Raw genomic sequence first — 72089 nt, forward strand, 5'->3', positions numbered from 1 at the left:
ATATGCATTCAATTTCTCCCTTGATATTTGAAAACTCAACAATTTGGGTTTCATTTTTACACATAGTAATTAATTAATTTTAGTTTAAGTGTGTGTGTGTGTGTGTGTGTGTGTGTGTGTGTTGGGGTGTGTGCACATGTGTGTGTGCCCACTGCGATCTGCACAGGGTAACTGGTTCACCAGGGCTAACGTTACAGGTGGTTGTAAGCTGCTGAAATGGATGCTGAACACCAAGCTCAGGTTCGCTGCAGAAGCAGGAAGTGCTCTTAACTACTGAATCATGTCTCCAAACTTAATTTTTGCTTTTTAAATTCAGTTTTATATCATTGATTCAAAGTTATTTTTTTTTTAGTGAATGTTTTATTTTTCTCTGCTGCTTGGGATACACTAAGTAAAATTTTCTGTACTTTTTTTTTCATTTCCATAAGAATATTTTTAATATCTATGTGTGATATTAGGACATTTTGATATGTTTAACATCCAAATATTGGCTGATCATCCTAAATATTTTCATATTTTTTTATTTTATATTTGAACTGCATTGTAACTCAGGAACGCAGTCTATGCTTTTCTCTGATAAATTTTTGGAGCATTTCATAGTTCATAATGTGGCATATACTTTCCAATGCTCTGTGAACACTTGAATGTAATGCATATTTTTCTGTTGCAAAGTGAAATGTTCTATAAACACCAGTTACATAAAAATCAATTGATATCTTATTCAGGATTTCTATACCGTTGCTCAGTTTCTACTAGTTAATCAGCTACTGAAAGGAAAAGGTTGTGGTCTTCAGATACCATGCTAAATTTCTTTATTTCTCTTTTCAATTCATTAGATTTTTCATCAACTCTCTTCTGGGTTACAAACACACATACCTGATCATATATACATATATATACATATATGTGTGTATGTATATATATATGCATATATATGTATATGTATACATATATATGGACTCACTTTAATCAATGATAAATGAAGCACTTATTTTACATATATAAATAATAAAAATATTTTAAATTTTTAATATATTTTTATATAAACATAACTGAAAAAGTATTACTTTGCTATCTATATGAACTAGAACTTATGTTTTATATTGCTTAAAATTTTATGAAAACGTTCTAACTGGCAACCAATTTGTCATCACTAGTGCTTCGAATTTTATATTCTTAAAATTATTTTTGTTTTTATCTGTGGGAGTGTTTTGCCTGATTTTATGTATGTCCACCATGTGATTGTCTGGTGCCTGTGAGGGCCTGGAGAATGTGTCAGATGCCCTGGAACTACTGTTACAGGTGTTCGGGAGCCACCTGCGGATGCTTGGGGTCAAATCCAGTTCCGTTGACAGAGCGACCAGTACTCTTAACTTCTGAGCCATCTCTCTAGAACTCCTTTGAATTTTCTTAATATTTGAATTTTATGTGTTTTTTTTTGTAATAAAAATCTTTATTCCTCTTTGATCATTTGGAATGTGCCATTTTTAAAAATTGTTTAATTATAACCATAAAAACTTTTTTTTAAATTTTTTTTAGTCAGGGTCATACTATACAGCTCAGGCTGGCCTCATCCTGGTGGTACCTTCCTAAATATTAGGACTGCAGGTTACAGGTGTACCAAAATTCCTGGCTTGGTAATTTTTATTTGATTAGTGTTTGCATATTATGGGGTCTATTTTTTGCATTTTCTGATATTTTATGAAAATATGCATAGTGATACGTTTGATCAAAAGAAATATTACAAAGATCATGCAATATTTTACCCAGTTCCTTATGATGTCAGTTTTTTAAAATTCTAGTACAAAAATTGCACTATATGTTAACAGTGTCATATTAAGTATTAATTCTACAGTGTGTGTGTGTGTGTGTGTGTGTGTGTGTGTGTGTGTGTGAGAGAGAGAGAGAGAGAGAGAGAGAGAGAGAGAGAGAGAGAGAGAGAAAGAGATACATTTCACTGTGTCTATTCAGTTGTGGGTTTTTATACTCATATAGATATTTTTTCAAGCACAGTCTTCCTTACTACAGGACCTCTTCACATACCATCTGTAACTATACACTTCCTACCTCTCTGTACTTGTCCTTTATAGTAAGCGTTGCTCAAACTATTTTAAATTTCTAAATGTTTATCATATAAAGTATAGTTAATGATCCCAAGGATATGTATACTTAGAGATTACTAGTTCTTCCTGCTGTAATACACTGTGAATGGAGCTTCTATAGGAATTTGGGAACAGGCTATTTTGTATATCTGATTTTCATCTCTCTGGAATAAACGACAAGAATCCAACTGGCTTTTCAGATGTGTGTTTGATTTTAAAAGAAGTGGCTTGCTAATTGAATTAGTTCTATTATTTTATGTCTTCATCTATAGTGTACACATGGCAAAGATTTTCTAAATCCTTAGCAATGATTATGCATTTTTCAGCATTTTGTTAATTTGCCATGTGATATGCACATAACGATATTTCACTGTGATTTTAATTTACATTTCTCTTCTGAATAGCTTCCTTCTCATGTGATATCACAGCTTTATTTTGTGTTTACATTTAGAAATATAACTTGACTCAGCTTATTAACTTTTATGTATGTGGGTGGCCATGTGTGTGTACAGGTGTATGTGCACATCTGTGCAGGTACATGTGGAAGCCAGTGGGTGATGATTGATAACATCTTCAGAAATATTATCTCTTTTGAGACAAGGCCTCTCATTTGTTTGCAGCTCATCAATAAGGCTACAATAATATAAAGGTGCCCAGAGAGCTTATCAGGGAATATAATAGTGCCCAGATTTTCCTGGCCTTTTTCATGTTCTAGAGGTCAAATTCAGACCTTCATGCTTAAGAGACCAACACTTTATTGATGTGCTGTTTCCTCAGCCCCACAATTTACTCATTCCAATAAAGATTTAGCTACTTACTTTTCCCCTGTGTCTTCATAATTTCAACTTCTACAAAATATGCTAGGATTTTGATTGGAATTTCAACAATTTTATATTGCATATAGGTTTAGAAAATCAGTATTGACACAATATTTGATCTTCAAACCCCCAAATTTTGTATTCCATTTATTTAAGATATCTCTACATTTAAAAATCTATTTTTGCATTAATTTAGTTCTTTGGCAACTTTATGCATGTATATGATGCTTTCTAATGACTCTCCCTCTGTATCTCTCCTCCCTTCCATTCCTGACACATGTATAGATTAATGAATTTTTGGTTGTGTTTCACGTTTCATAAAGTGTAACTGGAGGCATATGTGTGAGCGTGGAATGGAAGCTATATACAGAAGCCTGCTGAAGTAACCAATATATACCCAACTGAAGACATTGACTCCATCTCCTGAATCATCAGTAAGAAACAGTTCAATCCCTTCTTCTTTTATGCTTAACTCTTGACAGGCCGTGTTTTTTGAGCAGACCCACTGTTTACACCCTGAGCTTCTCTGAGTTCTTGATGACAATGACTGTGACTTGCACAGAAAGTAAGTAGTATTTCACAGAACTCAGCATCTTCCAGATTTTACATTCTTTTGTCTCTTTGCTACAATATTTTTTGAGTTGTAGTGCAGATAGAATTCATGTCTGTTTATGGATAAGCACTGATCTGCCACTTATTCTCAGCAACTTGCATAGCTGTGAGTCTCTGTTCTGAAAAGGAAAGATTCTTTGATTAAGGATGAGAATAGCATTGGTTTTGGGTGCAAACATAAATATTTAGATGGTGGCTGGATGATCTGTCAGTTTATCTGAATAACAGTTTTCATTTCTCTCCAGGGCCTATGCCTACTCCTTTATGGATTATTGACCAAGCATTTCCAGAAGCAGACATGAATTGACTTCTGTGGAGTAGGCTTTATAATCAGAGACTGGTTGGCTACCCCATAAAAGGTACATTACTATTGCAACAATGGATAGGTCTTATCTGGCATATGGCATTCTTGTTCAAATCGTTTACAACTATATATATTTTTTATCACCTAAGAGTCTGCACAGCACCTTACCGAATTATGAAAACTAGCCAACAGGAAGAAAACTTCCATCTCTCAGTTCCAGCTTGATTTCTCTAGGTCAGTCAACCAAAGTGCCTGGTGCCTTTAACAGTAGGATCTTATCATCGGTTTCTGGTGGGAAACCAAAAGGAATGGCAAGATCCTGTATTATTTGGATCGGAGGTCTCTGATGTCTCCTTTTCCAATAACTCATAAGGATGTTTCCTATTCTGGTGATGTTTTTGTTCTTTTTAACTTTTAATAACTCACACCTGTTAAGAGCAGCTTTTTCCAGGCAGGCAGGGTATATCACTTCAAACTTCTGTTTTGTTTCTAATGAATTTTGTTACAATACAGTAAGTTTGCATACAGCTCCTTCGTATATCCTTTGTTTTGTTAAACCCCCTCTCCTGCCCCACCTCCTGTATCCACTGCTCCTTCCCTGCTTGAGCCTTTCCATATCGAGTATTCCACATCCTAGCTACTTGAATATTAAAACTTAAAAAATTATATTTATGAGCCAATTATTTTAGTATATATCTGTAATATAAGCCCTGGGGAGCCAGAGGCAAGAGGATCCCAATACTGAGGTCAACCATGTTTCCATAATAAGATTCTGTGTTGTATAAGGCCCAGAGTGTAAAGAAAACAAAAACTTCATCTAATTTAGAACATAAATTCTCTGCCTATTTTGTTAAAATAATGTCATTCTTTGAAGTGACTGTAAATTCTGTTGGTGACTTTTTAAGTGATAACATAAGTCATTAAATCTACATATGCAATCCAGTATTTTTATTATTTTAATATGATTAGGTTATTCAAGCACCACATGAGTTCTGGTGTGAACATTCTTTTACCCCCAAACAAATTCCATTATTAGAAACCAATTGCTGTTTTGTCTCACCTAATAATTTGGTATATTATACATTACTTTTTGTAACTTTAAATACTGCATAAAATGAGACACATATGGCGTCCCTTATATTTCTGACATATGTAACTCAGTACAATGCTTTTGAAGTTTATCACATATATAAGATATAATAGTACCTCAAATGTTTTGTGGCTGAATAAATTATACTGCATGCATATATCACAATTTGTTTATCTATTTTCAAGTTTACATTTAAATCATTCCTAATTTCAGACTTCTATGAATAGTGCTGACATTTATACCCAACTTTTACATTGAAATACATTTCAATTCCACAAAAAGAATAAAATCAATAATTAGGGATGACTCTGCTTAATCATCGAGGAACTCAAAGACTGTCTTTCAAAGAGACTGCACTGTTTTACATGCCTCCTAACAATGTCTGAGGGTTGCCATTAGTACCAACCTTGTTTACACTTCTCTGACTTTTGAATTCTCAACATCCCAGAAAGTACAAAATAAAATCATATTGTGGTTTCAGTTTTCATCTCTAATTCGAATAATGTTGAGAATCCTTTCCAGTTCTAATAGAATATTGATACATACTCTTAGAAGAACAACTATTTAACTTATTTTTCATTATATAATTGAGTATTTTACTCATTTTTTATATATGAGTTTCTTTCATGCATTTTAGATGAACATTCTTTAAAAACGAACCATTTTTGAATACATTCTCTAATTCTTTGGAAGTCTTCTTCATGTTGGTAGTTTTACAAATTTAGCTCTTGTATTTAGGTTTTAATACATTTTGCACTCAAGTTTGTTTAAAAAGGTATTCAAATTCTTTTTATAGTTACCCAACCCCCTTTGTTAAAAAGATCACTTCCCCCTCTGATTTGATACATTATCAAAATAAGCTCAATGTAAAAGATTATTTATTTACAATCAATTCCATTTTATTAATTCACATGTAAATTCTCATGCAATGTTGTACTCATTACCATAAGTTCATACCGTATTACTGGTTTTTACTGTATGGTTAAGTTTTTATTATACTGTAGGTTTGTACTATACTATGGGTCTGTATTGCAGGTTTGTACTGTTCTGTAGGTTTTTACTATCCTACAGGTTTGTACCATATTTTAGGTTTGTTCTATAGGTTTGTACTCTACTATAGGATTTTAGTGTAGGATTGTACTGTAGATTTGGACTACAGATCTGTAATAAATTCTGCCTCAAGGAATGTGAGTGGTTGAAACTTATTTAATTCCCATTGGGGTTTTAAGATGAACATTTCATTTCCATAAAAACTAAGTTGAGATTTTGAGAGTAAAAATGTGGGTAACATTCCATCTAAAAAACCTTTGAATGATCTAATTTAGAGACAGAGATGGGCTCCATAGATATACATCTATAATTTCTCTCAGATGGTGCTCATACTTTTGCTAAATAAGTTACGTATTTCATTGTGTTCCTCTGAGGACATTATGCTTGTGATTGTTGATTGTTTCCCCTTTATGGTTTTGAATTTAATTGTCATTTGTATTTTGATCATATATCTTAAATATCTTCATTAGCTTTTATGTTGCCCAGTAGAGCCCTTTGGATTTTCTGTATTTCTGACAGTTTCACTTATAAAGTACATACTTATTGAACTGGCATTATGTTTATACTTTTAAAATACTCAAATACATACAAAATTAAGTCAAAAACAAAAATGTACAATGAACAGGAAAAAATAAATTAAAGAAGGCATTTCTTTGTTCAAGAAAAGCTTAATGGTTTCTGCCCTCTGTTGTGCACACAGTTCCTAGTTTTATTTTGCAGGAATGAGACATCCTGCTTGTCTGTTACTATGTCAGTTCTAAATGGGACATGATAACATTATTATAGTGTAGTAGTGAAGGTTCCCTAGAGGGACAATGTTAATAAAATGAATGTATATTAAAAGGAGACTTATTAGATTGTCTTACAATATATGGTCTTGTTATTCCAACACAGGCTGTATTATTACTAGAGGGGCTCAGAACCTGGTTAATGCTTACCACACTGTGCTGGGTACATCAGCAGTCTCAACCTGCCAACTAAGGCCTTGACAATTCTGGGAGAAACACTAGTTCTCAGTCCACATTCAAAGAACAAAGAGGACGCATTCTTATATCAGCAACGAAAGGACGCCACAGCAGCAGAATTGAGCTTGATAGTGAGATGTGATGGCCAAGTGAGACAAAGAGCAAAGCTTTTCTGCTCAGATTTCTCTTGATCCAGGTGACCCCTAGAAGATGCCACCATTTAGGGTGGATCATTCCATTCAAATAATCTAATCAAGAAATTATCTCACAGATGTATCCTGGGGCTATTTCTTAGTTGATTCAATATCATGTAAATTGACAACCAAGATTAACTAACACATATTGGTAACTCCTTCTATTTTGTAAGTGTAAGTCAGAAAATAAGGTAAATGTGGCAAATAGATGTTATATACATGTTCAAGTATTTTGCTCAATAGTAACTTTGTATAAGGACAAGTAATATTAATACTCTAATAAAAAAGCAAATTAGGGTGAATCACAGTATTCCAATTGCAAGTTAATTTCCATAAACTTTTGCTGCACTTACCTGACACTCTCTTTTTCTGGAAGATAATGATTAAGAAACCCTCTAGATATTTGTCTTTACAGATAGTCCAGCAGATGAACAATGAAAGCTTTGGTGAAAATTCACCTTAACCTAGTCACTGTTGTTTCTTATCTTTTCAGTTATAGAAACAGAGTCTTACAGCTGCTGCTTTTGCAGTTACATAAATTGTCCAGAAAAATGCCTGGCCATTCTTAAAGTGGTAATTACCTACACATCAAATCCTACACTGTCTGAATTAGCCTTGCATGACATGTAATACAGGTGCAGAAAGCAAGTATCAACTTCAGGCAATTTTCCAAATCAGTCTTAGGGATATTCAAATTTTGTAGATGACACAGTGTTCATTAAGGAATGAGAAATACAAATGTTTGTTTTCCAATTAATAACTGGATATGGCTTTGTTGCCTTTCCTTTGATTTTCTTCAATATGAATTTGGACAAGATGAGCTGATTAAGATCTAAATTATGATTTAAAAACATTGAATTTTCTTATATTTACTATTTGGGTGAATTTTTGATAGGTCAGAAAATATGCACATCACCACATGACCTCCATAATTTGAAATAGCAAAGAACATGTATGCATATGTTGAAGCCTTATCTTAGTCCTTGAACTTGCAGGTACCACTTATCTTGTTCATCTATTCTATATATCTCCCTTTTAATTGCTAAGAGTCAAATTTGTTGATGTCACAAGTAGATTGACCCCTAAGTGTTCCAAATATTGAATATCAAAGGCTTTCATGAGCATTTAAAAACATCTTTTTTAATCCTTCAAGAGTTTCATATATCATATTGTGAACATTTTCATACCCTTCCCCCAATCTCCTCCCAGGTCCTATCCCCATTCTATAGACACCTAATATGTTGTCTGCTGCAGGTCGCAGGAATATATCATAAGAACTCAGCTGGTTATGGCAAAGTCACTACCTAGAGGAATCAGGGAATTCCTCCAGAGGAAGCCAAATCCCAAGGAGTTTTTGGTGTTACTTGGCTTGTTATATATCAGCTGTATTCTGTTATTAAAGTCATGTGTGCCTTCATAGTTTTCCCAATTGACTTTCCCCTAAGAAGGACTAACAGTATGGACTGATCACTCTCTGGACATACACATTCCAGGTATTTGGAGAACAGCCTCAGGAAAGGCTTTCTCTGGAATCATATATCTCCCTTGGCCACTTTCAAGGACTAGCAGTAATAACAGTCCACATGCAAGTCTCCTGATTTAAGACAAATTCCACAAGGGGACACAGCCTAGGTCAGGTAGACATTAAGTAATAGCTTTACACAATTTAGCTCAGACCCTCCTTTCTTACAGCCTAACTAACTTTATAGACCTCTAACTCCTTATCTAACCACTTCTAGGAATATTTGGATAACCTTCTGCGCTGACAGCTATGCTCAGCCAGAACCCCAGTTCAAGACTCCCTGTAATTATCATCATTAGCAGCATTCGGCCAGGTCCATCCCCAGATGGAGGAAAGTACTTTATCAGAGATACCTCTGTATTCTCTAAAAACAGACTTAACCATCCAGGCTACCTGTTTGAGAAGGCCTGGCGGATGTGCCAATTAAGCTCTACTTCCTCCTTTCCCAAACCTTACCTCCAGTTCCAGATCTCCCTTTAACTATCACCAGAGGCATCTAGCTGTACACAGGTTGCCTAGCAACTGAGCACACTTTCCCCCACCCTGCAGAAAAACGGCAGATAGCTTGGACAGATAGGAGCCACAGGAAAAAAGAAGACAGTTTTATTTTCTCCCATTGACCTAGCAACTTATAGATTCTTAATGTTTTCTACCAATCACGTTTAAGATTGAGCACATAAGTTGAGCACATAAGAGCCCTCTTCTTAGATATTACCTGAATTCAGCCTTTAGTTAATTCATTTCCCCATTGGTCACTTCTCTTTGGGGTTGCAAATGATAATTAGCGGTTATTGCCTCTCAATGTGATTCTTATCACCCCTCCATTGGACCCTGGAAGCCTGGCTTTATATACCAGGACTTCCAGGGCACGGAGAGATGAAGAAGAGAAAAAAGAATGGAAGAACTAGACGGGTAAGAACTTGAGAGGAACAAACTGAGATGGGGAAGAACAAGTTGAGGAAGAACGAGATGAGGAGAGAGAAGGAGATGGGAGAAAAGATGATATGGGAAGGAACAAGATGGATGAGAACCTAGAAGGGGCAAAACTAGATGAAGGAATTAAGACAGAACCTAGAGGGGACCGCAGACATGTGTAGAGAGAAATCAGGTTAAAAATGAGCTAAATATGAGAGCAGAATATAAGCTTGTACCTGACACAGAATAATAAAGTATATGGACTAAGGAGTTTTGTGTACATAGATTCATTTCTTCTCATCAAAGATTAATTTTCAGCTGGTTGTAGATTCTTCCTGGACCCTGGGAGGGGACTATCGAGGGGCTGGACCCCCATAGTCCCCGATAGTTGTCCCCACTTTTTTTTTTGTTTTGTCTTTAAAGATAGAGTTTCTATGTGTAGCTTTGCGCCTTTCCTGGAACTTGCTTGGTAGCCCAGGCTGGCCTCGAACTCACAGAGATCCGCCTGCCTCTGCCTCCGAGTGCTGGGATTAAAGGTGTGTGCCACCACCGCCCGACTTTTTTTTGTTTTGTTTTGTTTTGTTTTTTGTTTTTGTCCCCACTTTTTAAAAAAAGAGTTGAGTCGCATTAGTATTGACTATGCATTCTTTTTTTTTAAACCTCATTTTTTTTAAGAAAAATTTTTTATTCATTTTACATGCCAATCAACCTCCTCCTGCTCCTCCAACCTCCCCCTCCCAACTCATCCCCATCCTTTCCTACAAGAAGGTAAGGCCTGACATGGGGAAGTACATTTAGTAAAGGCAAGTCCAAGCCCCTCCCCCTGCCTCAAGGCTGTGTGAGGTGTCCCATCATAGGTAGTGGGCTCCAAAAAGGCTGCTCATGCACCAGGAATGGATCCTGATTCCATTGCCAGGGAGCCGCTTAAGCAGATCAAGTTATACAACTGTCTCACTATGCAGAGGGCTTAGCCCAGTCCCATGCAGGCTCCACAGCTGTGGATCCAAATTATCTAACAGAGGGCTGATCTCCAAAATATATAAAAAACTCAAGAAACTAGACATCAAAATAATGAATAATTCAATTTAAAAATGGGTTATAGAGCTAAACAGAGAATTCTTAACAGAAGAATCTCAAATGGCCAAAAGACACTTAAGGAATTGCTCAACATCCTTAGTCATCAGGGAAATGCAAATCAAAACGACTCTGAGATATCATCTTACTCTTGTCAGACTGGCTAAGATCAAAAACACTGAAGACAGCTTATGTTAAAGAGGATGTGGAGCAAGGGGAACACTCCTCCACTGTTGGTGGGAGTGCAAACTTAACTTATACAGCCACTTTTGAATTCAGTATGCAGTTTCTCAGAAAACTGGGAATCAATCTTCCTCAATACCCAGCTATACTACTCTTGGGTATATACTCAAGGAATGCTCAATCATACCACAAGGACACATACTCAACTATGTTCATAGCAGCATTATTCATAATTGCCAGAACCTGGAAACAGCCTAGATGCCCTTCAACTGAAGAATGGATTAAGAAAATGTGGTACATATACACAATGGAGTACTACTCAGCAGAGAAAAACAATGACATCATGAAATTTGAAGGCAAATGAGTCATCCTGAGTGAGGTAACTCAGAATCATAAGGAAAAACATGGTATATACTCACTCATAAGTAAATACTAGATGTAAAGCAAAAGATAACCAGAGTACAACTCATATCTCCAGAGAAGCTAACTAACAAGGAAGACCCAAAGAGGGACATATAGATTGCCCTGGGAAGGGGAAATAGGGGAGATCTCCATGAGTAAACTGGGAGTGAAGCAGGGCAATAGAGTATAGGGAATGGAGGATGAGAACATAAGGGAACAGAACATTTCTTATACATGTGCCCAAATGTTTTAAGTAATATTCTGTCTCTTGTGAATGGACTAATTTGTTAACTAAATAAATACTTAAATCTTACAAAATAACCAGAGGAGAAACCTTAACTTACAGCTCCACTGGTGGATCACAGCTAAAGGCTATTTTGTGCAAGTTATTACTGTTGCATTAACATATTTCTTTTCTGATATGAAGAAAATTCCTCTCAGCATGGCACTATCACTCCCTCCCAGCTATTTTAGTGATGTTCTGTTTTGATATATAAAAATCAGTCATGTATCTGATATTAAAATAGAATATTCTAAAGACAGATTCATGTACTCTTTCCTGTAATCCTAACTCAATAAGATGTAATGTTGTGATTTCCCATCAATTTATAAACATCTAAAGCATGACACTTCAAAGAGTAAAAGAAACCACATCCATGGTGATTTCTGTACAAACAGAAACACATTAATACTGCAAGAAAGCAGGGTATGAGCTGGTGTGTTGCACAGAAGACACCATTTTCCTCCAAACAAATGGTCTGTTTACTTCAGCTGCCATTGCACTGATATACGATCAAGGAGAGCAGCCGGGAAGTCACCTTAGCTAGATGATGATTGAAAGGAAATTCGCTGTAATTCCATCAGGGAATGCAGGCTTTACAATTTCTGTCTTCCTAAACAAAACAACAGCTCAAACAGGAATAGTACATTAATGTCTTTGTTGGTAATTATTTTAAAAGGAATAAAATAAAAATTTCAGCTTTATAAAAAAATCTGTCTTAGAAAATGAAAGTCAAACATTTGCACTTTTATTAGCTGGTCACATCACTGAGAACTAGCTAAAAGTTTTTTTCTTTTCCAGTTCTGTCCTGTTTTGTTCTGGTTTTTTTTTTCTATTTTTTTGTTCAATTGTTTACTTTGTTATGAGAAATGGAAAATTTTAGGTAAGATAATGAATGTCCAAAAATGTGCCATAGCTGAGAAAAATATAATAGAAAAGTATATCTCCTGGAGTTTTGTTTTAAATATTGTATTCAAAGTTAAAAGGCTACCAGGCTTAGATCTGAGCTTTCCTTCTTGATTGAGCAAAATGATTTTCAAGTTTCGATTTCAAAGGAGGATATATCTAATTTGTTTCAGAGTGTCTGTCTCCCTTTTTGTTGAATTGTTTCAAAATGTTTCTCTTGGAGTTTCTGATGAGACATTTATATAGTCATGATTATGGCAATGTATATGTGACTAAGTATACGGTTAAGAGAGCAAGGAAGTCTGTGACTCAGCCTTCTGGTTGAGCTCTGGTTAAGAGTCTAGCAAAGACATATATTATGCAATATAAACAAACTTCATAGTCACTGAAAATATATGAAGTCAATCTTAATATGAGTCAAGTGGAGTTTTGCCTTCAACTGCATGTATATTACATATTTATATGTGTATGCTCGTCAGTATGCCTGCTGTATTTGAGTGCACATGTGTATGTAGTTGGCCATGTACTATTAACTGTAGTTAACCAGAATCTCTCTAAGATTTTTATAGATCATTTGTAACAAATTAATTATCTAAAAATGCCAATCTCAAATTCAATTTTGTTAAATATGTGAAACAATACCTTAAAATAACATTTTTATTGATTCTTTGAAAATTTCATACATTTAATCAATGTACTTTGGTCTTATTCATTCCCTCTTGTTCCCCACCAGAACCTACTGACCCAGCTCACTCCTGACTTCATATGTCCTTATGTATTATTGTTATTAATACTAGCCCCTTGAGTCAAAATAGTGCTGACTAAGTAAGTGTGAATAGGTGAGGGACTGCCCACTAGGGTATGAGCTACCCACTGGCATCTATATCCCCAAAGAAAATTGTCATGTTCCCTGTACAGACATCAACCGCCAATAGCCCCTCAAGTAGGGGTTGGGTCTTTGGAGCTCCTACCCTCTTCATGCTGGAATTTTTGGATGTCTTGATCTTGTACAGGTGATGTGCAGCAACCTCAACTGCTATGAACTGATGGGTATGCATCAGCAATGCCATGTCCAGAAAACAGCATTCCACCCGTCTTCTCCCTATCTACTCATGCTTACATTCTTTCTAAACACTTTTTTCTTTCCATAGTAGTCTCTAAGTTTTGTACAGGTAAAGTTGATAAACATGTTCTTTCTGTAGCTGAGTACTCTCACGTGTGTGGGACAATATTTTTGAAAACAATTTTTTCATGCAATATATTTTGATCATGTGTTTACCTTCCCAAACCCATCCCAGATCCTACTCTTTAAAAAGATTTCCATGAGAACCAATTTCATACTGTTTTGATTAAAGAAGTGCCTTCTTTGGCAATACCAATGTAGAAGTTACTGTCGGATATTCCCCTTCCTATTTCCTGTTTTTCTTACCTATTTCATCATCCAGGAGGAAGCTTTTAAAGTAGAGGACACACAGATGATTTGTTTCAGATTGAATCAGTAAGCTGCAGATGTTCTGGAATGAGCAGTAAGGATCAAGGGCTTAACAAAGCTGTTCGGAATCCGTGAGAGGAGTGGAACTTACTGGTGAAATATATGTCAAGCCTTTGGATTGGTGAAGTAGTTCTATCCTTTTATGGGGTAGTTAGTTTTTTCAGAACCTATGATCTGAAGGTATTGAATACATCGTCACACAACCCAACCGAACAATGAACACTGAAATGATTCATCATGGTTCTCACCAAGTCTATAGCTGCTCAAAATGTTAAGAATTTTCATTCTTTTTATCAGTTAAGAAAAGATGCACCTATGCACAGAACATCACTATTTTTCACTTGCCTTAGGAATGTAGATGAACTGTGTTGTTTTCTTTATTTTGCTCTTATCTGTCAGAACATTAAGTACATTAACTTGAGAGTTGTTATGGAGTACATTGATTTCATCTTACTTAGTCACAAGGTTTATGTTTTTTGTTCCCCGAGGGAATGTGAGCTATGCACATATATTTTAAAAATTGCATCAAATATAAATTTGAACATATATAACATCTGGTATTTAGGTATAAACAGATGGCTCTACTGTAGATGTTTTCAGATACCTGGCTACTGATCCATTATAGATCATAAATCATGACTGCATCCAGAAGGGCCTGATGTTTAAAATTAAAGAAAAATAAAGTAAATTTTTCTTAGCAGTTATAGAAATACCATAATGGTTTTACACAAATACACACATACAGACATGCATCTATATTTAAAGAATAACTAATCTACATTTAACTAGCCACTTTTCATATACCATTTATATTTTACTCGAAGAATAAAAACAAAAATGGACAAGTCAAAATTATGAAGGAAGATGTCACGCATACACAAAGGTAACCAGTGTTAATTCAGAACTTTGTATGTGATGATCCTTTAAACCATTTATGAGATAGGTTCTTTTTTCCCAATTTTCCATCATGTGTATGGGTTTTATGTGCATCTATATCTGTGCACCAGGTACAATATCTATGTAGTGTAGCTGGAGTTTTTCTCTCCAGCTCTTGCCAAGCCCCCTGCAGTCCCACAGCCTACTTATAAAATAATCACTCAGACGTTTATATTACTTATAAACTGTATGGCCGTGGCGGGCTTCTTGTTATCTATTTCTTCTATATTAAATTAACCCATTTTTATTAATGTATACTTTGTCACATGGCTTGGGGTGGAAACTCGAGCCGTTGGGCACCATTTGTAGCTGGAGTTTTTCTAGTCCTGTCTGGCTCACAGTCAGGACAAATTTCTCTCACCCGCCAGTCCCACAGCCGCTCAGACCCAACCAAGTAAATACGCAGAAACTTATATTGCTTACAAACTGTGTGGCCGTGGCAGACTTCTTGTTATCTACTTCTTCTATCTTAAATTAACCCATTTCTATTAATCTATACCTTGTCACATGGCTTGTGGCTTACCGGTATCTTTACGTGTTGTTTGTCATGGCGGTGGCTGGCAGCATCTCTCTGCCTCAGCCTTCCACTTCCCAGAATTCTCCTCTCTGCTTGTCCTGCCTATACTTCTTACCTGGCTACTGGCCAATCAGTGTTTTATTTATTAACCAATCAGAGCAACACATTTAACATACAGAACATCCCACAGCAATGTAAGCTGGAAGAGAACATTGCATTCCCCAGGACTGCAGTTACAGATGGCTGTGAACTGCAAGAGTTCTGGGAATCAAACCCACATCATCTGAAAGAGCAGTCAGTGCCCCATTTATCCAGACTGAAACCACCTGTTAAAAATATGTATAAATATTTATATATAATTCTAGATCTCAATATGCTATATGACAAATGAAATAGTCTCTGCACAAAGCCTATGCGATTCCATATTGTGTATATTTTATTACAAGATTACATTATTATGGTAACTATAAGAAGACATGATGAGTTTTAGACACAGGAAAGAGGAATTCTTAAAGTTCAAATATAACATGTAAATTTACAAACGGTATTTATTGAAGTTTGAAAGTTACCCTTATCAACTTTTATGTAGATCTACATCTCAAATATCAAGCAATTATAACCTCAGTTATCTTGACATAGAGGGCCTACTCTTATTAGATCTTTGACGAAGATGCTTCCAAAACTTTTATAAACATAAAGACAAAGTGAGCACTCTAGACATCTTGTGCAAATATACTTGATAGTAGAATTGCCATAACATCTTTCTCTTGTTTTTGTTTTCCTCATGGGCATTTTACTGCCCACATTGGAAAACTTGATGAAGATGTTACCAATGCATCTGAAATTTTGCATGAGAGCCCTCTATCTTACTACAACATACACTGTTGTAGTAAATTCTCACAATTTTTTTGCCACATAGAGTGAATTTCACTGATGTTCAGAAGTGTGCCATTGATGAAAGCATAAATTTAAGGGGACAGAGGTACAAAACTTCAAACAGTGAGGTAAATAGGAAACCCTAGGAAAAAGCAAGATCAGAGTTATGTATTCTTTGGATTTTATAATGCATTAAAATGGTGATTTGGAAAGTTTTAATAAAATTTGTGGTTTGTGGTTGCTTATAATAAATCAAGACCCACAGATGTGTAGGCATGTTCTCCATGTTGAAGATTACTAATATTTGTTTTCTTCTAGGAAGCCATTCATTATCCTGTCTCTCATTCACCCCTGTGAAATACTTTCACAAAAACTGCAGTTCACTCTTTGACTGAGTAGCTTGTATGTTTAGTCCCTTACAGAGATGTTAACTAAGCATGTCTGCAATATTGCACTGGACTGAATTTCAGTCATAGACCTGTGTTCCGAGTGCTGCCAATATGGTGACATTTTCATTTTAGTGTTATGTTCGTTCATTTTTTTATTTGTTTTCTCATATTACATCACTGCTATTGGTAACCTTACTAGAGCCTGCATACTCTTCAAACGTTCAAGTCAAAGTATAGTGACAGAGTCATACAAAGCCTTTATGTATTATAATTTATCTTATTGCTTCTATTTATTTATTTCTTGGCAATTTCATGCATGTATATGATGTATTTTGATCATACATATCCTCATTATCCCTACTTATCTCTTCACTCTCACTGAAATTTTTCTTCTTGCTCCAAGGGCCCCTCCTACTTTCCTGTCTTGTTTTGTAATCCACTGAATTTAACAAGGGTAGGATGTTCATGTCAATTAAAAAGTCCATTGAACAGGAACTGATGAAATATAAATTATTTTCCTAATGGATAATTTGTATATTATCTTGATTTAGTTAATAGAATTTTTTTGTGATTTCATGAGCAAAAAAGAATCTCAACAAGGTTATATGATTTTAGATATATTGATTTAGATTTAGAATATTTAAATGTAGAAATAGACAAATGGCATCCAAATTAGCAGACTGCTTTCAGAGTTAAGTATATCATTCTGTGTAATGTGACATCACTTTTCTCTAATTTTATTTTCTTCAAGGACTTCATACATGACAACTATATCTACATCACACCCTACCCCAGATCTTTCATGCCCTACCCTTCCAAATTGATGGTCTCTTCTTTGACATTTTGTTTCTTGATAACCTGTCTCTGTTGTGGAATAATCTTTTTTTTTACACTATGAAGATGTGTCTTTGCCAAGGTGCCTTCTGATTGATTTAATAAAAAGCTGAACAGCAGTAGCTAGGCAGGAGAGGATAGGAGGGATTTCCGGGGAGAGAGAGAAAGAGCAGATAAATCTAAGTGCATGGAGACACCAGTGAGACACAAACCAAGGTGGACATACTGAATGGTAGATAGGTAAAAAAAAGCCACGTGGCAGAATATAGATTAATAAATAAAAGCAGATTAACTAAGTAATAAGAGATTGTTTGGGACAAGCTGATGGTAAAAGCCAAGCTTTCATAGTTAATAGTAAGTCTCCATGACATTATTTAGGGGTTGGCAACCCCCCAAGGGAAAGCGTGGCTCTAAGTCTCTTCTTTGGCAAGATGTAGATTTGTTGATTTTTCAGCACAATAGAAGAAATTCCATTATAATAATTTGCCTCATAAAGTGAAAGTAAATGTCATGTGAACCCCAACTATCTACTGGTGCCCCAAGCTTTCATGGAGATGGAAAATCATGGGCTTTGCTTGTCTTTTGTAAATCACATCAGAACACCTTCAGCTCTTAGTGTTTCAGCCATACACTCTTCTTTGTGCTGCAGATACTGAAAGATACCTTGTGAGAAACAAAACACAAAACAAACAAACAAACAAAAATGTAGCATTTATATAACAAACAGGGAATTTTTAAATCTAACTGGTAAATACCAATCTTATAGTTAAAACTTTCTACTTCTGCATTAGAATATTCACATTATCTTCACCAATAAATGCCCACAAGCAGTTACCTTGAGTTACTTGGAGCAAATTTTTATATTATTTTATCAATAAGATACAGATAATTCTCAGGTAAAAAAACTGCAGGACAAAGTAAATTCTGATAATTTCATACTAAAGTATTATGTAGATAGTAGTGCTAGGCAGATAAAGATAAGCTGCTAAACAATTACTTTTAAGAAGTCATTATCTATCACCTACTATCATTTATCTGTCTATCCATCTAATCATTGAATTATCATCTATTTTGCTTTGTATAAATTTATATATCATCTACCTATCATCTATTTATCTATCATCTATTTATCTGTTGGTTGATATTTACAGGATTCATGGAGTTGGCCTGGTCTAGCTGCCTTAAGAGGCGGTGGTGGCGCACACCTTTAATCCCAGCACTCGGGAGGCAGAGGCAGGCGGATCTCTGTGAGTTGGAGGACAGCCTGGTCTACAGAGTGAGTTCCAGGAAAGGCGCAAAACTACACAGAGAAACCCCATCTCAAAAAACCAAAAAAAAAAAAAAAAGAAAAAGAAAAAAGAAAAAAGAGGCATGAGTCATAGGTTTTTATTTATGCAGCCCAATAAAGCTTATCTGGGGATCAGAGAAAAAGCCAATCATTATATTAAACACAGAGGTCAGGCAGTGACATGCCTTTAAACCTAGTATTCAGGAGGCAGAGATTCATCTGGATTTCTTTGAGTTCAAGGCTACACTGGGAACAGAGCCAGGCATGGTGGCACATGCCTTTAACCTCAGGGCTAGTTAACCATAGAGGTCTGGAGGTCTGTGCAGACAGACAGGAAGCGATAAAGCTAGGCAGAAAGAGGAAGTGATGCAGCTGGGTGGAGAGAGGATGTAAGACAGCAGGGCACAGAAAGGTATATAGGCATGAGTATACAGGAAGTAGCTCTCTCTTTGGCTGAGAGTTTCTTAGCAGTAAGAACGTGGCTGGCTTCTTCCTGCTTCTCTGATCTCTCAGTTTTCACCCCAATATCTGGCTCTGTTTTTTTTTTTTTTCTTAATTAATAAGACCGTTTAGCAATTCATCTTACCCCTGTGTTTCTTTGCAGTCCCCAGAAATCAGCTAAGCATACAGAAATTTGACAGGACAATAAGTCTTAGACATTAATTTTGTGTACCCTGTATACCTTGCAAATATCACTACGTATTGGCAACTATAATTGTTTTGATCCTGGCAACTATCATTGTATTCTATTTCTAGTAAGGGTATGAAAAGTCTGATTGCTTGCAATAAACTTTTCTCAGCCTTAGTCTTGCTCAAATCCCTCCTGACTAACCTGGTTTTCATTCCCACCAACTATGATGGGGTAAGCCTGGATTGGTAAGTAAGTGCTGGCTCTTATAGGTATTTCTTTTTTTTTTTTTGTTTTGTTTTGGTTTTTTTTGTTTTTTTGTTTTTTCAAGACAGGGTTTCTCTGTGTAGCTTTGCGCCTTTCCTAGAACTCACTTGGTAGCCCAGGCTGGCCTCGAACTCACAGAGATCCGCCTGGCTCTGCCTCCCAAGTGCTGGGATTAAAGGCGTGCGCCACCACCGCCCGGCGCTTCTTATAGGTATTTCTATCATCTATCAGCAAGCTAACTCTTCTATTGTGGTGAGCCACAGGAATATGAACTAGAAGTCCAGCTGTATATTATAAGCTATACCTTGATGAGGCCAAGGGTCAGTCGAGTGGGAAAGCCAATCAGCAAGTTCTATTGGTGTTATGCGACTTAATACTGTTATGTCTTGCTATGAATTCCTTGTGCTCATAATTCTCCTAAAGTTTGTATGTGTGTGTGAGTCTTCCTTTCAAAGCACCTGGATAGTCACATATTCAGAACCATCTGCCTCTGAGCTCCAGACCCCCTCTTTAGCATTTGTTTTGGGTATCTGCCCTTTGCAAATACCCTCCTTGAGCTACTTCCTAAGATAGAGTCAACCCCAAACAAAGCCTTAAAAGACAAGCACGGAACAGACACCTACCAGGCCATCTGTTAGATGCCTGAAAACCCACCAAATTAGATAAAATGTCCTTTCTGAGACTACATGTCTCATAGGTCAAATGCCTACCAACTAGGTGAACGAGCTTTGTTTCTTGTGAAAATCAATGCCTCCTCTCTCTTTCTCTCCCTCTCTCACTGTCCCAGAGAACCTCTCAGATCAAAGGGAGTTTCCCTTCAGCAAGTGTTTCAAGCTGTGATGCAGATTGACTAGCTATCAGTACTCTTCCCCCACCCTGTCAGGAAACTGGCGGCAGAGGAAAAAAGTGACAATTTTAACTTTTAGTGACCTACAGACTTTTTCTACCCTATCACCTGTAAGTCTATGGTTGAAAGATTCGTAATGCCTTCACCTAACCACAATAAGGATATATTTCTAGCACACAAATTCCTTTTCTGATTTATTTCAACTACTAACTGACTCCACTCTTATCTCTCCCCTTTTGGGTTGCAAATAAAATGGCCAGGAAGCCTGTAGAGGTGACCCTACAATCTTGTGCTGTATTCAAAACATAAGGTGTTACTGTTTGCGATAGGATAGAGACCAGTCCTGGGAGAAGGGAGAGGGAGAAGGACAGAAGGATGGAGAAATGAGGGATTGAAGACAGGAGAGAACTAGGATTGGAGAGAACTAGGAATGGAGGGAACAGAGAATTGAGGGAATGAAGAATTGAAGGAATAAGGAATGGAAGGATTGAAGAATTAAGGGAACTAGGAATTGAAGATTGAAGGATTGAGGAATTGCGGAATTGAAGATTAGAGGGAATTAAGAATTGAGGAAACAAGAAGAAAGGAACTAAGGAAATAAAGAGAGATCTGAGAGAGTTGAACTGGTGACTGAATGATGGTGACTGAGGAATAAACGAATTGAACTAAAGAGCTCCGAGCAACTGGATTCATTCCTGCTCTGTTGGTAGTGTCTCTCCTGGGCCCCTGGATTTGTATACATTTAAGGCTGGACCCTTAAATATTATACAAAATTCTATCATCTATTTGTCTTTCTATATTAATTTCTATAATTCTAAATTAGTCATTTATCATCAAACTTTCTTCCTATCTTTTATTTAGCATTGATTTATTTATCTATCTGCTTATCAATCTTATTATCTGTCTACCATATGTTTGTAACACTGTTGCTGGGGAATGTAAATAAATATCTAGTCACCTAAAACAGAAAATCAATGGCAGACCAAAGCATAACTTGGTGAACCACTGAGTTTTATTTGGGCTAGTTATAGGACTATGGATGAAAGGGTTACTTATAGGAACAGAAATGACTCAAAGGCAATTCCATCACTAAAACCCAACCCAACGTGTTAACAACTCATGAAATATGGAAAACTAAAGCACGCTGCACAACATTTTTGCAGCTCAACTGGTTGGAGAATGTCCTTTTAAGTTATTGCAATAGGTCTGAGCTTTCTCTACATGGATCAGCTGATTTCTGCTTCTTCCAGTCAGAGTCACAGCTGGGCAGCTTCCCTCCAAGGTGGAAGGTTTTAATCTCAGAGGAAACTGATACATAACATCATCTTTCTTCCAATCTATCTGTCTGTCTAATTTTTAATATTTCTTTATGTGACTATAAATCATTTGTCTCTCCAGATCTATATCTACACATGCTGAGTGTTTTGTACCTTTAGGTACAAAATAATTTTCTGGCACTTAGCATTTATTTATTTTTTGAATTACATATCAAAAAATATTTTTCTTCTGGAGAAGAGTGATGCTGGAGTGTGCTATTTCAGAAGTCAGAGCACTTGATTCACCATTTCAAGATAGAACTTGCAGTGTTTTGATATTAATAGAAAAAAAATATGAATAACATTTCACAGAACTGTAAAAAATCAAATAAGAATGTGCAAATACATGCTTCTAATAATTTTAAAAAGTATAGCTGATACTAATTATTATTTACTTGATAGGATAACAACATTTGAGTCTCTATGCCTGTCTAAAGCACTCAGATTGAATTTAAATTGGGCGGTTCTACTGCACATAAATCTTGCTATGATGGTAAAAAAAATCTATTTATCAGTTTTTTTAGAATGAGTAAATCCTTAGCCTAATAGTTAACTTAGTTTCTAATAGGAAAATACTGATTTTCTGTTATATCCTATGTTTCATATATATATATATATATATATATATATATATATATATATATATATATATATGTATGTATAATGAGAGTAAAATATTGAAAGGCTGTAGTGCCTCTTTTGTACTAGGAATAATAAGCATCTATTATCTCTAATTCTCAAAACCAGCCTTCCAGGTAAGTTTTACATCTTTGGTCAAAGACACATTAAAATTTTTGGAGGAGAACACAATGTTAAATGTATTATTCTCTAGTCTCTATCTAAAGGTTTTCTATGAAAATGCCTCTCTATTTATGAAGAGATAATGATGATTCATGAGTAATATTAAAGAGGATTTCACAGAGGGGCTTTTATTAGAGTTTTTCTATGGCTTAGTGCTAAGCGACGGTCAGTTTAGACCACATAAAAGACAACTAAGGTAGCATTTTCACAGTATCCACATAAAGTAATTACAGAAATATATTGAGATATATATAAGTGTTTTTATAATTGTAGAAGGAAAGATGCAGGCAGTGAGATGGCCAACAGGAACAAGTACTTGGTGTTACTCCAGAGGATCTGAGATTTGGAATCAGACCAGACTCCAGAAAGTTGGTCTCAACCTATATAGGCATGTTAATAATACATATGTGACACACACATAGAGCACTGTAAACACAATAAAGTATATATAAAACATGTTTTAAAATAAATGCCAATTTTTGTAATAGGAAATGTAATTCCATCTTCTGTAGGTATAATCGTCTTATTAAATAAGAAACACAGAGCCAATTCAGAGATGAAAGCCAAGAGGTCAGAGCAATAGCTAAGAGCTGAAATTAAAAACCTTACCCTTCACTGCCGCTGCTGTCCTACCTCTCCGCAAGAGACCTACTTCCTGTGTGTTTGTGCTTTTTATTGACTTTCTATTCTGCCTTCTCATTGGTTGTAACTCAACCACATGACCTCCTCATTACTGCCCGTCTGTACAGACCTCCAGGTCTTCTATAGTTGGTATTGAGATTAAAGGCATGTGTCTCCATGCTGGCAGTATCCTTGAACACAAAGAGATCTGCCTAACTCTGCTTCCCAAGAGCTGGGATTAAAGGTGTGTGCCACCAACGCCAGGCTCTGCTATGCCTTGCTATTAGCTCTGACCCCCAGGCAACTTTATTTATTAACATACAAATAAAATCACATTTCAGTACAAATAAAATATCACCATAAACTTCCTAATTTCACTCTAATGGCTAATTGTTTGTTCATATTCTCCCTGACACAGCTAGAAAATCTTCTTTCTTTCTTTTTTTTTTTTTTTTTTTTTTTTTTTCGAGACAGGGTTTCTCTGTGTAGCTTTGCACCTTTCCTGGGACTCACTTGGTAGCCGAGGCTGGCCTCGAACTCACAGAGATCCACCTGGCTCTGCCTCCCAAGTGCTGGGATTAAAGGTGTGTACCACCAACGCCCGGCTATTTCTATGGGATCTACAACAGATGTCATTATCTTGGAAAGCTCATGGAGGAAGATGCTTATCCATTCTCAATTCTTATCCATCAGCCCAGAAATGATACATGTCATTTCTTTTATAATCTATTGTAAGAGGCTTGTAAATTTGCATCTGTATAAAGATACTTTTTTATATATTATATACTGTTAATACAAATTATAGGAATAATAAAATCACTTTTTAAACAAAATTTCTTTTGGAACAAGAAAACACATTAAAGTTTATAAAGTAACATCATACGCACATACATATACACACTTAAAATTAACTAATGTAGGTTTTGCTGTAGGTTTTTTTTATGATTGTTTTTATTTCTATTTGATTTATTTTAAATTGTCTTAAGCCATTAAATCATCAAAATATTATGTAGATCATTATGGAGACTATATTTAGGTAGCAACATAATACAATATTTCCTGGAATAATAGATGACATTTTCTTTTAAATAATGCAATCATTGAGGATAATTTTATATATGACAAAATGCACATAACTTAAATCAATATTTGAACGTTTTCATCAACCCTTGTCATTCTTCTTTGCCACTTTATAATTTTTCATACTCTTTTTTTTTTTAAAAGATTTATTTATTATGTATACAGTGTTCTGTCTGCATGTATGACTGCAGGACAGAAGAGGGCACCAGATCTCGTTACAGATGGTTGTGAGCCACCATGTGGTTGCTGGGAATTGAACTCAGGACCTCTAGAAGAACCAGTCAGTGCTCTTAACCTCTGAGCCATCTCTCCAGTCCCAATTTTTCATACTCTTTTTTTTTAAAGATTTTATTTTATTGTTTTATTATGTATACAGCATATTTGACAGCAGGCCAGAAGAGGGCACCAGATCTCATTACAGATGGTTGTGAGCCACCATGTAGTTGCTGGGAATTGAACTCAGGACCTCTGGAAGAGCAGTCGGTGCTCCTAACCTCTGAGCCATCTCTCCAGCCCAATTTTTCATACTCTTATCCTTGAACTAGGGAACCATTTATCACATTAGATAATTTGTACAGTTCCAAAATTTAATGTAAATGAAATAATACATTGTAACCATACATTCTGATTGAGCTAATACCTGTTAGACTTTGTCTCTGTTCACATTTTACTTTGGATATTTAAATGTGCATTAATCAAAGCTACAGGTCTGAGTCTTTATGTGAAGCATGTAATAAAAGACAAAGTATGGAATATAATTATAAATTGTAGGGGGAAAAAGTAAGTATAATTAACTTCCAGAAGCATAGATGATAAAAATATGGTCAGTTTTTAAAATTTTGTACATGTATATGAACATAGATATGAAATTTTGTACATAGTTACCCTTAGGAACTCTGATATAATACAACTCACAATGAAGGAAGAACCTCCAATTTTCTAATGAGAATGACACAGAGAGAAGAACTGTCAGGGATGGGTATAGTGCTGTGGGATAATGCTCTTGTATACTGTAAAGATTTGTCACTCTGTTATGGTAGTGCCCGCATTGCCACCACCCATTCACCATGTTTGAGCGAGGGGCTGTGGATCAAAAAACAGAGACAAAAGACAGCGGGTCATTCGCCCCAGCAGAATGCCGAATGCTGTTTATTGAAAGAGGGAGGAAACCTTAAGTATAAGCTTACAGCACAATGGAGGAACCCTGGAGGGCAGAAGTTTGCTACCGAATGTTCTACATTCTTGCATCTAAGCTGTTTACACCAAATACAGGATACATGAACAAAGAACCTCCAGTGAGCAGTCAGTAAGGAGGAAACTGGCAGGGAATCAGCATAGGGAGGACATCTGGTTAAGGTCAGCAAGCAAGGCAACAGCTACCCAAAATGGGGGGCCAGGGCCCTACATCACTCCTATTGGTATAATAAAATGCTGATTGGACGGTAGCCAGGCAGCAAGTGTAGGTGGGTGACCAGACTAGGAGAAGGTGAAGAAGAGGAAAGGCAGAGACTGAGTCACCAGCTAGACGCAGAGGAAGTAAGATGAGAATGTTGGACTGAGCAAAGTCTCTGTGTGTTTATTTGGGACTTAACGACTGCAGGACAGGTGGGACAGAAACTCCTGTCTACAGCATTGCATTGTTAGGGTGTGAAAATTAAATGAATGCCATCTGTAAGTAACTGATATAGCTGAACCACTTCATACTCTCTGAGTATCACCACAAGAAGTAAGAAGTGACCATCTTTCCATAGCATGATGCAGAATGAGACTATGTATTAGGAAGCACCTCTCTTACTTTCTTTTATTATTTTCACCATTAAATTAAAATTAATTATATTGAAATTAAATATATTAATATTCTAGCAATAAAATGTATCATTATGCTATTTCTTCTGTATCAGATTTTTGTATATGCTTCTTGTTTCTGAAGCCACCTCTCAGATTCTGCTGTTTTTTTATTTTTTTTAATGTGACTCTGCATAAATACATTTAGGAGTCATCTTTTGCTGACTTTTTTTTTTAAAAAAGGAACATAGTCATTCTCAAAACCATTCATTTATACCATAATGTTGTTTCTAACTAGATATTTTAGTGTGAAATGCATGATTTGAGTGTCTCAACTTTTTGATTAAATTTTTTTTCAGACAGACTAGACAATGAACAATTAGTTGTATTTCGTATGTAAAAAATAGGCTCACCAAGGAGATTATAAATAAAAAGAAATGACCCAAGTAATTTTGGATCACAGAGTTTACATAGGTATCATAAAGTAAAACACAAAATCAAAACAAACAAACTCTACGTGTGTGTGTGTGTGTGTGTGTGTGTGTGTGTGTGTGTGGTGAATTTCTATTCCTGCAAATAATAATAATAATAATAATAATAATAATAATAATAATAATAATAATGCAACTGAGGTGATCAATTCACAAACAGGAAATAGTAATTTTAGTTACAGTTTTGGAGAATTCAGGGCATGATCAATAAATGCTTTGCTCTCGGACCTCTAGTGGCGATATGTGGTAGAACATAGCTGTTTGCCTGGTGCTGCCTGGGCACAAAAGGGAAAGGGAAGGAAAGATGGCAGTCCCAGTATCTCTATTAGGGCACTCTTCTCTTATTCCATAATTCCTTTCCACTAGCCTTCGCATCCTAAATGATCTCCTACTACTCAGTCACTACTACAAAGCCTGCTTTTAACACCCAGACTTTGGGCAGACACATTCTATTTGATTAAAAAAAATAAATAAAACATAAGTGTAATAGTTTTGTCAGAGGGCATACTTAATAACCTGAGACTAATTGATGCAGAGTGTAGCAAATAAACTGTTAATAAACAGTGAAAGAATCTGAACAAAGTATAATAAGGAGAAGTCTAAAGTTGACCCTGTGTGGATAGACCAAAGCTAAGAATATCAGTGTGGTCCTTTGTGTTTAAACACGTTTAGTGTAGGGCAATCTGCAGAAAATGGCTGTAAAACAGACATAGGAGTTTTTTATCTCTGTGCTCTGAAAGGAATTAAAAACAGTGCCCTCCCCTAACAAGAATATCTAAGGCTCGGTCCTGGTCCAACAATCTTTTTGAGAAATAGGTTTTTTTTCCCCCTAGGGTAAACAGAAAAATCCTGATGTGCTTTATGGTATCACAAAGTAAATAACTGCTTAAAAACAAAAGAGGTTGTGGGCATTTGATGGAAGCCATGAACAAATATAAAGGAGTCTGTAAGTAGCAACCTCAAATTTGAATTTCTAGGCTTTCCTAAATATTTATTGACAATTACGTAGATGCCAATAAAAATGAAAAGATCTCTGAAAGTTAAATGTTTATCTGATTTCTCTCGCAGGCTCTCCTAGTTTGCTTTCTGCACCGCAATAAAACAACATGGGAGAAAAAAGTGATGTAGGAAAGTGTTGATTCTAGCTTACAGGTTATACTTCATGATTAAGGAAGACAAACTCAAGGCGTGAACCTGGAGCCAGGAAACTGAAGCAGAAAGCATGGAGGAATGCTGCTTCCTAACTTGCTCCCCTTGGCTTGCTCAGCTACCTTCATACAGGCCAGGCCCACATAAATACAGCCACAGTGGGCTGGGCCCTCCTACATGAATTAACAACCCTGAAAATGTCCACGGATATGTCCGCGGGGCACCCTGCTAGTGGCAACCCCTCAGCTGAGGTTCCCTCTTCCTACTTATATCAAGTTTACAACCAGAGCCAGATATCCCATGAGTCAAGCAAACGATACAAATCAGAAGTGAGTGTAACTTGATTATGAAACGGACCAAACAGACTCAAGTCTGGAAAGCTTTCTCTATAGCTGATGAATCTGCTTTGATGCGCGATGGACTTTCTAGGGCTAAGGAAAAAGGGGCTGGATGGAGAAAATACAACACAAGCACATGATCTTAGGGCTACTACTTGTTCTTGACCCCTTTCTGTGGTAGGCTCTAATTTCTGACTGCTGTGAGAGATACACTAGGCGTGCACCCCCAACCTTAATGTTCTACCTGACCTCAGACTGAAAGGAAACAACTCAGAGTTAAAAGCCCTAAAACCGTGAGTCATACATCATCAGTCTGTCTTTCCTCAAGTTGTTTACTTCAGCTATTTCAAAAAAAAAATTTTCAAAGTCCAAAGTAGAAGTTTAAACTTTATTTACAAATAGTTTCTGGCATTTATAATTATTATTATTTTATGTGTATGGGTGTTTTGCTTACATGTATGTCTATGGACTGCGTGTGTCTGTGGAGCCAGCAGAGGACAGAAGGGGGTGACATATCCCCTGAAACTGAAGTTACAGATGGTTGTGTGTCACCATTAGGTGCTTGTGGTTGAACTTGGCCTCTTTGGTAGCCCATGTGGTAATGAAGTTCAGCCTCTTGATAGCCCTCTCCTAGGGTCCATGGAAGAAATCTACAATCATCTGATATTCTAATCTTTGATGATATTAAATGAATCTACCTATACGAAACTCTTTAGTTCTTTCATTTTATTTTTCTGAGTCAGTTCTCTCTCTACACTGCTTCTTTTCTGCTCTCTGACTTAGCTGCCTTCCCTCTGTGTGCTATCTTAATTCCTTCATCTTAGTTCTGCCCCATCTTGGTACCTCTTATCTCATCCTTACCCACCTACTTCTTCTCAGTCTGGCTCTTCCTCACCTTCCCTTTTGTCCTTCTCATTTTCATCCTCCAATCTTGTTCTCCTCCAAGTCTCTGAGGTTTACAGTTATATACTCATGCAAAAGCAATGCTCTGGCTAAGGCCAGGCTTGAGTTCTTACAGGGTCATCAAGGCATCTAAGAGTTTTCCTCAGGCAGTGACCGTCAGGCTTTCTTTTACAACCCAAAAGGGGAGTGGTTAAAGGAGGAGGTCAACTAAGAGCTAAAATCAGTTAAAATATCAGAAAAAGGGAATTTATGTGCTCAAACTACATTCCTAGAAGTGGTTAGGTAAAATGTTAGGAGTCTATAATGTTAGTATAAATCATGAGTAAAATAAAACTGCTTATTTCTTTAGGGTTTTAACTGTCTCAGTAACTCCGCTGTGGCTGTGTTCTTTCCTGGCAGGGCGGGGATCTCTAGACAGCTGTATCACAGCTTGATGTAGTGGATATGCAAAAAATCCCTTTGTTCTAAGTTAAATGTCAAATGGGAAGTTCTAGAGATACTAAGGTTGTAAAGGAGGGTCTGAGCTTAATTTGCACAAGAAACAAAGCATATGTACCTAACTTCCACCTGGCCTAGGAGACAGGCCATGTTGTAAGGGTGTTTACCTTAATTCAGGAAGTCAGTGGCTGGTCTGAAAAGCTTTGTCTTTGGATGTTAGCCAAAGGAGACAGCAGAAAGCCTGGAGGTGGGGAGCCTTGTCTACATGACTGTATCCAAGTACCTAAAATGTATATGCCCAAGGAATGATCCATCCATACTGTTAGAAGTTCTTAGGAGGAGAATTAACTGGGAAAGCTACCAAGCACACAGGAAAATCATTGCAGTAACCGGCTAATATATATACAAAAGTTAAATATCACCAAGACTTCTTAAGCCTTGGCTTTGTGAGACCAAAATGAGCCATCTTAGAAATAAGACCAAAATGCTTTCACCCTAAAATTAAGGCCTAAGATTTTTCCTTTTGGGAATAGGCCATTAGTTACTGAAACCAGTTAGTTCAGATTCCAGAAACCAGGAAGTGTAAAAGTACAGAGTCACAAGATAGTCACGAGGTAATGCCTGCCAGACTATGGAATGTCCTCTCCCTGGTTTCCAGGGTAACTGACCACAGAAATGCCCCCACCTGAGGGCAGCCAATGAGAAGTGGTGGCGGGCAACCACTCCCTTAGAAGTAATTTCTAGAAGCCCCTAGAAACGAGCCAATCAGAATTGTACCCATACTAGCACCCCTAAATGATGTAACCTTGTGACTTTTCCCTTTAAAAACTGAGCTTGCAGACAGGCGGGCGCTTCCTCCAGCCTCCACTGTGTTGGATGTATTGGACGAAGTCCCTGCCTAGGCTTGTATTGGATATCCAGAATTAAACCATGCTTTTGCATTCCGGCATGCTCGTCTTTGGTGGTCTCTCTGGGGGTCACGATCTGGGCACAACAGCTTGACCTCTGGAAAAGTCCTTCACCATCCAGGCCTTTGTCATAGTAGCTGAGTTCTCACTACATATTCCTGCAGCTTGCAGCAACCTAGTGTGCCTTTTTAATTTTTTTTTTTTTTTTTTTTTTAGTTTGTAAGCAAAAGATCTTTATTCAGTTTATAGTTTGGGAGGCTGAGTGCTTGTACCTGCCAAGCCATCTCTCTAGCCCTGAATCTACAGTAATTTAAGAGTGCTTTAAAGTCCAAACATTAATTTTTCCATGGTGCATAAAATGTACCAACTTTAAAATTACTTGTTTATTTCTTCACAAATGAATGCTGTTAAAATAATTTGACACATAATTGTTTTATTCTGTATTAATACGAATATTTGGGACATAGATATTAAACTACATAAGGTATCTAAGAAAGTTACCAAACTGTATAATGAGAAAATAATTATTAAAATATAATCTTATTTGAATCCTTCAGGAGAAATAATAAAGCTCTGTCATACTGTAGGCATGGGCATGATCAGACTATAAATATAGACCTATACACCCCACTGTAGATATTAGTTGAATGTTGCCATTTATGCTTAAACTTGAGTAGAATTTACAAGCAAGTCAATTCTGCCAATAACAAAATTTCAGTTGATGAATACCCTGTAATTCCTAGTAGCTATCATATTGGAAACACAGAGACGGAGTATTTCTACTACAATAGAAAATTCTACTAGACAATGTGATTTAGCTAATAATTGTGAATAATGGTTACATTTTACTTTTATACATTTCTTAATGTTGAATTACACCTAGAATTAAAAATGTAGCAGATGCTATTAACCTTAAGAAAGATGTTCTTTAGTATAATTAAAAATAGAGACTTACAGGTATATTTTAATCTAGACAGCGTGTTATTGCCTTAGTTTATTACGCATTAAAAATTTTGGAAACTGCCGGGCGGTGGTGGCGCACGCCTTTAATCCCAGCACTCGGGAGGCAGAGCCAGGCGGATCTCTGTGAGTTCGAGGCCAGCCTGGACTACCAAGTGAGTTCCAGGAAAGGCACAAAGCTACACAGAGAAACCCTGTCTTGAAAAACCAAAAAAAAAAAAAAAAAAAAAAAAAAAAATTTTGGAAACTAATAATGGTTTATAAGGTGCTGTGTTTCCAGTACTCCAAAATGACTATTATTAATGGTTATGGAGGTTAATTTTATGTGTAGGCTTTTCTAGGACAAGAGATACTCAGTTGATAAAATATTGTTTTGGGGAGTGTTAGAGGAATTCCTGGAAGAGATTAGGATTTAAACTTGTGAACTGAGTGAAGATGTTTATCTCTACAAATTGAAATGGGCACATCTAAACGGCTGAGGATGGGAGGAAGAGTGGAGGAAAGATTCACTCCCACTGTCTCCAGGACCCAGGTCATATCTCATACTCTCAGACATTGGGACTGATGGTTCCCAGGTCTCTAGATACAAACTCAGATTTACACCATCACCTTTGCTGTGACCAACAAGAGTCCTCAGCAACTCAGATTTGAATTATATTCTTCTGTAGCTTGCTGATGGGGAATATTAGAACTTCTTTACTTTCACAAATGTGTAGATCTATATCTAAAATACTGTTCTCTCTCTCTCTCTCTCTCTCTCTCTCTCTCTCTCTCTCTCTCTCTCTCTCATACTAATAATTGCACTTTTTATTTCTTTGAGGAGTGATGCAAACTTTTGTATCAACGATGAGCCTAGAGAAATAGAATTTGAAGGACTAGTTTTAGGAATTGGTATTTGGTTTCAGGTATTGAATTAGGCAAGGCAAAAAATAGAATAATTGCATTGCAAAAGAGCGTATGGCTTATATAGGCCTGCACAAAAAGATGTGTGTGATATTCATACCAATTGGTCATAATAAATCAAGCAGGTAACTGACTTGTGTATGACACTTTTTACTGCTCACCCTATATCCATAACTTCAGTCAGCTGGTTTTAGTTCACACATTGACATGTCTCAAAGTATGTGTGCTTCTGCAGGTGTAGGCTCATTAAGAATTTTTGCTGGCAAAACAAGAACCAGAAAATGATGGTGTTCCAAACGTCTTAAAATTTAAAGTTGCCCAATGTAGATTTTGTTGGTACTGTTTTTCCTTAAGGTGAATCATGTTCACTTGGAAGAGCATTACTCATTCGTTGATGCCATCTGTAAAATAGACTAAAGGCAACTTCCCTTCTTCCCCTCTCCCTTACCGCTCTTATTTTCTTCTTTCCTTTTCTTGGGTGACTATGTAAGACATTTTTTCTAATTGGGATATGATTAAATATTTGCAAACTGATTTAGCAAATTTAATTAATCATGAAAATCTGGCTAGATTGTGTGTAGTGTGTATATATTTATGTATATGTATATGTTAATGGGCTGTTTCAAGCATATCTACTAGACCACATTAATATTATTATTTTTTAATATATACTGGTAACTGAGATATAAAATTTCTTGCTAGTTTCTTGATCATCTTAAAACCCTATGGGATGGTATATAAAATGCAAGAACATTAGCAACTGACACTTATATGCAGAAATGTACTCCCTTGACTCTGAGATAATATAGTACTTTTCTTGATTTACTAATAGAATAAAGCCAGTGGGGGAGTGATAGCAAATATACACTCAGAATATATTTCCATAGTCTCACTTTTCCCATGGCTCATCACTTTGTAACTGAATTGAATGCCAAAAACAGAACAGCCTGTGGGCCTGCATCAGCAATTTTGTAACTACTCAAAATCCACATAGTCCTGATATTATTTTATTTTAGATCATAACCTTTATTAGCATCTGAGACAAATTTGATGTTACCTCACTATTGATCATTCAAAGTTGTTGAATCCTTCTGGGTGGAGAAGTATCTTAGAAAAAGGAATATTAAATCATAGAATATATATAAAAGCATCCCCCGGGCATCGTAATTCATTACGTTGGAGCACATTGCATCTTATTAAGAATTTCATGGCAAAGATTAAAGAAACATATTAAAGTGGCTTTAAATAAAAGTGTGAGTATTACTAGAGAGGAACCTTCTCACATACCAAGATATTGATGAGACATGCTAAAGATGGTCAGGCTAGCTGGGAAATATTCAGAAGTAGGGAAGGTATTTCTCCTTGCTTTCTTGGACGTTTACTGTCTATGCGGATTCTTTCATCCTGACTTCCCACAATTCTCTGTGATCTTATCAAAACTTGACCTCTGTAGCATTCCTAAGTTTGTATTACTTTAGTATCAGACATGCATAAAGATAGACTGCGTGATTTGAGTCTGTTTTCACCTATCGAAGTTGATCATCTTTATCTACATTGGTCTCTTTACCTGTTATACATTGCATATAATCTAGTTGGTACATGGAGCCATGTAAAGCAGGACTTATGAGGCAATTCCGGTTAATTCCTTAAAAAATTATTTAGCCAAAACAAATGAAAACTTTAAGTAACATATAAGAATACAACAGAAGTGAGCTATATATTCTTTCCTTTTTTTTTTGCTCTATCATAATCTTCATTTTCTAAATATGCTAGTTTCATTGATATTTATTTATTCATTAGTGTGTGTGTATTTGTGTGTGAGTGCTTGTGTATGTGTGTGGGTGTGGGTGTGCATGTGTACACACAGGTACTCATGTACAAGTGTGACTGTTGGCATACACGACTGAGTTCCTGCATGTAGAGACCAGAGTACATCTTTTGGATCCATTTCTCTTCTTCCACTTTTATATATATTTTGAGAATCAATCCCAGGTTGTCAGGTATAGTAACAAGTGGCTTTACTCAGTAACCAACTCATCAAGCAATTTGTCAGCTTTTTCATAAAGTACATAGAAAAAAAGACGTAGAGGGACTTATTATATTCTGTTAAGTTTAATTCCTAGGTATTGTGTTCTACAAAAAACAGGCAAAAGAGTGAATTTTTAGTTAGACATGACAAAATTTAATTAGAAATATTGTTTGGGGAACATTCTGAGATAAAGATACAACAAAGTGCATTACCTGCAGATATTGAAACGATATCATCTTGTGTCCTATCATGACCTAACGGCCAGGGCAGCAGCTAGGGCTAAAAAGCTCTTGTAACATCAGCCAAGTTGGTAAAATTCTTAGCTGAATTGAGTTTCTGTGGTTATTCTTTGCTATATTCTCATTCTGGGAAAAGACTATTAAATTCCACTTGAAGTCAACATCTTTCAGGAAGTAGAGTAGAATCTATGGCATTCTTCCTTAGTCCTTCTAACCTTTGTCTAAAATATTTCAACCTACTTAACAAACATAATTCAAAGCTTCTGTTAAAAGAAAATGGAGATGGTAATTATGTAAGCATATCAGATTTAATTATTTCTTATGTTGGTTTACAATATACAATAAAATAGTTTGGGGCTAGTACACTTAGCTGTACTGGCTGACTTATTTATTTTCTAGTGCATGAAAAGTCGACCATGGAGCATGGACTGAAGACACTTCTTAGATCTCATGACAAAACCTCAGAAAGAAAATTTATGTTACTGAGATCCACATTGTATAGCAAGTCTTACCTTGATTTGAAAGCCCTTGCCAACCCAACCATCCTACGATAAAGGTTATTTCCTTGTTTAAGCAATGTTATTTGAACCCCGAGCCTCTGCTATAATTATGTCAGAGATGTTTCTGTCTACAAATTTATAAACATACGTATGTGTGTTATATATGTTAGATAATTTTCTTATCTGTTTATGATACTGCTAAATAAGATTGTCAATTTAATTGCAATTAAAGATAAAATCGTAAGGAAAATAAATGCTTATGTAAGTGAAATAACTTCTCAGGTAACTGAAAACTGACCATTATACTTTTTAAATTCACAACTTGAGTGATCTTTAGTAAATGAGGTATTATTGGTTTGACAGTGATATATATTATCACTTATCTTAGTGTTTAATACAGGAACACAATTTCTATAACCCAAGTTTGCCAATATGATACACACATATATTCTTTATACCACAAAAGTTTATTAATAGGAAGAATGACTTTGTGGTATGGCTAGCCAGTCAACACCTTATCTCTATGTGCAAATCATAGATAACTGTAAATAGAAGTGAGTTAGATGTGTATGAGAGGCATGGTTAGGAAATGTTTTGATTGTGTTTGTTACGGTCTGGAGAGATGGCTCAGGGGTTAAAGACACTTGCTGTTTGTCCACAGGACCAGAGTTTAATTCATAACACCCATGCTGTCTGTAACTCTAGTCCTAGAGAAACCAATGTCCTCTTCCAGTCTCCTCAGGCAGTAGGCATGCATGTGATGCACAGACATACACACAGGCAAAACACCCTACATATGAAATAACAACAAATAAAAATTTAAAATGTAATTGAATTAATTTGGAGTGTATTACCATCATATCATCATTTACAATTTTCTACAACTAAATGAAGTCATTATTAATTCTAAAAAAAAAAATTAAAGCTGTGTGTGCAACAAAAGTGGTCCTCTGTGTGGCAGTATTAAGATGGGTTTAAATTTTTTAAGAGTTTAGGACTCGTGTGAGTAAATTTGGTCAGAAAGACAGCGTTCTTGAAAAAAAAATTAATGTGTTTCTCATGAGACTCATGATAGTTCTTGGGAGAGAAGGCTGTCATTAATGTGAGCCAGAAGCCTGCTCCCCTCTGGCCGCTTCTGTTTCTATCTCATCTCCCACGTACATACGCTTACCATCATAGCAACTCCTCACTTGAAATACATTTCTTCCATCTGACATATTTGGCAAATTTACTAAGACACTATAAACTGTCTTGTTTTTTTTCTTTTTTTTTTTTAAATGCATTAGTTTATGTCAGGTGACCTAACCTAGGTCACCAACTGCATGCCTAGTGCCTGTAGAGACTGGAAGAGGACTTTGGTTTCTCTCGGACTAGAGTTACAGACAGTATGGGTGTTATGAATTAAACTCTGGTCCTGTGGACAAACAGCAAGTGCTTTTAATCCCTGAGCCATCTCTCCAGCCCCTAGAAAACCTAAGAATGATACTGAACTTTATTAGAAATGGTCCACGAATTTATAAAGAGATTCCTCATCTTCAAGTCCTAATTAATATAGGAAAACTCATTTCCTTTACATCATACATTTTTTCTTGATAATAGAACTAGGAAATTAATTAAAATTTTATGTCTACATCCTAATGAATATTATTATGCAATCTATTGAAGAATTTGTGTCCAGTTGCTTCTTGTTTGAAGTGGATGTTCACATCAGTTGTTCATGTTTTAAACAAAAAGCCCTTGTTTTTTGTTTTACTATATGTTTATGGGTTTGCCTCTTCTTTCTGTGTTCAAATCAATTGTTAGGTATATGTCTTACAAATACGTCTTATTTTTTTCATTTTATAAATCCACTGAATGAGATATACTTTGGGTATTATTGAAATCAAGTTTATCTTGTTTCATTTATGATAAAATCATCTTTTTCCCTTTACAGTTCAAGTGGCTACCACTATGCACAAGAAATCTTGTACCATTCTAAATTCACAAATATAGTTAGATAGCTAAAAGTTCTTTATAGTTTTAGATTTTAGACTTGCTATAGGTAGTATTTCTCCATAACTTTGTGTGTGCAAACACAACATGAAATAGAAGTCAGGACATTTATCTCCATGTCAACCACTGCAGTAACATCTGCTGGGAATACTTTATCAAATGCATTGGAAACTTTGTTTAAAATCAACTGAATATAGGCACTGGGCCATTTAACATTCTCTCAGGTGTGAAGGATCTATAGATCTATCCTTTTCCCTGCTTGAATTCAGAAACTGTGATTAAAACCAGGATTCCAACTGTTAATTAAAAAAAAAATCATAGTTTTCAAGGACATATACCTCACAGATTCAGCATTAATTTATCTATCTCTGATCTCTTTTGCCTACTATGTTTTGTAAAATTACCTTTGGATTATTATTGCAGAAAGATCAAAGGATGTTTATTTTTGGCACTTCTGTTACATGATTATCTCTCTATATACATCAGAGTTTTTTTGAGGTGCTTTTCATTGCTCAGCATGTAAAAAGAGATTGTCATACTTTGAACTTAATTATATAAAAAAAAGAATTTTGAAGAGTGTAAAAGTCTGATCGCATAGGGAGATGTATTTTATAAATTGTTGATGCTACTTAGTATAACATGAACCAGCGCTGGACACATAAAAAAGAATTATATTAAGCACAAAGAAAAAATGTGAACCCAAAACTTGTGTGTGAATTTCCTGAAACTTGCCTAGAGCTTAATTACCTTGCATTTAAATAAAAATCAACATTTGTGACCTTCTGATATTAGACACAATCAACATCAGGGAATGTGAATGACTTTGACACTAGCAGAGAAAGGTCCTCATCCTTCTGGAGAAACTCCTTTGCAAACCATCCATCATGTGATAAGTTGCCCAAACTGCATAGAGAGTTTTGTAACCTGGTATGACTATTTAAACAATAACTTGCAATAAACAATAGCATAGACTTTATGAGTAAGCAGTCTACACATAATAGAGACTCTATCTTCTAGCAGGCAATATCAATATGTTGTTTTGATCAAGAAGATATAAGCAGGGCCTGGAGAGATGGCTCAGAGGTTAAGAGCACTGGCTGCTCTTCCAAAGGTCATGAGTTCAATTCCCAGCAACCATATGGTGGCTCACAACCATCTGTAAATGAGATCTGGTGCCCTCTTCTGGCCTGCAGGGATGCGTGCAGGCAGACCACTGTATACATAATAAATAAATAAATCTTAAAAAAAAAAAAGAAGATATAAGCACTGTTGTCTAAGCCTTATGAAAATAGTTGATTTGTGAGTAAAATAAAAATTAAAAAACATTACACTGGCCCCAACCCATTCCTCATTGACTCATGTCTATAATAGATCAATATACCAAGATTACTGGTAAAATAACTAAGCGTTTAAAGTGGATGGAACGGATCTTTGCTGAGGTGGAGGAAGAAAGTGGGAGAAAATTGGGGGAAATGTCGATCACAACCTTGACAGCGCAAACAACCTTAAAGGAATCTTCAGAGCAATGCTGTGAGGCAACAAGGGAACAGACAGTCGTTAGGGGAAAGCCTGATAATACTGGCACATCGTCAACATGAAAACAAGGGCCAATGAATTTAATGATATAATTAGAATATTTCAGAATGTGAAACTATTCATAAGCTGCACAATAAACCCTAAGTCCTGACCAATGAGCTGGCAGTGTGGTTTGGGTAAGGTTGCTGATTTGTTGTAAAGTTGTAATTTCGTATGCTTGATTTTCCCCTTGATGAGTGGGAATGTCTGCAGCAGTCCTATGTATCTCTATATTGTTGATATTGAGGCTGGGAAGACAATGTAAGTAAATTGATATTATGGTTCACTGGTCTTCAAACACAAGGGAAACTTACTAAGAGAGTTGTGGGAAGAACTTTCCTTAAGGAAACCTCACACATCTAAACCTAATGCTGGCAAAAGGGTGTAAGGATAAAGGTTAGCCTAACCCAACCCATGACAAATCTTGCTTTACCAGGTTTGTTGAAGAAGGTCAGTGCATGTTGTTTGTCTACATAAAAGTCAATGTAGATAATTACTATTTTAAAATAGACATGAAAATGTGTTATATGTCTTCCATCAACACCTGGATTTCATTTTTTTTCTCATTTTAAAATGACTAGCTTTTAAAGATTTGTCTTCAGTTAACCAAAAGTCACAGAAGTAAATTTTGAAGCTGCCTTTGAAAAGGCAAAATTGTTTCTATTTGTTCTTGGCCTTTAAGGGTCTAGGAGATTTGTAGCCCAACATCTGACCAAAAAAAAAAAAAAAAAAAAAAAAAGCCAGGGCAAGGGACTAGAGATGTAGCTTAGCTACAGGATGCCTTCTTTGTATGTACAGAGTTCTGGGTGTGATACCTGTCAAATATTAAGGTTATACGCAGAGGCCACATGTAGGTATTTTGACTGATCCTTGCTTTGAATATTCCAGGCAAAACAAAGACTAATCATATACATTGTTTCCATCGTATCTGCTTCCGTTTAGGGCATTCAGAAGGGAGTAGGACTCCGGAGAATGACTGATTACAGCATTAATTACATCTAATGACAGCCAAAGAAAACTATTTCAATCAAAAGAATTTGTAAAATGACAAAACATAATTTTTATTTCTCTAATATTAAACCCTAATAGCTTAAAGCAGTGGTTCTCAACCTGTGGGTCACGATGCCTTGGGGCTGATTGACTCTTTCACAGAGGTCACCTAAAACCATCGTAAAAGACAGATACTTACATTATGATTCATATCAGTAGCAGAATCCTAGTTATGAAGTAACAGTGAAAATGCTTTTATGGTTGGGGGTCACCACAACATGAACTATATTAAAGGGTACAGCATTAGGAAGGGAGAGAACCACAGGCTAGAGGGAAACTCTTCATCTCTAGAGGAAAACAAACCCATTTTTAAAATGTCTTCTTTTTATGTGTATGAGAATTTGCCTGCATGTACATAAGTGCACTGCTGGGTGCTTGCTGCCCAAGGAAACCAGAGAGGGGTGCTGCATTCTCTGAATTGGAGTTACGAACAGTTACAAGCTGTTATGCAAGTATTGGCAGTAGAATCCATATCCTCTTCAAGAGCAGCAAGTGCTCGCTCTTAAGTGATGAGACATCTCTCCATTCTGAAAGAAAATATTTTTTTTCATATATCTGATCATTTCTGTGGAGGTAATATCCAATACTGCTTTTAGAACTGATGTTTTGGAAACTCAATGAAGATTGAAAATATGTATGTTGTAAATCTCTGACTAAGCCTTAGTCAATACTTGGTTTTCTTACAACATAACTCAAAATTGGACCTGTGCTTTAATTGTGCAATATAAGGATGAGAAGTGTGGCTTCTCTTAAACACCCATGTTTCTATTACATAACTAAAGAACCAATCATTAATGATTTGTAGATCTATAAAGTAAAAATTTGATACTAAGAAATGCTTCTTGGCATGAGAGTAAACAACTAGTGTGTCTACTAAGTGACTGAAGAACATATTGTCCTAAATAGTTTTAATTGTCAACTTAACACTGCCTAGACTCATCTGAGAAGACCTCTATTGAGGAGGTGCATAGATCAAATTGAGTTGTGCTCTTGTCTGTAGGTGACTTCCTTGACAATTATTTGAATTTTGATGGCATAAACCATTACAGGTGGCACCATTTCTAGGCAGGTGGTTTTGGCTAGCTAAGCATAAGGTGTGAATGAGCCTGAGAGCAGGCAAGCAAACAGCATGTCTTCATGGTTCTTTCCCACATTTTCTTTCTCTGATTTTCTGCCCTGACTTTTCTTAATGAAGAATTCTGATCAGGACATATACGCCAAGTTGGGTTTGGTCACTGTGTTTCATCTAAACAACAGAATGAAAGGAGAATACGTACCCAGCAAGGTGTAAGACCTCAATACTCAGAGAAGTAGAAATAATGAGCAGGGTTTCATAGAAATCATGCAGTATTGTGAAGAAGAAAAGCAGAGTTTCTATTTCTCAAGCTGTTAAACTAATGATTGCTATTCAATGGAAATTTGAAGTTTGCCATCAAAACAGTTTCACCTTAACAATATCTGTCTCCCTCTCCCTCTCTGGGCTTTTATCTGTCTCATGCTCCCTAAATCTCTGCTTCCATTCCTCCTCAGAGTTTGTATGGGAATATATCAAAATATGCACTTCCAATACTTCATATGTATCACCATATTCTACATCCACTTAATCTTGAAATGAATATATTCCATTTTCTCTTATAAGTGATTAAGAAATGGTTGATAGGATGCAGGTATCTTTGAACAACACTGTCTGGTTTTTAAAGAAAACAAATCCATCCAGAGAAAAGAAACTCAATTATCTTATAAATAGAAAGCCCAGACTTCACAGTATGAGGAACGTGAAAGTATTATGCAGAAATGAACAACAGTCCATCTCTCACTAAATTCCCACACTCTCCATCCCACCATTCCTGCGTCCACAGCTCCTTTCTTGAAATGCTGCATCCTGCTGCTCTAGCTGCTCATTTATCTCTAAGTGAGCTTTCATTAGGTTTTTTTTTTTTCATTCTGTAGTCTTTGAGACTAGTTGCATATTCGAAATTCTCCAGTTTCAGACAATTTAAAGAAGAGAACAATCAACAAATATGCTAAATTTAAAAGGAAAAAAAAAGTAATCAGAAAACAGAAATGAGTTTATTTACTTCAGGACCCTTGATTTCTTCCTGCTGTTCCATATCTTCCCTACATGGATTTCTACATCTGTCATGTTTTATTTCTCTGAAATCAGCTTATGCTCTTAATGGTCCAGACTGAAAAAATCAATGTTGATTTCAATCAACTTCAGATTGATGCATGACGTCCACTGCTGATCCAACAGCCAGCTGTGTGAAACTAAGGGAAATACAAGTCAGCTTTTTCTTTAATTATATATTTTTGCTCACTTTTAGAATGCTGATGTTATAATGACCCAGGAGACATTTTATTTTAGAAAAAAAATGACTGGATAAGTCACAAACGATTGTTTCTTAAATTCTAACATGCCAAGATGATGTGTAGCAAAACAATTTATTCCCAGTTTATTGTCCTGTCAGGAATTAAATTTAATTTCTTTTTTAGCTTCTTAGAAATTATTTTGATATGTAAAAGAATAAGATGAATGGTACTTTGGTGCCTTTTGAGAGTAAGTTGTTTGTGAGGTAAAGAGTGTAATGATGCCTCTTGTCTTGCTGTGGAGGGACTTCATGTTCTCACAGTCTTCCAAATAATCCACTTCTAGCTTCAACTGACCTTGGTATTCTGTGGAGTGGAAGCTAAATGCTGTAAAGCGATTATCCTTTCCCTTACAACAGGATATGCATGCTTAGCTTTCAGAGAGGATAACAAAGAATGGTACCTTATTTTACTATTATTTCCACCAGCACCTTCTGTGAGTGGCCCCTCTGCTCTTCCTGGCTACACGTTAGACAGTATGTATCCTGGTGTTTGTTACTTCTTCATTCCCAAAGCATATACAAACCAAAAGGAAAGAGAAGGAAGAGCGTTTGAAGTCACCAAGCCAAACAATAAAGGAACTCCCCCCAGTTTGTTATCATCACCAAACAATTTAAATACCTATGATTTCAACACAGCGAACTTCAGAAGAAAGGCCCACAGGTTACTCACAGACCCCTGATCCCACTAATTCTCTGTCTCCTTCGTTTTCAAAGTCTACCAGGGGAGCACAATTTTATAAGCAGTGGGCATGGTTTATACAGGGCTCATGCTAGGTATTTTAACAAATACCTTGTGTATGTGTATATAAAAAATTTCATTATATAATTCAGTTGCTGTATATTACATATTTGTCAGCCCCTTGTCACAACCCATGGCCTCTACCAATCTTTAGTGACCTCACTGGGTTCTCTTTTCGGGAACGTCATGTGGTTGAATCTAATGTGAGTACTAATAACTCTGTACAGTTGTCTTCTTCCATTTAGCAATATGCCTTCAAGACTCCTGACACTGACATGGTAGTTCAATACCATTTTCAGAAATAAGTAATATTCCATTGCTTAGAAGTATCAGGTTATATATTAACTTATCAGACGTTTTAACTGAGCTGTTTATTAAGTTAGAATTCTGTTTATATTTTGGAAAGCAGTTCTTTGTGTAGCAAAATACCTCTGTGCAGATGTATCTCTGCAAGTAGCCTGCCTTATTGTTCATATATTGTCTTTCTAAGAGCAGAAGATTCTAACTGTTATCAGTTAATGCTTTTGCTGATTAGTCACCGATCTATTTGTGCTATTATATCTAATAACCATTGCAATAGTCAAGACCATCTTGTAAGATTTGTTTTACAGGTATTGTATGATATATTTAGAGTATTTTTGTTCTCTCTGTCTTTCTCTCTGTCTGTCTCTGTCTGTCTCTCTGTCTCTCTGTCTCTCTGTCTCTCTGTCTCTCTCTCTCTCTCTCTCTCTCTCTCTCTCTCTCTCTCTCTGTCTCTCTCTCTCTCTGTTACTTTGGGCTTATTATTTTGGTTCCACTGATTCTTATCTACTATGTACTGCCACAGTGTCATCATTTCTTGCTTTCCAGTAAGATTTGAAGCTGAAAAACATTATTTCAACCAAGTTCTATTTCAATTGTATGTTGTTTTTTTTCAATTGTATTCAGTCATTAACCTTCCATATGTACTTTATTTTATGAATTTCAACAAAATAACTTGCTAGAATTTTTACTGGAATGACCTTGAACCAGCTTAAGGACTATGGGAACTGCTTGGTTTTCTACTCATGAGCACAGACTGTCTCTGCACTCAGTTGCCCAGTTCTTTTCACTGGATTATATGGTTTTCTTCCTGTCAATCTTGCATAAATTCTCATGAGATGTATACCCTAAATATTGCATATTTTGAAGGGTGTTAATGTAGATTACATGCCACTTTAAACTTCAAGTTCTAGTGTTTTTTTTTTGTTGACTTACACAAAAAGATATTTTTCATTTTCTAAGGATCTTTTAGCACAGGCCCAAAGCATACTTGAAAAGAGTTGTCTGAAACATATGTACTCACTCATAAGTGGATACTAGATGTAAAGCAAAAGATAACCAGACTACAACCCAGAACTCCAGAGAAGCTAGCTAACAAGGAGGACCCCAAGAGGGATGTACAGATTGCCCTGAGAAGGGGAAATAGATGAGATCTCCATGAGTAAATTGGGGATGGGGGGAGGACACCAGAGGGTAGGGGGTGGAGGATGAGAATATAAGGGAATGTGATGGTCGAGCTGGAACAGGGATGGAGTGGGGGGGCAATGAAAGAGATACCTTGATAGAGGGAGACTCCATGGGGATAGGGAGAAACTGGGTGCTAGGGAAGTTCCCAGGAATCCACAAAGATGACCCCAGCTTAGACTGCTAGCAATAGTGGAGAGGGTGCCTGAACTGGCTTACCCCAGTAATCAGATCAGTGAACACCCTAACTGTCATCATAGAGCCTTTCTCCAGGAATTGATAGAAGCAGATGCAGAGATCCACAGCCAAACACCAGGCCGAACTCCAGGACTCCAGTTGAAGAGAGAGAAGAGGGATTCTATGAGCAAGGACAACAAAATCATGATAGGGAAACCTACAGAGACAACCAAAGCAAACTAGTGGGAACTCATGAAATTTAGACCAACACCTGTGGAGCCTCCATGGGACTGGACTAGACCCTCTGTATAAGCAAGATAGTTGTGTAGCTTTATCTGCTTAAGGGGCCCCCAGGCAGTAGTATCAGGATCCATCCCTATTGCATGATCGGGCTTTTTGGAGCCCACTACCTATGATGGGACACCTCACACAGCCTTGAGGCAGGGGGAAGGGCTTGGATCTGCCTCTACTGAATGTACCAGGCTCTGTTGACTACCCATGGGAGACCTTACCTTCTTGTAGGAGGCAATGGGGGGGGTGAGTTTGGGGGGAGGAAGACTGGAGGAGCTGGAGGAATGAGGGGGATCTGTGATTGGTATGTAAAATGAATAAAAAATTTCTTTAAAAAAAGAAAAAGAAGAAGAGTTGTCCAGCTGAGCTACACCTCTGGGCACACATTCCTGCCTTGTTCCTGATGTTGGTGCTAAAGCTTCTATTTCCTCAGCATTAAATATAAAGTTTTTTGTCTCTCTTTTCAAATTATTATTTTTAAGATTATAATTTAATTTCAACATGTCTCCAATTCCCTGTCCTCCCTCCAAACACTCTTGTTATAACTCTCCCCACTATCCTTCAAGGTCATGGCATGTGCTTTATTCATTAGTTGTTACATACATATATGTATATGGATATACCCACATAATCCTAAATATAGCCTGTTGAGTCCACATAATGTGACTTGGATGTAGTTTTTCAGGGCTGAATATTGGGCAATAGACAACTAATTCATGGGCTCTGCCCTCTAATCCTATTCAGCTGTAACAAAAACTGGCATGAACTTTGCAGGTGGATGAATGAAAATAGAAAAGATCACAGAGAATGAGGTCATTCAAACCCAGAAAGTCAAACATTACGCGTTTTCTCATTATAGGCTCCTAGGTTCAAACCTTCATATGTGAGTACATAGTCCGTAGGAACAGAGAAACCAGGAGAGAAAAACAGGACACTTGCCAACACAGGGGTTTGGGGAGCAGCAGAGAGAGCAGAAGTATTCTGATCGGGGAAGTGGGAAAAGAGGGGCTCCTCGGGGAAAGGAAGAGAGGTAAACACAGAATACCGTGAAGGTGTCTTTTGTTTTTATTTTATAGAATTTTTTTAAAATTAGAAAATCATTTATTGCTTGGTGGTGGTGGAGCACACCTTTAATCCCAGCACTCGGGAGGCAGAGCCAGGTGGATCTCTGTGAGTTCAAGGCTAGCCCAGTCTAGAGAGTGAGATCCAGGACAGACACCAAAGTTACCCGGAGAAACCCTGTCTGAAAAAACCAAAAAAAAAAAAAAAAGAAAGAAAGAGAGAGAGAAAGAGAGAGAGAGAGAGAGAGAGAGAGAGAGAGAGAGAGAGAGAGAGAGAGAAAGGAAGGAAGGAAGAAAGAAAGAAAGAAAGAAAGAAAGAAAGAAAGAAAGAAAGAAAGAAAGAAAGAAAGAAAGAAAATCATTTATCCTCCAGAGCTGAGAAATTTTACTATGGAGCAGTGATTCCATGGATGACTATGCTCACATCTGATGCTGTGGTCATGCCAAAGACAGCACCTTGTTTAACTGACGATGCAAAAAATCCCATTGTCCTGTCTCTCCCATTGTCCCCTCTCTCTTCCCGTAACTTCTCCTCTCTTTCCCCTCCTCACTCTCCTTTACATGTTCCATGCAGAGGGCAAAATGCTCATTTACCACTAATTCAAGTCTGTTTTCTGATAGCATTACACTGAAGTGTAAATACATTTTAATATCAAGTTTTAAATTATCCCTTTGGTAATTTTATCAGTGGTGACATTAATTCCAAATACTTACACCACGATATACACATTCCTGTATACAGACTTAAGGTTCATGTATGTGTATATAGTGCAACATAATACTCACCTTCAGTTGATGAGGAAATAATTATTGAACTGAATAATATCTCAATATAAACATTTAAAATGAAATGTAATAGGAAAAATATGGAAAATATATATGTGTGTAATGGACAGAATAAGTGAAAATTATAAAATTCTTGCCAGGCATGGTGGTGTATGTTTTGAATGCCAGCACTTAAGAGGGAGAGGCAGGCAGATCTTTGAGTTTGAGGCCAGCCTGGTCTACAGTGTGAGTTCCATGACAGCCAGGGCTACACAGAGAAACCCTGTCTCAAAAAAAAATATTAATCCATAGGATGTGTGTATATAATTTACTACACCCGTACTATTATTTTTTCAAAAAACGTATTTATCATATCACATAATTTAAGAAAATAAAAAGAATGTATTTTTTTTCTACAGTTATCTTTATGTAGATTTAGGTCAATTTACCTCTTTTCTTTCTCGGGATAATATAACTTTTTAACGATTTCTGAAAAGCTGGAAAATTTCTTTTTCTGAGGAAGTCTTGTTTTTTATTTACTTTTAAAGAACAATTATGTAGAATGTTTTTTCTCTAAAAAATAAATATTTCATTAACTGTCTTTTTACAATTTCTATGAATGTTGTAGAAGCAGATCATATTTTGCTCTTCTGCTTTTAAAAAGGTGTTTCTCTTTGGCTCCTTTCAGGGCATTTTGGGTTTCGATTTTGTATAGTTTGAGTATAATATGCCTGAAGTTTTTCTATTGAGCACTTACCCCAATTTGTATCTTCTTTTATTCCTGGGCCCATATTTTTTGATGCTTAGGTTAATATAAGGAAATGTCTCAGTTTTCATCACTTCAAATATTTATTATATGTTCTTTGATCTTATCCACTTAGCTCATATTCCTTTATCAACATGGTATAGATTTTGTAACTTTTTCTTACACATTATGAGTTTTCATGTATTTTTCAGTCTAAGAACTTTTTCCCTTCACTGTTCATTTTCAGACTTAAAAAAAAAACAAAAAACAAAAATCTTTTGCCAAGCAAACTTCTTCTCTCAGCTCGTCTGCTGTATATTCCATCTATATTTCCGTTCCAGGGACTACTGCCCACTACTCTAGCTGACTTCCTGTTTTATGACATAGACTCCTTATCATAGTAAGCACATCTGTATTCCATTCTTCTGCAATGGTTCCAAAACCTCAGTGGTAGCTTTTTATGATGTTTTTGCTCTGTCTCCAAACTGTTTTATCTCAGTTATTAGCATGCCATTGTTTGGTTATTCTTGTTAGTGGTAGTGGTGAGGAACATTCATAACTTGTTCTATCCTGATTTAATAAACTGAGTAAAAGAAACACATCAATGGAATTATAGTGGTATGAGGATAAGATTTGGAGATAGGTTCAGGGACACATACAGTGCTATGATTAGGCCCCCCTCTCAGTGAGCCTGTGTCTGGTCTGAGAACTTCAGGGTGCCTCTATATTCTTATACTAATCCTTTTTGATGGTACATTCTATTTAGAGTGGACCAGAGGTAGACATTTTAAAAATCATTTTTTTTTTAATTTTTTGATATCATAATGTTGTAGCAGGAATCTTAAAAGTTCTTATTAATAAAATCAAACCTGAGCCAGGTATTGGGGTGAACTGGAAGATAAGAGAACCAGAACAAGCCACAGCTACCTCACCTCGCTGGATCCTCAGCTGGTCTTGTTTCCTCAGACTGGAGGCCTCTGAGTCCTCATCCAGAATGGGTCTCAGCTGAACTGCTGCTCAAAAGCCTGAATGCTTAACCAGGCCAAATGCTTAACCAGGCCAAATGCTTCTAGTTCCTGGTCCTCACACCTTATATACCTTTCTGCCTTCTACCACTATTCCCTGGGATTACAGGCTCGCTTTCTGGGATTAAAGGCGTGAGTCACCATACTTGGCTGTATCCTTGAACACATGGATTTCTGCCTAGTTCTGCCTCCCAAGTGCTGGGATTAAAGGCGTGTGCTACCACTGTCTATCCTCTATGTTTAATATTGTGGCTGTTCTGTCTCTGACCCCAGGTAAGTTTATTAGGGTGCGCAATATTTCGGGGAACACAATACCACCACACAATGTAATTGCGTTATTTGCTCCTTTTCTTTCTTCCAAACCCTCCCATTTGCCTTCCCTTACTCTCTTTCAAATTCATGGTCTTTTGTTTGTTAATTGTTATTACACACACACACACACACACACACACACACACACACACACACACAGGTACAAACTATTCAGTTTGTATAATCTTACTTGTATGTATTTTTCAGGGCTATTTGGTATTGGATAACCAGTTGGTATGCTCTTCCTTGGATGATTTCTTCCACTCTCAGAATTCCTAAGTTGCTTGTAGCTTTAAGGTCTACCAGGCTTTTCCTGTCCATTCTGGTCTGTCTACTGTTATTGTCTTTGTTCAGCTCATGTTTACAGTCATATTACTGAGATTCCCTGTGTGTCATGTCTGACATTCGTAGGTTTCACAGTCTGACAGCAAACTCCCTGATGCTCTGGCTTATAACCTTTTTAATCCCTCTCCTGCAGTGATCCTTGAACCTTAGATATAGGAGCTGGATTGTAGATACAAATTTTTATTCTCCATGAAAAAAGATGAAGCTGCTGAACTAGTATTTTCCTGCTTCTATTTCATGTAGGTTGTGTAATACAAATGTATATTAATTTCACATCTGATAAAATCATTTCTCTTCTGGGGAGGCTGTTCTAAGAACATAATGCTCTGATATGAAGGTATTGTTATTTTTTCTCTGTTCTCATTTTCCTCTGACATTAACTGTGAAACTGGTCAAACTTTTCTTGTAAGTAGAAGTCACAATAAATGTAAGTACTTGGGATATTTTCTTTGAACAGAAACCCTGCAGTTTGAAATCTCACTCTTCTCTACCCAGACATTTTAGAACACCATGCATTCCAGTTAAAGGAATTGGCTGCCCACAGCAGTAACTCCCATATAGGTTGGCAATGGATTTCTGCTTCTGTACATTATGATTCTCTGGATCTGCCTACACGCCCAATATCGATGTAAGTATTTGGTCCTATGACTTAGCTTCTCTAATATAACAAAGAAGAGCTATTGATATTTGATTCTTTTCACTCTATCTGCTTGTTCTTCAGGCACAATGACAACTTCTGAGACATTTTGCTTCCATTAATGAGAACTCATTATTTAGAGAGTATTTTTTGTTGGATCTATATGTATATTCAAAATGATAGCATAATAACAATATTATGTTATTTTGTTCTTCCTATAGCTGTTACACAATAAGAAATTACTATTTTATTTCCAAATGTTCAAGGGGAGACTTATTTCTCCTGGATAAAAGCGATGGGCTATCTTTATTTTGAAATAGCTAAATTCTGTACTGCTGGATAGTTTCACATCAACTTGACATAACTAGAGTCATTTTGGAAGAGGGATCCTCAAATGAGAAAATCCCCCTACCAGACTGGCCTGTAGGAAAGCCTGCAGTGGATTACCCAGATTGATGATTGATACTGGAGGGCTCAGCTCATTGTGAGTGATACCACTCTGGAAATAAACCCTTTCCTCCATCAGTTCCTTTTAATCATGGTGTCTTCCCACAATAACTATGACATCTGCAGTTATATCAATTAAATAAAGAAAAATTATGTCAATATGAATTATTAACTTATGATACAAACCATCACAATATAAGTTTCATAAAATTATTGATAGTAACTTCAGTGTATATTTTTTCAGATTTCAAAATATCTCTTAGTCACAAATTCTTAGTAATCTCTAAAAGCAAAATTTAGTACAATTTTCCTTTAAAAATCACCTTTAAACCATTCCATGTAGTAATACAACTAGGAAACCTTGCTTCTCATATCATCTCAAACCTGTGTGTCACCCACATGGATCTCCTCACTTTCTAAGGAGGCTAATTTGCTTTCTCCTTTTTGTCTTGCTCCTGACTCTTCTCTCATTGCCAAAATTCTGTTGTCTTCAAGTAGATTATCCTGTTATCACTCTCTCATGAGGTCATTTGAAGCCAAGCAAAAGACAAAGGTATATCTCTGTCAGCATCACTAAGTAAGATTCTAATACTTTAGTTCACACTTGTAATTTATTTTCAGTTATCAAGCTAAATGTATACAATACTGTCACTTAAAAACAGATCTTTCAAATGCATAACCTCATACATTTTCCCCAATTATTTTGTAGTAGGTTGAAATTTCTATTCCAATAAGTGAGCAAGCTGAGTATATGGATTGTGATTCAGTGTTCCCCAGAATCCTTGTTGAATCATTTGACTGGAAACTTTCATCAGCACAATAGCCATATTTAGTTGACAAATAGTAGCTATTGATTCAACAGTGATTGATAGACTGTGTTAGAAATTGTGTCATGGCAGAGGGATGGAGGGGAAGTTGGAATTCTGATAATATTGCTATTGGTTAATAACAAAGTGAAAATTTGTTAAAATGGTATTGAGAAAATAAAAAAATCTCTGTTAGTGAAAGGAAATCAAGGCCAAATAATGTAAAAGATATTAAAGATAATATATATATATAAGATTCTCATTAGAATTAACTTTAGGTTAATGTGTACAATGTATATGCAGTACATTGAATTTTATGTACAATACATGTGATTATACATATATATGTATGTATATAATAATGATGTTCATAGAGCTATATGTAATAATATGGTTATTTGTCTTAAAAATTAAAAAGATAGTATATAGCAAGTGGTAGAATTTTGAGAGGATGTTTTAAATTTAATAATATTAGGATAATTTGGAACTGGCATAAAATTTCAAAGATTTATGTGTTTGCATCATTTGAAGAGAAGAATATATATTCATCAAAGCATGCTAATTTCTTTTAAGGCCAGATGCTTGAGAAGAGCCTAGAATGCTCATTGTCTTTTACACCCTTCTTACTAGCCAGTTTAAAATACTTGCCGCTTCATAAACTTCCTGCTTCCCCCAGTTGTCTGCCTTTGAACTTGGCACACCCTAAATAAATGGTGCTTATGGGAAGGTTATTTATTCTTTATCATTTAGTTCAAAAATCACCTACGAAAGTCACTCTGAGTTCTGTTTCTTTTTGCCTGAATAGACAGATGAAAGATACCCTATATTCTTTGGATGATGCATGCTGTAATTCTCTCTATATGACTTTTCCCCCCACATTTCTCTTCTATATCTATCTTCTAATCATAATATTTTACATGTCTATCTATTTCTGCTTATTTATTTTTTCAGTCCTATCTAACCTACTTCAAGTGTATGAGATTAAATTGGGCTTCATTCAACTCAGATTCTTAGTATCTTTCATAGTACCCATCTCATAGAGGATGTCTAATAAATATCTGCTAGAAAACATTAATGATGCATGCTAGAGCTCTCATTTTTACATGGTATTTTTTTGTATAATTTACTTTAAATAATGTACTTTTTCTAAGAATTATAGAGTTAAAAATGAATAACAAAATTTTCTCCCTATGTGCAATATGTAAATAACATCATAGATACCACTGTTTTAAACACAGATTTCAATAATCTTTCACTTGTTTACCTAATGCTTGAATTAATTTATAAATTTATTCTTTGAGAGTTCCATACATGAACACAATGTATTTAGATTATATGCATCCCTTATTCCTTCCTTGCACCTCCTTCCAGACTTCCCATATCGTTACCTCGACTTAATGTCTTCTTCATCTTCCTTTTCTAATAATCTATGGAGTCTGAATAGTACTGTCTGTAAGCACATGGGCATAAGACTCCATCCACTGAGACATGTGCCACCTACTGTGAGCCACATCATTGAATAAAACTTATTTTCCCCTCATCCAGGGCCATCATCTAACTGCCAGAAGATGCCTGGTGCTTGAGTTTTAAATGACTCAAGCTTGTGTAGGTATTCTGTTCACAACTATTTTTGCTATGTTGTTATGAGAGCAATTTCTCTGTCATATCCAGGAAACATTATTTTTGCAGCAATTTTCACTGAATTTTGGCTCTTAGAGTTTTTCAGACTTTCTTTCTCAATGTTTCCTGATCCTATGAGAGAGAAAGGTTATAATATAGATGTCCCTTTGGGACTGAATACTCCATGATCAGTTGTTCTCTGTGCCTTAATTTGTTATTAGTCTCTGTATTTTTTGTTTGTTTGCTTTTCAAGACAGGATTACTCTGTGCAACTCTGGCTGTCCTGAAACTCACTCTGCGGATTAGGTTGGCCTTGAACTCAGAGATCCAGCTTGCCTTCTGCATCACAAGTGCTGAGATTAAAGGCCACCACTTCCTGACCTTTGAGACTCTGTATTAATCACCATCCCATATATAAAGAATCTTCTCTGAAGAATGATGATAGTTACATTAGTTTATTGTTACACAGAAAAGTATTTAGAAGGATATTTGACTCTGGGTCTCTGTTCATACAAAATCACTGGGCCTAAAATCTTTCCAGCTATGAGTTCTTGGCCAAGTTTACAGTATGAAAAATGAAGTCCCTCCTATGTAGGCTTTAAATCAAATTATAATGTTGATGGGTACATACATAACATTCATGTAAATATTGTACCAATAGGCATAGCTTGCTCTGTTGACCATTGTTGTATTTTTCAGGGGACACATCTGTGTAAGACTGTTGACTGATTTTCTACCCTCAGTAGCTAGCAAAGGCATGTTCTAGTACTTGAGACTTAGCCATAATGAAAGAATATTCTAGGGTATTAGAAACTTCATTATTTCAAATCCCATGATCAAAGTATGTTGTGCCTTTAGCAGTAAGGTCTGACCATCAAGTTTTGGTGGGGACTAAAAAGAGTGGCAATTGCTTGTATTGTTTTAGGTATCTCTGGGACTCACTTTACCAATAACGTGACATATGCTTGCCACTGTTTTTGTTGTTGTTGTTTGGGTTTTTGTTTTTGTTTTTTGATATCTTATGTCTTCCGGGAAGAAGTTTATTTCTCTGTGTAGTGTAACTCCAACTAAATTGAATATATAATTTTTAGGAAGCTTAACAAATAGTATGTTTCCATATAGCTTTTCAAGCATCCCTCCCTCTACCCATCTACGGTAGTGCACTGCTCTACACTAGCATTCTCCTCCTCCTCCTCATGTAATCTCATAGTATTTGCCTTTTCCTCATCATGCTACCTGTGTTCTACCACCGTAGCCTCCACCCTTAAGTTCTTTTTCTCCTTCTCCTAATGGACCCTTTCTAGTTTCCTGGGTTCTATAGCTACCCCAGGTCAAACCTATGAATCTGAACATTTGAGGCTCGGATCTATATATGAATGAGAACATGAAGCATTTGTCTTCGGGGCCTGTGTTATCTTGTTCTGCATAACTTTTTCCAGTTCATTCATTTATCATCAAATTTCATAATTTTAATGTTTCTTCACAAGTACATAAATTTCCATTTTACGTATGTACCACATTTTCATTATCCTTCCCATCATCGATGCTCAGCTAGTTTGATCACATTCCCAATTTATTGGGAATAGAGCAATAACAAATATGAATGTGTAAATATCTCCTTAATAATACATTGAGTCCCTTGGGCATGTGCCAAGGAGTGGTATACCTGCGTCAGATGGAACACCTATTTCTAGGGTTTGGTTTAATTTTGCATGTGTTTTGTAGGAGGGCTTTGCCTGTGTAACTGTCTGTGCACCATATGTGTCTCATGCCTGCCACTGTCCATAAGAGTTTGTTTGATTCCCTTGTAACTGGAAATAAAGATGGTTGTGAGACACTACACGAGTTCTAAGAATCAAACCTGAGTCATCTAGAAGGGCTGAAACTTGTTTTAACCCTTGGGCCTTCTCTCCAGCCCCCTACTTAAATTTTTGAGGAACCTCTACAGTGGCTACTTCAGTTTGGCATCCCACTGATAGTGAATGAAGCTTCCCTCATGCCCATTATACACACCAGCATCTGCTGCCACATGTTTTCTGTATCACAGCCAGCCCACTTAAAGAGGAGATCCAAAGTAGTTTTAATTTTCATTTCTCTGATTTCTCAGTTGAAAACTTCATTATGTATTATTAGCCATTTGTTTTATTTTAGAACTCTTTTTCATAACTAATTTTATTCATAACTATTTTATTGGGTCATTAGATGAATTTTTAAAATTCTTTATATTTTCTAGATATGAATCCTCTATTGTGGGCTTCCTCTTCGCTTGATTTAATCTTTTCTTTCTTGTGCATGTTTTTGGTTTCATGTCTATTAGACTTTCCACTATAATACAGCATAGCTTTTTAAACTGTTTCTTTGTGATTTATGGGTTTTTTTTTTTAAAATCAGTTTGTGGAAACTTCCTGTTCATTTCCAGGTTTATTAAATTGAATCTTCTGCCTCTTTCAGTCAATCCAGCTAAGGGCTTGTCAATCCTGTCTTCCCTCAGAAAACCAATTTTTCTTGTCACTGATTCTTTGTATATTTTTGTTTGTTGCTTATACAAATTACATTGGTTTCTATCCCAAATTAGATTATTTTTGCCTGCCTACTGCATTTGTGTTTAATTTCTTCTTGTTTTCTAAACTCTTTGAGGTGCATAAAAATTCTGTTTCATTTCTTTATTTTAAAAATGTAGGCATTAAAAAATAATAAATTTCCTACTTTGGCTAATTTTATTGAATCTAAGAGATTTTAGCACTTTACGTTTTCATCTTCAAGTAATTCTGAGTTTTACTTTTACTTTATTTCTTATTTCTTTGATGACCCAATCATCGATTAATGTGTTGCTTAATTTCCATGAAATTGTGACTTTATTGGTGTTACTTCTAATATTGATTTCAAAGTTTGTTCCATTGTGGTTCGACAGAACACAAGAATTATTGTGAGATTTGCTTTAGGTATTTATATATGGTCAATTTCACAGAATATTCTAAATACTGCTAAAAAGAACACATATTCTGTGTTATTGGGTGGGATGTTCTATAAATGTCTTTTGGGGACTATTTGTTCTATGGCATCATTTGGTTCTGATGGTTCTTAGTTTATTTCTTGTCTGGATGACAGGTGGATAGGGGGAAATGGAGTATTTAAGACACCTATTGTTACTATGTTGGGTTTAATCTGTGGCTTACTGTGTTCTTTATTTTGTTTTATGAAGCAGTACATTTCGATTAAGTTCATGTGTTTAGAAGCAAAATATCCTTTTGGGGGATTATTTGCTTGATCAGAGATATTGAGCCTCTTTATCTCTTCTGATTAGTCTTGATTTGAAGTCATTTTTGTCAGATGTTAAAATAGTGACAACTGCTAGTCCTGTTTGCTTAGGACATTATTTTCAATTTTTTACTCTAAAGAATTTTGAATTGTTGGAGATGAAGTATGTTTCTTGGAGACAAAAAAAAAAGAGATGAATCTTGCTTTCTAGATAACTTGTGTCTTTTGACTGGGGATTGCAACTACTAGTATTCATACTTGCCACTGAAAGATGTGTATTATTAGCCGTCATCCTGTAGATGTAATGGTGTAGATTTAATTTTCTTATTTATACTTTGTACAAATGCTGTCATGGCATGATTTCAATATAATTTTTTTTTTAAATCTAGCTTCTCAGATGCTCTTATCCTGTACACTTTAAAGTATTCCTTACAATGTTCTCTATAGAGATGATTTGGTGGTCATAAATTCCTTTAGGTTATTTTATCATGAAGGATTTTTCTTTCTCCATCAATTATGACAGATACCTTTTCTGAGAGAGTGGTCTGTGTTGGCATCTGTGATGTTAAGAACTTAAATCACCTTGCTCCAACCTCCTCTGACCTTTAAATTTTTCATTGAGAAATCAGATGTTATTCATAGGGGCCTGCCTTTATATGTGACTTGAGTCTTCTAATATGCCACTTTGGATATCCTTTCTTTATTTTTAATCTAATTCTTTATATTTTGTGCTTTACCTGTAATGTGAAATGAGGAATTTGTCCTCTGGCTTGTATATTTAGTGTTCTGTGTGACTCTTGAATCTGAATTGGTATCTTTTTCATAGATTTGGGAAGATTTCTTTTATGATTTTAATGGTGATATGTTTTAACCTTTGACATGGAATTCTTTTCTTTCTCAGGGCCTATAGATTTAGTCTTTTCACACTATCCAGTTTTCCCTGCATATTCATCTCATTCGATGTTTTTAAATTTATAATTTTATTTGATTAAATGATAAAATTCCTCTACTTTGTCTTGAAGCTCTCATATTCTGTCTGTTGGTCTATTTTGATGGCAATACTTTCCACTGTGTTTTATTTCTTACCTTCTTTTTAAATTTCCTTTTTCATTTTGGTTTGAGTTTTCCTCAGTATTTGTATTGAATTCAATTTACCTCTCTAAACTGTCTTCATTTGTTCATGTTTTCCAAGGCACATTTGGAAGGTTTTTTATTATTATTATTTATTTTGTTCATCTGTGTCTTCTTTACATCCTTTGAAATCCTTGAACATCTTTGTCATTGTTCCTTTAGAGCCTGTGTCTTTGGTTCCATCTAAGTTGTTCTCACTGAGACATTTACTAGGAGCTTGGTGATTGTTGTGGGAGACTGTAGATGTAACCAACCGTCTTATTAAATAAGAAACACAGAACCTATTCAGAGAAGAAAGCCAAGATGTCAGAGCTAAGAGCCTTACCCTTCCTGCTTCAGGGATCCTCTTCAGCCAAGAGAGCTCTCCGAAAGGGAGCTACTTCCTGTGTGTTTGTCTTTATAGCCTTTCTGTTCTGCCTTCTCATTGGTTGTAAACCCAAACACATGACTGCCTCATCACTGCCTGTCTATAGAGACTTCCAGGTCTTCTATGGTTGGTATTGAGATTAAAGGCGTGTGTCTCCAATGCTGGCTGTATCCTTGAACACACAGAGATCTACCTAGCTCTGTCTACCAAGTGCTGGGATTAAAGGCATGCGCCACCACTGCCACGCTCTTGCTATGGCTCTAATAGCTCTGAACCCTGGGCAACTTTATTTATTAACATACAATTAAAATCACATTTCAGTACAAGTAAAATACCACCACAGGAGACATATTGTCTTAGTTTTTAACATTGCTTGTTTTTGGGAGATAGTACCGAAGATTTAGGTTGTTAGTTGTATATTTTGGTATGAGATGTTTAGCCTTGTAGTTCCGAGTCCACAAATTAATGGATGGGCTGCATGGCTTCTGGGGTAGAGTTGTACAAAGCTGATCTGCTACTGGAGCTTCAGGAGTGATGTCTAGGACGGTTCTAAGGAGGTCAGAGAGGTGGAGAGCATTCAGGATTCCTGAGGTAGAAAGAGCTGAGGGGAGCTGATATCTTTTTGACATGGTCTATGTAGCAAAAACAAGCAGGGTCTATTTCGATACAGAGGTAGCATGAGATCCCAGGGACATTGGGTGAAGATCCAGTGACTATGGTGTGGGACAATTCAGGGTCTAGCAAGAGGTGGAGGTGTTATATAATCCTGTATAAGCAGGAGAGGGAGTCAGATGGCCTCTAGGTTGAGTTGAATTGTATTATTATTATTATTATTATTATTATTATTATTACTATTTGAAGGAAGGGAATTTCAAGGGTTTCTCTCTATAGTCCAGCTACTCTCTGTAAGCTAAGCTGACCATGAACTCACAGAGATCCCTCTGCCTCTGCCTCCCTAGTACTGGTATTAAAGGTGTATGTCACCACTGCCTGGCACAAATTAATTTTTAGTTACACTTTACAATGTTAGTTTCAAAATTATTTTAATGTTCTCATTTCACATCAATAAGTTTTAAAATGATTTATATAGACAGTTCATGATTTTTGAAAGTCAGAGGGTTTCTTTTTTACAATAGCCAAATGTTCTCTATTTCTGAATTTTGGAGCTTCAGTTCCAAGGATTACTTCTAGTTCCAGTCAGTATTTCTTTAGGTGATCCTGCAAATTCCGAGAGCACTGGAAGGATTTAGTGTTTGAGTTATTTCCTTGCTTTTAGTGAACAAAAAGACCTTTTCTGATCAAATTCAATGGGCATTGTGAGAGAATAATAGGAAGCTATACATAAAAGAATGAACAAAATTTCAACAGAAAGCATTATATAAACGTTTGCCCTGATCATTTACTAAGCACTTATGTTCTCCTACTGCATAACAATTTTACCTTCTTTTTTTAAAGTTGAAAAATAATGATTACACATTTATGATATGGTGTGATAATTTCTACATGAATACAGTTAGCATCATCAATATTCTAGACTCATGAGGCCCCAGCAAAATTGCCAATATTGCTCAAATTATGGCAGACATTTCCTGGTATGGTTTACACGGGAAATAACTGGAACCACAGAATGTGAATGAAATTTTTTTTCTTGTTATCTAGAGGCTAAGGGGGCAGACACTCTGAGACCAAGCTGTCCAGAGACTACGTAAGATCGTTGGTTGATGGCATGTAAAGATGATGTTTCATATTGGATATCTGGGGTGTATGTGCACTTCTTCCAATCCTTCATCCATTGTAATACAGTAGTGTAAACATCTCGGCATGAGCCAAGGGCCTGGAAAGGCCACCAGCTTCTTCAGTAGCAGATAACATTGTCTGTTAAAATTTCTGAAGACCCCTTGCCTATCTATGTTTTGTCTCAGAGCTAACAGGGCCTGAGGTAAGAATGGTAGGCATAACATGTTTCAATGTTTCTCATTCTTTATAGGGCCATCTTGTGCCTCCAGGTTCTCTGGTTTCTCTGTCATAGCTACACTATACTCCAGATATCTCCTGTAGCTCCATTGCAGTATTGTTACTTTCTTCTTCTTCTTCTTCTTTTTCTTCTTCTTCTTCTTCTTCTTCTTCTTCTTCTTCTTCTTCTTCTTCTTCTTCTTCTTCTTCTTCATTATCTTTGCTTAGTTTAGGGAGAAAGTAGGCTAGCTGTCACTAGGCAACCATTTCCTACATAGTTCAATGAAATATTATTTCTCACTTTAATGTCTTAACTACTTTGTACATTTTATTAATTTGGCTACTCTACATTTTTTTTATATTTGAATACTATTCAACAGATTATTTTCTTGGAAAAATCCTGTGTCTATTTCAATAGTGAAAAAATCCTGTTTAAAAATTGTTTCTTATTCACATTATGAAGTATTCTCTCTTTTTTTTAATGATTTATTTTATGTGCATTGGTGTTTTGCCTGCATGTGTGTCAGTGTGAGGGTGTCAGATTACCTGGATCGGAGATGGAGTTATAGACAGTTTGAGCTGCCATGTGGGTGCTGGGGATTGAACCGGGGTTCTCTGGAAGAGCAGCTGCTGCTCTTAACCACTGAGCCATCTCTCCAGCTCCCATGAAGTATTCTAGCATGTGAAATCATGTTTATTTCAGGTCAGATTTTGACTGTTCCATCCACTAGCAATATGATCTCAGTTTTTATTCCTTTATTTTCCTTTTATCATTTAAAAGATAATTTGCTTTAAATTGCCTAGAATTATGTTCATGTGTACTCAGTGATATGAAGTAAATCACAGCTCTTGTGTTTCACACTATTTCAGGGAACTCATTATTGAGATATTTCACTCTAGTATTAATTCAAGGAGAAAACTGAAATAAGGATTTCTAGACATAGGTCAGATAAACTGAACACAGAAGAATCAGGGGATTGTAGATAGTAGGATTGTATATAGGATCGGATTTCTAACAATAACACAAGAAATGTGTGTGTGTGTGTGTGTGTGTGTGTGTGTGTGTGTGCTGTGGGATGTTCTGTATGGCAAATGTGTTGCTGATTAGTCAATAAATAAAACACTGATTGGCCATTGGCTAGGCAGGAAGTGTAGGCAGGACAAGGAGGAGAATAAAGCTGGGAAGTGGAAGGCTGAGTGAGAGAGAGACACTGCCAGCCACCACTATGACAAACAGCATGTGAAGATGCCGGTAAGCCACGAGCCATGTGGCAATGTATAGATTAATGGAAATGGATTAACTTAAGCTGTAAGAACAGTTAGCAAGAAGCCTGCCACAGCCATACAGTTTGTAACCAATATAAGTCTCTGTGTTTACTTGGTTGGGTCTGAGGCTGTGGGACTGGCAGGTGAGAGAGATTTGCCCTGACCGTGGGTCAGGCAAGAAAACTTTAGCTACGTGTGTGTGTGTGTGTGTGTGTGTGTGTGTGTGTGTGTGTGATGAAGCTCACCAAATGAATTAGATATCAGATAGGCAATATGAAGGCAGTCTAGACAACAACAAGCATTATATGTATGGAAAATACCCAAGCTAACATAGATGCATGCGAATACACACGTACACACACATGCACATGCAAAGGGAGAGAGGGAGAGAATATTAATATAAAGATGAACCAGAAAGTAATATAAGAGGAAACTGTTACAAATGTAAATTTATCCAGTAATTTCTTTTCAAAAGAAGATATGGGATAAGGTCTCATTACATTCATTACATTGTCCATGCTGGTCTCAAAACTCCTGCACTGAAGGATGCCAATGCCTTAGGCTTCCAAGTTTCAGGGGTCACACATGGGTACCATGGCAACTGACTCTATTCAATAGCTTTAGCAAGGTTTTCCAATGGCATAAAATAATTGGAGAAGAAAACAGCCTATGTAGCAAGTAGCCCCATTAGAGAGATGAAATTTAAATAGCTCTCTAAGAATTCTATTTAAGATCCTGGCAGAGGAGAAAATGAGGCACACACACACACACACACACACACACACACACATACACACACAAAGGATATGAAAGCAATACAATTAAGAAGTAATCTCAGATGTATTGGATTATAAGAAATTGCTACAGGCCACAGGAATATATCATAAGAACTCAGCTGGTTATGGCAAAGTCACTACCTGGAGGAATCAGGGAATTCCTCCAGAGGAAGCCAAATCCCAAGGAGTTTTTGGTGTTACTTGGCTTGTTATATATCAGCTGTATTCTGTTATGAACATCATGTGTGCCTTCATAGTTTTCCCAATTGACTTTTCCCTAAGAAGGGCTAACAGTGTGGACTGATCACTCTCTGGACACACACATTCCAGGTATTTGGAGAACAGCCTCAGGAAAGGCTTTCTCTGGAATCAGATTATCTCCCTTAGCCACTTTCAAGGACTACAGGAAACACCACCCAGGTGGGCACCCAACTTCCGAGAATAACAATGATAACAGTCCACCTGCAAGTCTCCTGACTTAAATTCCACAAGGAGACACCGCCCAGGGGGATGCCCAACTTCTGAGGACTAACAATGATAGCAGCCCACAGGCAAGTCTCCTGACTTAAGGTAAATTCCACAAGGAGACACCTCCTAGGAGAGGTGGACATTAAGTAATAGCTTTACACAATTTAGCTCGGACCTCCTTTTATATACCAGGACTTCCAGGGCACAGGACAGAGAAGAGAAAAGAGAATGGAAGAACTAGATGGGTAAGAACTTGAGTGGAACAAACTGAGATGGGGAAGAACTAGATTGAAGGGCTAGAAGAGAGGACTAGAGGAACAAGATGGAAGTTGAGGAAGAGCCAGATGGGGAAGAACAAGATGAGGAAGAATGAGATGAGGAGAGAGAAGGAGATGGGAGAGGAGCTGATAGGGGAAAGAACTAGATGGATGAGAACCTAGAAGGGACAGAACTAGATGAAGGAATTAAGATAGAACCTAGAGGGGACAGTAGATTAAAATATAGAGAAATCAGGCAAGAAAGGAACTAGACATGAGAGCAGAATAGAAGCTGTGCAGAGAGAGAACTATCACAGAATAATAAAGTATATGGACTAAGGAGTTTTGTGTACATAGATTCATTTCTTTTTATCAAAGATTAATTATCAGCTGGTTGTAGATTCTTCCTGGACCCTGGGAGGGGACTATCGAGGGTCTGGACCCCCATAGTCCCCGATAAGAAATGAAGGAAAGAAACTAAGTATTGTTAGATGAGTAAAGCTGTCATTATCTTCAGTCTTATCTCTATCATTTAATCAAAGTTTGAAAAACAAAATAGTCTAAAACACGAGAGAAGATAAGTGGCAGAAACTATGCAGATTCGCTTTATGGGTATTATAACTATGTTATTTAGTCATGAGGCAATGTAGTTAGAAATAATAACAGTTGTGAACATTTCTGGTATTGTACCACTTAATGAAAGCAACAATGTTTATTGTGTTTTAGTGCTCAGTCTGCTAAAGCTCATTCTGTGTTTATTGGATTTTTGTTAGATCTGAATTTGCTAATCAATTAGGCACTCAAGAAAGTAGGTGTCATTATTGTGAGATGGATCTCTAGCAACAGATGGCTGTGTATAACTGTTATACACAACAAAGGAGCATTAAACTTCATCTTTCCTTAACACCCTTTCACATTTTAAATGTCCTAATTTCTTTTAAGCTGGGAAAAATGTCAGCACACATTATTGAAGCAGTATTTCTATTTGGCTGGAGTAGAGTTTAGGACAAACAGTCATGCACACAAGGCATGAAAAGGATTCTAGAATATGTTGACAAAAGAAGGAACAGACCCACTGTATTTCTTTTTTTCTTCAGATTGACCAAAAATTAATTGAAAGAAAAAAAAGTCCTAAAACCAGTCAGGAAACTATCTGAGCACAACACCATGGGCATGTGTATAGGTGTTCTCTTAGAGTTGACACCATGACCATGGAAACTCTTAAGGGAAAACATTTTACTGGAGCTGGCTCACAGTTCATATCTAGTCCATTATCGCCATGGCAGGAAGCTTGGTGGCATACAGACAGACATGGTGATAGAGAGGGAGTTGAGAGTTCTACGTTTGGACTGACAAGCAGCAGGAAGAACAGAAGACACTGGGCTTCCCTTGAGCATCTGAAACTTCAAAGCATACCCCCTGTGACACACTTCCAGCAACAAGGCCACACCTACTCCAACAAGGCCACACCTCCAATACTGCCACTTCCTATGAGTCTATGGGAGCCATTTTTATTCAAACCACCACAGGTGTTAACAGATGAATGACATCATCAGGGCATACAGTGTAAAAAATTATATGATGAAAACTAAAATCACTTAATGCATTTAAAGAGGAACATATTCTTATAATAAACTATTTGTATACATTCTTAAATATTTTTAGAAACAAGTATAAAGAAGCAAAAATCCAGCCACAAAACTCAAAAATAATTTAATTTTATTAATATTTTGTTCACAATATTCCTTGCCTATTTGGCATCACCCGTTATTTCTTTCCATTTCCTATCTGTGCTTAAATGAGTGAGTAATAATATGAAGTAACAGAATTTGTTTGGATGTCTGATTCATCACAAGTCAAACATTAAATATGCTTATAAATTTTGGAAATATTCAAAATAATGCTTCAAGTAGAATATTATTTATATCTAGATTATCATCATAAGATAATACTTAGTGGTAAAAAAAAAAAACAATGATATCATGGAATTTGTAAGCAAATAGATGGAACTAGAACATATCATCCTGAGTGAGGTATCCCAGACTCAGAAGGATAAACATGATATGTACTCACTCATAAGTGGATACTAGATGTAAAGCAAAGAATAGCCAGACTACAACCCAGAGCTCCAGAGAAGCTAGTTAACAAGGAGGACCCAAAGAGGGACTCATGGATCGCCCTGGGAAGGGGAAATAGATGAGATCTCCATGAGTAAACTGGGGATGAGGTGTGGGCAATGGAGGGTAGGGGATGTGGAATGAAAACATAAGGGAACAGGATGGTCGAGATGGAACAAGGATGAAGTGGGAGAGCAATGAAAGAGATACCTTGATAGAGGGAGACATCATGGGGATAGGGAGAAACTGGGTGCTAAGGAAGTTCCCAGGAATCCACAAAGATGACCCCAGCTTAGACTGCTAGCAACAGTGCCTGAACTGGCTTACCTCAGTAATCAGATCGTCATCATAGAGCCTTTCTCCAGTAACTGATGGAAGCAGATGCAGAGGTCCACAGCCAAACACCAGGCCAAGCTCCAGGAGTCTAGTTGAAGAGAGAGAAGAGGGATTCTATGAGCAAGGGGTATCAAGATCATGATGGGCAAACCTACAGAGACAACCAAACCCAACCAGTGGGAACTCATGAAATTTAGGCCAACACCTGTAGAGCCTCCTTGGGACTGGACTAGGCCCTCTTCATAAGCAAGACAGTTGTGTAGCTTAATCTGCTTAAGGGGCCCCCAGGCAGCAGTATCAGGATCCATCCCTGTTACATGAGTGGGCTTTTTGAAGCCCACTACCTATGGTGAGACACCTTGCACAGCCTTGGGGGGAAGGGGCTTGGACCTGCCTCTACTGAATATACCAGGCTTTGCTGACTCCCCATGGGAGACCTTACCTTTTTGTAGGAGAGAATGGGGGCTGGGTTGCAGAGGCTGGAGAGGCAGGAGGAGGGAAGAGGGGTATCTGTGATGGGTATGTAAAATGAATAAAAAATTTCTTAATAAAAATATATAGTTTTTCTTACCTCAAATTTGAAGCTACAACATTTTACATTTCCTAAGTTTCTTTTTCAGAAAATTATTCCAGATAATTGAGAAATGTATGTTTTCGTGCTTAGCATTGTCCAGTCACTAAAATGAGAAGACATGAATAAGATTTTCACTTTGATCTTAGAGAAAAAGCTAACTATGTAGTAATGAGCTAACACCTTTCATTAAATAAATGGCTTATCCTAATTTTCAAGTCTACCAAATGCACTCATTAAGGTTTTGTTCTTTAATAGTCATTATAGTACCAATTTGTGAGTGTTTCTGTTATTTTGTTTATGGTCACCCAATGAATCATTTGATAGGTAAAGAAGCTTAGCCTACTTACCCAAAGACAAGAATTTCTTTAATTTCTTGTCTAAAAATACAATTTTGAAAATATTACATGCTAGTATAGAATGAATTATTTTATAGACTTAACATAAACTAACATATCATGTGACTTTAACAATAGGCAAGTATCTTCCTATAGTTCTGGAGGCTAAAACTTGTAGATCTATATATTAACATAGGGTTATGGTGGGATGTCTTAGCTGATTAGTAGATGTGTACAATTTTGTTGTATGTTCTTATGCTTTTACTTAGTACAGGATGGTAGAAGGAAAAGAATCCAGAAAGGCACACACATAAGGAAAGAGAAAGAGAGAGACAGAGAGAGACTATTGTCTTTCTTAAAAGACACCAACATGTCAGATTGACCCTTACTCTGGATTTTTAATCTCACTTAACATTAATCATCTCTACTTAGTGTAGTCGTTCTGGTTCTCAAAAATAAAATAGACACCAGTACCCTGTGCACAGAGGAGAGTAGCCTTGATTCTTTTTTTTTTTTTTTTTTTTTTTGGTTTTTTTTGAGACAGGGTTTCTCTGTGTAGCTTTGTACCTCTCCTGGAACTCACTTGGTAGCCCAGGCTGGCCTCGAACTCACAGAGATCCGCCTGGCTCTGCCTCCCGAGTACTGGGATTAAAGGTGTGCGCCACCACCGCCCGGCTGAGTAGCCTTGATTCTTATACAAATGATATAGACATTACTTTCCTGGTCACTATTCAATTCCTTATTACTAACAGCTTTTTGATTAGATGTGGTGGAATCCCACAGTCTGGCATTCTTTTTCTTTCTTTTTCTAATTTTTTGGTTTCTGGTTTTTAAGTAGTCTATTTGCATACCTCTTCTTGGATTCTGTTGAGATGAGTGGCTAGGCTCATGAGCTGTTCACATGATCTAAAATTGTGCAGGCCCACTCAGTGTTAGCTTCAAACACACAGTCGCATTGTTTGCAAGATAAAAAGGAAAGGGAATGTCCAAGCCTGCAAGTTCTCTCAGGAGAGCAAGGTTAGGCCCCCACAGATATCCAAATATCCCCAATCCAAACAGAAATAAGAAGGGATGGTGAGTTGACGGTAAGCCTAAAGGAAGTACACGTCTTACATCCTCCAGGTCTCTATTTGGGATCTGGGGCACATTGTGCTATAGCTTTACTTTGAGCACTTCTCTTTCTCATAATCTTTATGCTCAAGCCTATATTAACCATAACTATTGTTCTGGTTTATCACTGTAGGACCTAATCTTAGAGATTCACGAATGGAGTGTTGAAAAGAATTTCACGCGCTGGAGATCTGGCTCAGGGGTTAAGAGTGCTGGCTCTTCTTCCAGAGGACCCAAGTTCAATTCCCAGCACCCACGTGGCAGTTCATCCCTGTCTGTAACTCCAGTTTCAGGGGATCCCCACACCCATAGCAAAAACACAAATGCACATAAGAATAAAATAAAATATATTTTTTAAAAAATATGCCTTTCTTTAAAAAAAAAAAAAGAAAAAAGAAAAAAAGAATTTCATTTGGACTGAGTTGAGCTCCCTTTAGGGACCTACCAGGTTCATCATACCATAGCACAGACCTCCTAAATTGAGCTATGTGGCTGACATTTAATTTAATGCAAACAAGAAATATTATTAGATTTAATCCACTTTATAATTTTATTTTGCAAATGGAATTATTTTTTGAGTAAATTATAAGAGTCAATCTTATAGCTGATTTAACTAGATAACTTCATCAAAAAGCAAAAAAAAAAATAAAAAAGAAAAAGAAGTAAAAAGGAAAAGAAAACATGGAATGTACCAAATCCTCAACACTGTCCATTCTTCACAAATGACACAATCACAATTATATATAATTAAATTCCCCAAGTAGCAACCATGTATCTCTACCATGGTCTTTGCTTTAATATTCTGTTTTGATGAACAAAGAATGGAATGTACCAAATCCTCAACACCCTCACAAAGACATATATGCAGTCAAAACACCAATGCACATGAAATAAAATAAAATTAAAATAATTTTTAAAAAAGAAACATGAGCTAACATAAAAAAGCACATCAAGATTTTGTCTCAAGTAGAGTAACACACACACACACACACACACACACACACACACACACACACGCACGCACACACGCACCATCTACCTCAGTGTTTCAAATTTGTAATGTCCTACATTCACCACATCTAATATTACAATGTTCAGTCTAATGGCAGACAACTCTACTTACACCACTTCAAAATGATGATATAGGATTCCCACCCACCAATGCCACCTTCCATTACCAACTGCAGTTCACTTTCAAGACCAAGTGATGTATGTATTTTAGTGTTTGTATATTCTCAACCTTTTAATATTTCTAATTAAATCATGCCATTTTGTTACATTCCTTACTTCTTTCTACACATCTGAGATATCTATAATATTTTTCATAACTAGTAATTAAAGGAATGTAAGACTATAGGATAACTAACATTGTATTTAACAAAATTAACGTCTCCAGGTGTAAGAGGCACCAACGGCTTATGCCTGAATTCCTTCTCAGCTTTAAAAATCACTAAGTTGTAGATGTATCAGCGTCTGCTCTTGGAGTTTTAGCTGAGATCAGACAGAAAAGAAAGTCAAGGCAAAGATACAAACAAGTGAAATAGTAGAACATCGTTAACTCTGGGCAACTGCAAACTTACTAATACCCACGAAATTTTAGTCCCAGAACAGAGTGGTCAGATCATTTGGTTATTACAGAAGGTATGGTGTACCGACATCCATACAAAGAAAAGTGAAGTGTACGGATCAGTGTCAAAGAATATATTTTACAAAGTAATGCCATCATAGGTAAAGGGGAGAACTGTACAATGAAAACCACAGTCAACTCATCCAGACTGTTGTATTCCTGAGCCTTCATATTTCAAAATAAGTGAAACAAAAATAACAGAACTGCAAGAATAAATATATAAATATACCCCTGTAGTTGGAAATTTCAATATACTTCTGTAAACGATAAAAAAGCATGCAAACCTATCAAAGTATGAAGTAGTTATCATTTTATTATTACAAGGAAACAGTCTCAGAAGTCTCAGAAGATCTGACCTGGCCTCAGCAGACATATACTTCTGGAATTTTATTTGAAACCTATTTTTTCTGACTGAAAGCATAGTGCTTTACTCAGCAATAGAATGGTTTGAACGACCCCTTCAATTATCTCAAATCCAAAGCATACTTACATACCACAATGAAAGTAGGATATTAGTGTTGTGTAATAACCTCAGGTCATGAGGAATTGAGTCAGGCTGTATTGGGCACTAGTCTCAAGCCATAAAGAATTGCTTAACCCCAGCCTGACTGGTCTACTTCCCCTCCCAGAAGCAATATGCCTGTGTGATGAAAGCTACTCACCCTGTTCTCAGTCAAACCACAAAAAAGCTGTAACTTCTTAGTGGACAAGTATGTGTGTATGTGTGTGTATGTATGCTGGTGTATGTGTGTGCTGGTATGTGAGTGCTTATGTGTGTGTGTGTGTGTGTGTGTGTGTGTGTGTGTGTGTGTGTACATGCTGGTGTGTAAGTGTGTGTGCTGGTTTGTGTGTGTTTGTGTATTGTGCTGGTGTGTGAGTGTGTTTGTGTATGTGTTCTGTTATGTGAGTGTGTGTATGTGTGTGTGTGCATGCTGGTGTGTCAGTGTGTGTCTGTTTGCATGTTAGTGTGTGTGTGTGTGTGTGTGTCTCCTAACCCCTCAAAAGTTGTTTCAACTTCATTCTTTGGAAAGGTCAGGGCCTCTTGCTCTTCCAATAATGCAACTCAGTTGAGATTGAGTCTGTTTTCTTCTCTGCCTCATTTTCTTATATTTAGCATTAATATTAAAACGGTACAGACCCAAACAGTCAGATCTAGTCACATATTCAGAAATGTTGAAGACCATACCTAAAATGTTCTCTTTTTGAAAATTGTTTTAAATGCTATGGGTCTATAGTATATAGAATTAAAATGTATGATGAGATTCTTATTTTTGAGAAGTTAGTGTTGAACCATATCTCTCATCTTAAAGAGAATAAGAGATAGTTTGTTCTGGAACCATTTTGAGTGACAGTTGTTACAGGATAAAGTCCCAGAGACCACTCAGCATGACCAAAGTTTGAGTTGACAGTCTGTATTAAATCTGGAGACTGCCTGGAGAGACACTTCTCACAGAGCACCCTGAATGTGTATTATAGGGAGTTTTTGGAGACAAAGAACAAGGAAAATCTATATCCTGGTTGGCAGCTGCAGGGGAAGCAAGCAAGCCCCTTAACAAGAACAGAAAGCATGCAATTTCAACCCTGAGTTTCTGGCACAGAGTTGAGGGCTTTCCATGGGACTTTTCAGGGGAGAGGGTAGAAACCAAAGATGGCCTCAGCTGAGTCAAGACGGAGAAACCTTTACCCTGTTACAGTCATGGCCCGGAAACACATATTTAGGTTACTCCAAATTCCCTATTCCAATGTAGAAGCAGTTTCATGAAGTTTTCATAATTTTGCAGAACAAACAAAGTCATAAATCTAGGCAAGTTTGAAATACACTGATGGGTGCATGAGACAGATGGGTACAGCAAGATGGGAGAGATTTTATTTTTATGGGACTAAGATGCAACCTGATGGCATTCTGAGCTTTTGGGTTAACAGAAGCTAGCAGTCTGCTAACTTAATAGGTTACAAAAAGGCCTTTCTATCTATTGTCAGAAAATGTTAGTTCTGACACAGAAGCATGCAAGAAATGGCTGTTACAGAGGATCAAAACTTAGTCCAAGACCAGGTCCTTAGCCTCTGGCCCTGCAACAATTCAATATCTACCTACTGAAGTTCTAGACAGTCAATCTGTACCTGCAGACACAGATTCCTACCAGGAGTTTTCATTTACAGCAAGATACAATCTTTTTCCAGGAGCTTTTGTTCACTCTAGAATGTTGGTTCACATTTCCAGTCCCAATATTCTGGAGACTGAGGCCAAATGATTGGTATGAGTTTGAGGCCAGCCTAGGCTATATAAAAAGACTCTGTCTCAATGAAAAAGAAAATTGTGATATTTGTATATTATATTAATAGCTCATTTCTTCAAAATAAAACATAATTCAAAAATTTATAGTTTAATTTAATTTATAATATAGTTCAATTTATAGTTCAACAGTGTCCATTACATTTGGGACTTAATTTTTTTCCTTAATATTGAGATACAGTTTTATAACAAAGTCCTATATATACATGTGTATATGTATATACAGTGACAAGGCAAAACAAGGCAAAGCTGCTCCATCTTGTATTCTTGCTGAGATTATTTCAGATTTAAGTAGAATTTAATCTCCTTAATGGGAAATTACCCAACTCTGTTCTAGAAACCATGGGTTAATATGCCCCACCTAACTTAGCTACTGTTCAACTTCTTGCTTACATAAAGGACCCACTGCAGCTTCAGAGAAAGGTGCCAGGATGTGGTTTTTGCCTTCAAAACTCCGTGTTCTAGACTGCACTTAGGTCCCAAACACCTGAGTGTAGTCCTAGCCAGCTGAAATAAAGACTTTTTAATTCAATTCAATTTAATTAATTAGTATAGTTTAATAGTAAATTATAACTATGTCTGAATGATTATCTCTGGTGGGCTCCCCATAACAATATATTCTTTCTGTTATGTATATAATTCTTAGATAAGCCATGGGTATATCTATAAATTTCTTCACTCAAATGTATCTAAAGGCAGAGAATGAGAAATTTCAATTCTCAACTGACTTCACTACAAATTGCTTTTACAATTTTCTGTGATGAAATCGTGTAACTAAAAACACATTGTTGATATATATGTTTTGGGAACTTGTTGTATGATTTTTTTCTTTGTTTTCTGACAAATAAAGCTTGCCTGGAGATCAGAGGGTGGATTTAGCCACTAGCTCACCACACAGGCCAGGCAGTGGTGGCAAACATCTTTAATTCCAGCACTTAGCAGGAAGATCAGGAGTTCAAGGCCACCCTGGCCTACAGGCTATTGAACCAGTCTAAGAGAGAAAAAGAGCTGGCTGGTAGTAGAGCACACTTTTAATCCCGGCACTAAGAAAGTGAAGACAGGAATATAAGGCAGGTGGAGACAGGATCTCCCACCCATTCGGTCTGAGGATTCCTAGAGGTAAAAACTCTCTGGTGGCTGCTGCTCTGTTTCTCTGACCTTTTAGCTTTCACTTTCTATATCTGACTCTGGGTTTTTCATTGACTAATTAGGATAATGCTTCATGTGGCATCCAACTTTCAGGGCATGAGTACACAAAAAAGCCATTTGCCACCAGCACATATCAGAGCTGTATGAGAGGCTCCCAACGGAGTCACCACGTTGCTGGCTAGGTTTTCCTTTCTTTTTTTCCCCCAAGCCCTCTGAGCAATTTGGGATTTTTCTGTTGCAACCTTTTTGCAGCAAACTCCACAGGTGCTTGGGCTCCGAACGCCACTGGAGTTCATCACGTTTGCACATTCCCTTGTACAGAAGGCTGGCTCTGCCTTCTTCTCTCCTGGTGGGTTGTAGGCTTTCCCTGGCCCCCTTCCTCAGGCTGCTGCCACGCTAGGTAGCTGCCTTGACACCCGCTGGGGCTTCTACTGTTTTATGCAGCAGCATTCAACCTCACACTTTGCTGTCACCTTTACCATCATTGTCATCAGATTTGGTGAGACAACTGGGAATTCTTGTGTGTGTGTGTGTGTGTGTGTGTGTGTGTGTGTGTGTGTGTGTGTGTATGTGTGTGTGTGTGTGTGTGTGTGTGTGTGTGTGTGTGTTTAAGACAGGGTCTCTCTGTGCAGTCTTAGCTGGCCTAAAACTCACTTCTGTAGACCAGGCTGGCCTGGAA

The sequence above is a fragment of the Peromyscus eremicus genome, chromosome 13 (genome assembly GCF_949786415.1).
Source record: "Peromyscus eremicus chromosome 13, PerEre_H2_v1, whole genome shotgun sequence".
Classification (NCBI taxonomy): domain Eukaryota; kingdom Metazoa; phylum Chordata; class Mammalia; order Rodentia; family Cricetidae; genus Peromyscus; species Peromyscus eremicus.